Raw genomic sequence first — 72,089 nt, 5'->3', positions numbered from 1 at the left:
GGTGACTATTTGCAAGTTGTCAAAGGAAGATGATTCCCTTGTTGTTGGTGAAAAATAGTACAGATCTATGATTGGAAAGGTACATTATGTTGTCCATAGCAAACTAGACATTGCTCATGTTGTTGGATTAGTGGCAATATTTCAAAAAGAGCCTAAAGAAAGTCACATGGTGGCTGTGAAGAGAATTTTTTGGTATTTCAAAGGCACAGTAGACTATGGTTTATGGTATCCCTATAAAGGTGATTTTACTTTAGATGTCTTTACTGATTCTGATTGGGCAAGTAATGTTGATGATCGAAAAAGCACAACCAGTGGAGATTTTCTTTTCTAAGGAAGATTAGTGGCATGGACGAGAAAGAAAGAAACTTGTGTTTCTCAATATACGGCTGAAGCTGAGTATGTTGTTGCATCCATGAATTGCATGCAAGAAATATGGATGAGACATGTGCTAGAAGGATTCAAGATAGATATGTTAGAATCAGTGACTATCTATTGTAATAATATAAATGCAATCGATATTTCTAAAAATCCTGTGTTACATGCTAGAACCAAGTACTTTGAATTGAAGTATCACTTCCTAAGGGAAAGAGTTCAAGATAAGGAGGTGATGATGGAATATGTGAAGAGTGAAGATCAGTTGGCTGATATCTTTACTAAGCCCTTACCGAAGGCTACTTTTGAGTTTCTTAGAGGTAAACTAGGGGTTAGACCCCTACACCGGAAGAACTAAAATGATGTAGATCCATCAATCTTGTGGATTTCATGTTTATTTTTACTAAGGATTGATGAAGGTACAGGCTACTCCTTTGGGGAGAAAGTCTGATGTAAAATTTTGATTTAATGCTCTGTTATAGTTTTCTGATTTATGTAGCAGAGATGATGAAAAAGGTAGCAACAAAATTAATGACAACTAATGCATTTACATCTTTGGCATTGTTGTCAAAGGGGGAGAAGAAATTAATAGAAATCAGATATGGTAGACATGTGAGAAGTTGAAGATCAGATTGAGTGAAGTATTGGTTTAGGGGGAGATGTCAAAATAAGAACTAGCAGAGATGTGAGATGTGATATCAGCAAGCAAGTTGATGATGATGATGGTATTCTGATTGTGTATCTGATTAGTGTTGCCATCAATACCAAAGGGGGAGATTGTTGGCATTTGGCATAACTGATGCAGATTAGGTCATGCAGTTGAAGTTGGATTACTTCACCGGTAAAGGATAGAAGTCTATTTGTGATGAAGAGATTGAGATTCTATGAATAGATGACATGATCACTTATTTGTGTTTTCATTGCTAACAACTGATGTTCCTGATGTTTTTTTTAATCATCTAAGTGATTTGATTTACCAGAAGATAGGGTTTACCGATAGTGAGCTTAAGTATGTGAAATAGGACGTTAACTAGTAAAGCAGAATTATTTTGATTGGATTGGTCGATTGGCAATGATTGGTGATTTGCAGTTTGGATGGTGAACTTGTATCATGGAAAGATGTATGTAACCAGAACTAGAACTTGTGATGATTACTGGAAGGCATGTTTCAATTTCTAATGAATTTTTGCTAAGGTTTTAGTAGGGTTTAAGGACCAGTGAAGAAATAATCAAACTGATAATGATTTATATTATGACGATGATCGACAGCGAGTCTACTTAAAGTTGGTAACATGGCACAACTTGCATGAAAGATTTAATAGCTATTTTAACATGATTCAAGGAAGATTTTCTTGAAAATCACTGAAATGCTTTGGAGAGTGTTTTGAGGATACAGATCAGATTTTCATGATAAGTTATGATCAATCAACTATTGATATTGCATTGTAATTTGTTGTTATGATCTAGATAGAAATCTATGATGATATTTTATGATCTTATTGTAAATTCATGATGTAATTAGGTTTTGTGGTCGACCTAGTTGAGATGGCTATTTAGGTTGACACAATTGATGTTTATTGTGTTGGTGATCTTAGAGAATGTGTTAATGATGAATACTAAGAGGGGGGGTGAATTAGTATACCAAAAATTACTGAACTCAAACACGTAAACAGTTTAGCAGTAAACTGGTGTAACAGTTTTACTAACAAACTGGTTTACACAAATGCAAACCAAACAGCAAATAAGGCATTCACCCACAGAAGCACAATCACCATAACACAAGAGATTTTGATGTGGAAACCCAAATGGGAAAAACCACGGTGAAAGGAAACTCACAAGTAACTATCTGTAGAATAGTAACCAAATCAGTTAAGGTCAGACTGGTTAAGGTCATACAATGTTCTTTACCAGAACAGATCCTGTTAGGAATCTCAATCTCTGTTAGGAGATAAGTCCGATTAAAGACTACCTTGTGACAGGATTTTAGATCCACAGTTGTGAACCACCTTGTTAGAGGATTTACAAAGGCTTTTCCAGGCCTACCCAGTTAAGGGTTTTAGACTTGTCGAAGATGTGAGTAATCAACAAGTGAGTGATCTAAATACTAGCACAGTATGCTTGGTTAGATCCTTGATAGCTCATTGTTAATGCATTTCAGCATTACTTCAGTCTTCAAAATCTCTACACTCTATTTCTTCACACAGACCTAATCTTCTTATGTGATCCCACATACAAAAACCTCATCAACCACCTTAAACCCTAACCTCTCCTAAAACCCTAGACATGATGTCCTTATAAAGGAATCTGATTTCATGTCAGTCCAATAGGATTACATTGCAAGTTCCTAGGTTCAGTGCATCTAGACACATTTGGTAACATGACACAGAATCACCGTCAAAGTGTCGTGGATGATAACTCATCACAGAAATAATACTGGTTGGTAACTCATCACAGAGTAATACTGGTTCATATATTTACCTATTACCGGTTCACATATTTTACCAATTACCGGTTCACACATTTTACCAATTACGGGTTTGTCAAAATGAAGACTGGGAAAAATGATAACAACCGCTTTGTTTCTTCGTACCGCTTTGGGATCCTCAAACTGCTTAAGGTCTTCATACCACTTGAGATCGGTAAACACTTTCTGCAAAACACTGATAGTCTAAAGACTATAATACATAATACCGGTTGGAACAAATACCGATTGAGCATAACTCATACATACAAAAAGTGATCTCAAAGTAAGTGTGTGTTCATCAATGACAATCACAACATCATCATCAAAATGCCAACAGTTAAGTCATCCAAGTGAAGTGTGTAATCTGCCTGAGATTTGTAGAGTGTTATGTATAACTGGATCTAATCAAGCAAGCAGAGAATTGCAAGAAAACAAAGCATTTTCTTATTGTTGTTCCCTAATAGTTGCAACAGGTTAAATCCCTTGACCGGGTAGGTTCTAACAGGCCTCAATCATTTAAGTCCCCTAAAAGGGAAGCTCTCAAAAGAGTGTTAAATCCTCTCATGAGGTTGATCCTAATAGATCATCAAGCTCCTAATCGCGTTGCAAGGCAAATCCCCTAACCGGGTGACTCCTGACAAGGTCTGCTCTTAAATGGGTGTATTGTAAGCTTCTAACAAGGCTAAGCTCCTAACAAGGTGTACTTCAAAAGAGCACAAATATTTGGGGGTACCAACTCCCATCATGGTTTTTTCCATATTTGGTTTTCCACGTCAAAAACTTATGGTGTTCATGTGTGGAATGTTTTTCATGTGATGTTCTTGTTTATATTTCATTTCATGCATTATTTCTGAGAAACCGGTTATGATGTTTTATCAGAATTTTATCAAAGGTTACTGGTACTGATAAGAAGTTGTTTGAGAAAGTATTTGATCTTATTGATAAGGTTAATGAGTTGGTAATTGATCAAGTTTATATGATTATTTTGGTGGTGAAAGTATTGGTAAATGATTTGATTGAAGTGTTAAGAAAATCTGACAAAGAAGTTATTAGATCTGATTACAGAAGTTGAGATATTTGTTATATAGTTTTAGATATGAGATAATCTAAAATAAGTTTGATTTTGATTTTAAGTTTAATTGGTCTTAATACTGATTCACCCGTTTGATGGGGTTTACCTAGTTTGCTCAACACTTCACCTAGCTGGTGTTTCTCAATTGCACCAACTCACCAGGCCTAGTTTCTCTCTAGACCTTCAAGTCCTTTTCAATCTCTTCTAGGGCTTGATTCTTGTTCTTTCTAAGGTGTTTTCTTCAAGTGTTTTGGCTAGGAACCCTACCAATTCACAGTGCTTCTCAGTTGCTCAATTGTGGCTTCTTGGCTTCAAGTTGCCAAAATGACCTCCTATCATTGTAAGATGTTGCAGAGGTGTGGAGATGTCTACTAACATGTTTTCTATGCCTTTAAGGTCCATTAGTGGCTTGCAATTAATAGGTTTCTTACCGATTTCAAAATCTTGCATAGGAAAGGGCTATAAGGAATTAGGCCTAATTAGGCCTCCAAATCCGATTTTCTAGGGCTTGGGTGAAAAGATTCAAAGGACCCCCAAATAAGTTTGCATTTTATTCAAAGATACACCTATCCCTAAAGGATTTTTGTGGTTTTGGCCCTTGGTTTCACTGTACAATGTATGAACCCCAAAAATGAGGGTTTTGAAGGGATTACAAGGCCTTTAACCGATAGTGAATGAGCAAATTGGGGTTTTGGTATCAAATAGATTTGTCAAGGATTCTCCCTACATGGACAAGTCTTCCCCAACTCCATGAACCCCTCCAAACTCTAAAATGGTGATTTGGCACACACCCCTGCACTTGGCACTTCAATTTCACCTTATTTCCTCTAGTCGGGTTGCTCCCAGACTCGCCTAGCATAAGGTGACAGTCATACTAAAACTCCTTTCCAGAACTTGAACCTACATATGTACACTATATAGATGGTTTCCCATCATGTTCCAACAAGCCATGATGGCAACACATGTGGAACTCATGGGGCAACCATATTTACAAGAAAAATTGCTATTTACAAGCCAAAACTAGATGTTTGCAAACTTGGACAAGAAAACACCAATGAACAGTATTTACAAGATTATAAAATTAACCAAAAAATCAATAACACATACAAGTAACTCAATCCATTTCTGGATCAATGGATTCAATCCATATTCAATTGTAAAATAAGTAAAATCAAGCCAAAATGTTGCCAACAAGACTGAAAATGAGTAGTTTCAGTTGTTGAACTTACATCACACACTTCTCCAACCTTGGTAAATGTGAAAGAGAGGGTATATATAGGTTTCCCATGTGTGGAGTCCTCCTAGGGTGGTAAAAAATCCCTAACTCCAACGCTAACCAATTCAGGACAAAAGTTGTCATGACAACTTTCAAAAGTTGTCATGACAACTTTTTACAATTTTGCAATTTTTGCACTTTTGGTCTTTCCAACCTACAAGACCTATTCCAAGTCATCACAGATGAGTTTTAAAACTTTTCTGAGACCTATTTATCCCTCCCAAATTCTTGTACCAATTTTTGACACTTTTGACCATCAAAAAGGTCAATTGGCTACTCAAACTCACTATTTACTCAAAAAAGCAAACCTAAGGAAAATGAACTCAACCTAGGCCTACATTGATACAAAGTACTAACTCTTGGACCCTCCTAGAGTCCCTATTCACTACTAACTTGGCTAGGGTTAGTACATGCTAAATTTTGTGAAAGCTAATTTGCCTAAGTCCTAGGTGCTCCTACACCATTCTCCCAAACAAAAAAGGATTATGTCACCTCTTTGGGAATCAAATTCTGATCAACTTCAAGATTCTGAAACTCTGTCTCCATCACCCATGTAGCTTCTGCATCATCCATTCCCTGTCATTTGATTAGGTGCTCCCAATAGACTTGATGCCTTGTCTTCTTGGCAATCCTTGAACTCAACACCTTCTCGGTCTTTATCTTTGGTTTAGCTGGTAATTGAAGGTTGTTCACATCAACTAAAACCTCTGAGTGATTGCAATCTAAACCTTGAACTGGTCCCTTGTATGCAACTAAGTCTTCTATGTTGAAAATCGATGACAAGCCTATGTCACTAGGTAGATCCACGTTGTAGGCATTTTCTCCATACTTGGCTAGAATGGCACATGGACCTATCCTCCTCATTTGTAACTTGTTTGGCACTCCTTGTTGTAGCCTTTCTTTGTTCAAGTGCACCATGACAAGAGCTCCCACTTGAAATTGGAGGTTCTTCCTCTTTTCATCAACTTTTTTCTTGAGCTTGCTTGTGTTCTCCATCAATGCTTGTCTAACTGAACCATGGACTTCCTTCATTGATTGAGAAAAGTCCTCTGCATATCCACTTCTTGCTGATGCACTTCCTAAGTCTCTCAACTCCAAAATTCCTCTTGGGTGCACACCATAGACCACTTCAAAAGGGCTCTTGCCAGTAGTCCTATTTATGGTGTCATTGTATGCATATTCACCTTGTGGGAGTACTTGATCCCATGTTTGACCATATTCCTTAGTAAGGCACTGTAACAAGTTTCCCAAGATTCTATTCACCACTTCGGTCTGCCCATTTGTTAGAGGATGGTAGGCTGATCCAAAAGAGAGGTTGGTGCCAAGCTTTTTCCATAGTGTCTTCCAAAAATGACTCATGAACTTTGAGTCTCTATCTAAAACAATACTCATGGGTAAACCATGTATCCTCACCACCTCTTTGAAGAACAATTGAGCAATTTGGCAAGCATCATGAGTAGTCTTGCAAGGCACAAAGTGAGCCATTTTGCTAAACCTGTCCACAATGACATAAATGTTGTCATATCCCTGCTTTATCCTTGGTAAACCTACTACAAATTCCATGCTAATGCATTCCCAAGTTCTATTTGGTATGAGAAGAGGTTGGTATAAACCAGCATTTGTAGAAGTACCCTTGGCCTTTTGGCAAACTATGCAAGTCTCCACATATTTCTTCTCATCTTGATTCATCCTTGACCAATAATAGTATCTTTGAACCAGCTCTTGAGTCTTATTGACTCCAAAATCTCCACTTAGGCTGCCATTATGCTTCTCTTGAATAATATTTTCTCTTATTGAGCCTCTAGGAACACAAAGCTGCCCGCCCTTGAACAATAGTTCATTTTGCAAGGTAAAATCAGAATACTCACTATGGAAGTGATTTTGGTACTCCTTACATACCTTGTAGGAACTTCAGAAGTACTCATCCTCTAGGTACAATTCTCTAAAACTTTCCACACCTATGCTTCTCAATTGGATTTCTTGGACTATCAAAAGTCTTCTACTCAATGCATCAGCTACCCAGTTTAACTGCCCTTTCTTGTGCTTAATGGTGAATGTATAGGCTTGCATATACTCCACCCATTTCATGTGTTTATGACTGATTTTATCTTGTGAGTTTAGGAAACTCAAGGCTTGGTTGTCCGTATAGACCACAAATTATTTAGGGAGGAGATAGTGTTTCCACTTCCTCAATGCCTGCACTGAAGCATACAACTCAAGATGATAAGAGGAGTACTTCCTCTTGGAATCACTTAGCTTCTCACTGTGGAAAGCTACTGGTCTTTCTTATTGGCTTAGGATAGCACCTACTACAACATTGCTTGCATCACATTCTACAATGAAAAGTTTCTCAAAACTAGGCAACACTAGTACCGGTTGGGTAGCTATCTTCTCCTTCAAGGTTTCAAACCCTTTGTTTGCTACTTCACCCCACTGAAACTTTTCCTTTACTCCACCTCTAATGGTGTCTAACATTGGTGCACATATAGCACTGAATTGCCTAATGAACTTCTTGTAGTACTGAGCTAGTCCATGGAAGCTTCTCACCTCTGTTGTTATCTTAGGAGTAGGCCAATTTACAATGGCTTCAAACTTGATTGGATCCATCTTGAGTTTTCCTTGAGACAACACAAACCCAATGTAAACCAACTCCTACTTGACAAACTCACACTTATCCAAATTCATGGTTATCTTTTCATCATACAACCTTTGTAATACATCTTGCAAATGATTAATGTGATCTTCCCTATCTTTACTGAAAATGAGAATATCATCAAGATATACTACCACAAATTTACCTATGAAGTCCTTCATCACCTCATTCATGAGTCTCATGAAGGTGCTTGGAACATTGGATAATCCAAATGGCATTACAAGACACTCATAAAGACCCTCAGTAGTCTTGAATGCAATTTTCCATTCATCACCCTCCTTAATCTTAATTTGATGATAGCCACTCTTAAGGTCAATCTTGGTAAAGTACTTGGCTTCCCCTAAACAATCCATTAGGTCTTCTATTCTAGGAATAGGGAGCCTATATCTGATGGTGATCCTATTAATGGCTCTAGAATCAGTACACAATCTCCAAGTACCACCTTTTTTTGGTTCTAACATGGTAGGGACAGCACAAGGGCTAATACTTTTCCTAATTAGGCCTTGGTCTAAGAGCTCTTGGATTTTCTTGGCAATTTCAACGTTTTATTGGTGAGTCATTTTATAGGTTGCCTTATTAGGAAAGGATGCTCTAGGAATGAAGTCTATTTGATGGCTTATGGTTCTTTTAGGAAGTAAGGTGGTTGGCTATCCTTCACTTACTATGCCTTTGAATTTCTTCAACAAATCTTGCACCTCTAATGGAAAATCTTGCTGCTCCTTCTTGTCTTCTTCTTTGGGCTTCATCACAATTGCAAACCCTATACCTTCACCTTCCTCAAGTGTCTTTAAGAACTATTTTTCACTCACCAAAATATCATGAGGACCTGCTGCCCTTTTCTCATCTTCCTCAAGTATGGACTTAATCTTGAATGTGACTCCATCTTTCTTGAATGAGTATGCATTCTTGGCTCCATCATGGATAGCTTGTCTATCAAATTTCCATGGTCTTTCTAAAAGAAGATGGCATGCATCCATGGGTAGGACATCACACAACACCTTGTCCTTATACCTTCTAATGGTAAAATCCACCCATGCTTGCTCATTAACTTGGACATCTTGGCCTTTGTTCAACCAAGTGACTCTATAGGGATTTTTATGAGGTATCCTTTGTAATTTGAGTTTGCTCACTACCTCTTCTAACACAATATTTTCTGTAGACCCTGAATCAATTATCACTTTACACACTTTGTCCATAATCTTGTATTTAATCCTAAATAAGGACCTTCTTTGGCTTGGCTCTTCTCTGGCCAGTTCTTTGATCAATGTTCTCCTTATCATCAAGTTGTCACCTACCTCTGACTCTAAGGCAACTTCTAAAGTCTTGTTGCTTGAAGACTCTTCTTGGAGATAACTCACTCTTCTTTCACCACCATGTGATGATGATCCCTTCTCTGGACACCTATATGCTGGATGACCAAGTTGGTTACAATGGTCACACTTCATTATTGCAAAGTAGGAGGAACCTCTACCTTGGCCACTAGATCTTCCTTTGAAACCACTGTTGGATCCCCTTCCTCTATTGAAACCTCCTTTACTATTGCCACTATATTGCTGCTCAGTGAGTTTAGACTCTCCTTGTGTTCTTTTTTCAGAACTTCTTCCATCAAAGCCTCCTCTATGGCCTCTATTGTCTTTTCCTCTACCCCTGCCCCTATTGTTGCTTGAGTCATGTCTTCTTTTTAGTTTTTCCTCCACCTTAAGGGCAAGTTGAAAGGTTTTATGGACTGTTTTTGGGCTCATTAGACTAATTTCTTCTTGGATGTTCCACAGTAGACCATTTAGGTACCTAGCAACCTTGAGACTCTCTTCTTCCACCGCATGAGATCTAAGGCTAAGTTTGTGAAACTCCTCTGTATAGCTACTGACATCAAGATCCTTTTGTCTTAATTTTTTCCTCTTCCTATGAATTTGCACTTCATAATCATCAGGGAGATAGACTTCTTTGATTTTGACTAACATCCCTTTCCAAGAAGAGATGGGTGCTTTGCCCATTTTCTTCCTCTCATCTTGTACAAATTTCCACCATGTGAGGGAAGCTCCTCACATCCTTGACTTGGCTACCTTGAATCTCTGGGCTTCAATTATTCCTTCACATTCAAAGTGGTTCTCCATACCTTCTATCCATTCTAGGACCACTTCTGCCTCCATCTTACTAGTGAACAATGGCAATCCTTCTAGTGATTTCCCACTCAAGGCCTTCAATGCCTTCAAGAAAGGTTCTTTCTCTATAGTAGGATTAGGTTCAGGTATCTTGTCTATCTCTGACCCTTCTTTACCCTTCCCTTCTGCTCCTTCCACCTTTACCAACACTTCATCAGCCTTGTTTTCAATTGCACCAAGCTTACTCTCCAATTCAATCAATTTCTCTTTCAGGAGTCTATTCTCTTCCTCCTGATCATCCACTTTCCTAGCCAACTCTACATTGGTCACCATGTTGTTGTCTCCTATAGATTCCACTAAGGACATCAACTCTTCTAGCCCAAATATTATAGGCTCTGATACCAATTTGATGGGGTTTACATAGTTTGCTCAACACTTCACCTAATTAGTGTTGCTCAATTGCACCAACTCACCAGGCCTAGTTGCTCTCTAGACCTTCAAGTCCTTCTCAATCTCTTCTATAGCTTGATTCTTGTTCTTTCTAAGGTGTTTTCTTCAAGTGTTTTGGCTAGGAACCCTACCAATTCATAGTGCTTCTCAGTTGCTCAATTGTGGCTTCTTGGCTTCAAGTTGCCAAAATGACCTCCTATCATTGTAAGATGTTGTAGAGGTGTGGAGGTGTCTACTAACATGTTTTTTATGCCTTTAAGGTCCATTAGTGGCTTGCAATCAATAGGTTTCTTACCGATTTCAAAATCTTGCCTAGGAAAGGGCTACAAGGAATTAGGCCTAATTAGGCCTCCAAATCCAGTTTTCTAGGGCTTGGGTGAAAATGATTCAAAGGACCCCCAAATAATTTTGCAATTTATTCAAAGATACACCTATCCCTAAAGGATTTTTGTGGTTTTGGCCCTTGGTTTCACCGCACAATGTATGAACCCCAAAAATGAGGGTTTTGAAGGGTTTACAAGGCCTTTAACCGATAGTGAATGAGCAAATTGGGGTTTTGGTATTAAATGGCTTTTTCAAGGCTTCTCCTTGCATGTAAAAGTCTTCCCCAACTCCATGAACCCCTCCAAACTCTAAAATGGTGATTTGGCACACACTCTTGCACTTGGCACTTCAATTTCACCTTATTTCCTCTAGTCGGGTTGCTCCTGGACTCGCTTAGTATAAGGTGACGGTCATACTTAAAATCCTTTCCAACACTTGAACTTGCATATTTACACTATACAAAGGGTTTCCCATCATGCTCCAACAAGCCGTGATGGCAGCATGTGTGGAACTCATGGGGCAACCATATTTACAAGAAAAATTGCTATTTACAAGCCAAAACTGGTTGTTTGCAAACTTGGACAAGAAAACACCGATGAACAGTATTTACAAGATTCTAAAATGAACCAAAAAATCAATAACACATAGGAGTAACTCAATCAATTTCTGGATCAATGGATTCAATCCATATCGAATTGCAAAATGAGTAAAATCAAGCCAAAATGCTGCCAACAAGACTGAAAATGAGTAGTTTCAGTTGTTGAACTTACATCACACACTTCTCCAACCTTGGTAAATGTGAAAGAGAGGTTATATATAGGTTTCCCACATGTGGATTCCTCCTAGGGAGTTAAACAATCCCTAACTCCAACGCTAACCAATTCAGGACAAAAGTTGTCATGACAACTTTTTACAATTTTGCACTTTTGATCTTTCCAACCTACAAGACCTATTCCAAGTCATCACAAATGACTTTTAAAACTTTTCTAAGACCTATTTAGTCCTCCCAAATTCCTGTACCAAGTTTTGACACTTTTGACCATCAAAAAGGTCATTTGGCTACTCAAACTCACTATTTACTCAAAAATGTAAACCTAAGGAAAATGAACTCAACCTAGGCCTACATTGACATAAAGTACTAACTCTTGGACCCTCCTGGAGTCCTTATTCACTACTAAATTGGCTAGAGTTAGTACAAGCCAAAACTTGTGAAAGCTAATTTGCCCAAGTCCTAAGTGCTCCTGCACCACCCGCCCCCCCCCCCCTCTTAGTATTAATTGGATCCTCATAGGATTAACATGTGTGTGTGTGTGTGTGTGTGAGAGAGAGAGAGAGAGAATTCAAATATACACATGTACATACGTATATAATTATACATATATACTTTTAAATCGTGAAATTGAATTATTTAACTTAATGCATTGCTTTATATATATATATATACATATACATATACATATATACATATATATACATACATATACAGATATACATATGTACATATAAATATACATATACGCATGTATACATACATATATGTGTGTGTGTGTCTGTATATGTATATCTATGTGTGTGTGTGTGTGTGTATATATATGTGTGTGTGTGTATGTATGTATGTATGTATGTATATACATATGTATATAATGTATATGTTTTGGTGGACTTAGAAATGAATTTATATTGAATGCAAACCCCATCGAATTGAATGTTTTTGTTGGTTTGTTGGATCGAACTGAGTGTTGACGCAAGGTGAGCGCTCAGCACTAAGCTTTCCACACCACCACTATAGAAAACAATAGTGGTGGGCATTGCGTGTGTCATTGGTATATCGCCTACTCCCAGTCTTGGGGTAGAAAATAGATAACACGCACTTGTTTTAGGGGTGATTATGATTATTTCGGTCGCAAAAACAAGAAGGAAGAAAAGGTGATAGTAGAAGGACAGAAGGGAATTTGCATGTAGTGAAGAGGGTTTGAGTATCCAAAATCAGAATTAGCAAATTTCAACAGAGCGATTTGGATTATAGTGAATTCTTTGGCAAAACTTCAATCAATTTCTTAGGTTGGTTTCGAAATAATAGAACTTTTGAAATAGAATAATTCAAATTCGATAAAACTGAAGAATTATTTGTTGAAATTCTTAGAATAGTAGATTGTATTTTTCTTAAAATGTAATCTTTTGTATATATATTATTGGCATTGTGTTGTCATTGATGTCAACCGGTAGAGCATGACAAGTATGGGAGATTGAAGTGTATTTATGACATTGATGTCAACTAGTATTGCACGTCACCAATACACAAGTCAGTGTTGGCATGTGTTGAAGACATGCACTGGAGACTGGTATGGTATGATGACCGGTGAGTTATGTGTTGGCATTGACTAGCTGCCAACCAGTAAGTATGTGCCCGGTAAGAGAGCAACATGTTGGGATGTTGATTATGATGAAGAGGCGGAATGTTACAAGAATTACATCAACACTAGAGGTGAAGCATGTGCAGGCCACCAGTAAGAGTTGGATGTTATACAATAGGACTCCCACCGGATGAAGGGAAAATTGACAGAGAATGTGCTGCTACAGTAAGCAAGGATGGCATATGGGAAAGCTACCAAGTCATATGTCAAGTTGAAGATGCATCTACTCCTCAGGGATGTCACATTAATACCAGCAGGTGACATAGATCCTTTCCCATTGGTAAGTAGTAATACCTTGCTTATCCCATAGTATACATGGCATACATCATGACTCCCTGGGATAAGACAGCCAGAGTAAGCCAAGGCAGGTGATTGGATGCATAGATCGGATGAACAAAGTGGAAGATGAGGAAGGCTCCAAAGTTTGAGATCAGAGATGAGCACTAGATCTGCAGAGAAGGCATGATATGCTAGCAGCACAGAGAAGGAAGAGTTAAGATGATGAGTTTGCCACCTTGGCGAACCGGTTGAGAGGAGAACCAGTTAGATGAAGAAGGATGGAAGTGTATATGAATTTACAAACATGGAGTTATTGAGATGAAGATGGTGAGGGGTGTTTCCATAAGTACATAATAGTTGGAGATTGATGGCATGGTGTCATCAAGGATATCACCAGTGTGTAGGCAATAGTGTTGTCCATCGGTAAACATATCTATCGGTACATTGGACAATCTACACTAGAGACATTTGATATTTTGGGTCAACCAGTGAGAGACCAAAGAGACAAAGGTGAAAGGTTCTCATATGTTGAAGAGGAGTGTAGACATGGAGGTTAACTGACAAATTTAGTTACACTGGCAGGACTAGAGAACCAGTATGGAAGTTGGACCGATAGTATGATGCATGCACCGATTGTGTCTTGTTGGTCGGTGAGCTTGTCTAGACCGACACATAGGTCTAAGTTGAGATGGATATTGATAGAGATGCCACGTGGAGTTGAAGTGGAAAACATGTAGAGTTCGGTGAAGTGTCATGTCGATGAGGTTGTTGGCATTGGTCAACATTAAATGTCATCTCCGTAAATCATGGGTTGATGATAGTGGTTTGAGGTTCGATGTAGAATAATAGATTGAGATCAATATTGGTGATGCAAGGATCAAGGAAGGACACCTTGCTACAGATCAGATTTGGTGAAAAAACCAGAGACATCATTTATGGTGAGTCGACCAAAACATCAAGATGACAAACAGGTAGTAGCTTGCTAAGTTTAGTAAACATGCACTAGAAGGAACAATAATGGAGGTTATGTGCAGACTATCATCTTTGAGACAAGATCTGAGCTGATTTGATATGTCTTGAAGGTGGTGGAAGAAACCCTAGCATGCAAATGCTTGAACTCAAGTTTTGGTAGAGAAACTTGGCTATATATGTGCAGACTGAAGAATGAGGTTTTTGATGATGTCAGAGATAGAGAAGGAGGGCATGAGCATGTAGATCAGTCAGAGTAAACATAGTAGAAGACTATAGTGACTATATGTAGGAGAGACACAACCGACAACAAGTTTTAGTATAGGCTTAACCGGTAAGGTTAAAGCAACCTGCAAGAAGCAAGGGAGGATAACTGCAGAAGTGAACTAGTGGTTTTTAAGCCAGCTAGAGGATAGCATAGATTGAGGTGGTCATGAGTGAGTTGCAGAGAAGATCCCGCAGACGCAGAATAGAGTAGGGTGGAACTAGCAAGCTCAATAACCGATAGTCAAGTGTACAGTCTGTCAGATAAACAACCGATAGAGCCTTAGTTGGCAAGTGAGCAGCAATGGGAGAAGGTGGACAAAGAAAGGAGGTGAGAAGCAGGAAGGAGAGGATAGAAAACCAATAGAGAACAGAATAGAGACAAAGTGACAAAAGGAAGAGGAGGAGTCAACTGGTAAGGCAAAGGAGAAGTGAAACCGAAAAAGTGAAGAATATGCAGTGGTTACAAAACTCACTTGTAACTAGATTATTACATTTGTATTTGATAATGATTCATTGTAGATCACTTATTTGGTGCTCGATGCAGGGGTTGTAGCTCCTTTGGGTTGGTGCCCATAAACAGCAGGGGTTGTAGCTCCTTTGGGTTGGTGCCCATAAATAGAAGGGATTGTAGCTTGTTTGGGTTGGTGCCCATAAATAGTAGGAGTGGTACTCCTTGGGTTGGTGCCCTAAATTTTGTAACCAAAGTGTTTCATTGTGGGGCTGGATTGGAGCAGTAGCCTACAACAGCATTTCTCACTGATTTTTTTCCCATCTTGGGTTTTCCTCGTATATACCAGTGTTATGTGATGTGCCTTTGTGTGATTGCATTGTGTTGTCTTGTTTTATCTTACTGATAGGATAGCTTGGCATTAGTATTGATAACCGGTAATCACTCTTAGTATTAAGAGGTTAAGGCATCAAAATTCATTGATCCCCCCCTCTTAGTGGAATCTTGTGTCCAACATATATATATGCGTATATTTATATATGATTGTTTATTCATTTATACTATGATTTTTTGTTAGAAAACATGAAATATAACACACATAAAGAAAATATAGATAGAAAACCCTCAGTATATCAGAGTATTTTTCCTTTGTAAATAGAAAAATGGATATTGGTATATATATTCAGATATATAAATATGTGTAAGTAAAAATCAGAATGTAGGAAAACTTGAACATAGACAAGTCATTTTCAGAATGAAGTATTTATCCAGAATATTCATGATATGATTGTTTGGATAAATTTACCATAATTAGGGAAGGAAATTAGTTATTTTATTTTTCCATATGTTGAGATTCACAGTGACAAAACACTAAACAACATTATATACGTATATGTATATATGCACGTAATCATATATATATCTGTGTGTGTGTGTGTGTGTGTGTGTGTGTGTGTGTGTGAGAGAGAGAGAGAGAGAACACCACAAGAGCCTAAAGATCTCTGCAAGCTTAATAACCTATTACAAGGAGAAGCAAGGAAGCAAATAACAAAAAAGCAATACACAGAAAATATGCTCAAAAAGATGAGAGCTCAATATTCACAAAAATGTGTAATGTGATAATGGAATAATACAAAGGAAAAGAATCCAACCTCTAATAGGTCAAGAAACCCTAGAAAGGAAAACCTAGGCTTTCACATAATATTTAATAAAAGAATTAATTATTATGCACCTAAAGTTAACTTAAGTGTAAAAGAGATAAAGAGAACATAAATAATTAAACAAATATTGTTTAATTAATCAAGTAAATACCCAAATACTCTAACACCCCCCCTTAAGCTAGACTTAGGGAGAAGCTAAAACCTAGAACAGCTACTGAAAGCAAGAAATATGAGTCCTGGCAACAAGGCCTGATCAGGTACCCAAATACAACCAAATCTCTATGTACCGAAAAAATAGAGAAAACCATGTGGGAAAAAAACTCTACTCCAAAAAGAGATGGAAAAAGAAAGAAGAAGGACTGAAAAAGCCTCCAAACAAGAATGTTCCAAAAAGATAGGAACAAGAGAAGATCATGAAGAACACCATTGAAGCACGAAATAGAGGCAAACACTGTCGAAGAGTAACTGCTGATCTAAAGAACCTCCACTGAAATAGAACATAACCAGGTATAGAAGACTGTAATCTACATGAGTGCCCTCAAATGACACTAATAAAATCAGATGGCAAACAAGGGTAAACAACTGAACTCAAAGATACAGATGGCATGAGACACCAAAGCCTGAAGAGTTGATCAATCGAACCAAGGAAGCATTAAAACAACAGGACAAACCTCCCCATAATGTTGAAAAAGGGAGAGGGATAGGTACACTGAAAAGAATGACCAACAAGAACTGCATGATGAAGAACCAGGAACATCGAAGGTGCAAAGAAAAAGTACATAGTATCGTGGAAGGAACACTCACTTGACACACAACATGAGGCAAATGTCGTAGAAGGAACACTCACTGGACAAAGGTAGATGGAAAATAAGGAAAACATCAACCCCCTCATGACACTTTATAAGTAGTGCATGTACAATAAGGCACAAGATGTGCAAGATCCCAAGTAAACAATGCATGATGGCACTTTATCTCAGTGCATTTGCATAAAAGAAGCTAAAATTATAATAAGACTGGAAACAAAAAGAAGAGCCAAAACCGAGACATCCTACTCAGAGAAGAGATCCAAGGCCCTGAAACAACCAAGATATCCATAGAGTGCTAAAAAGAAAAAAACTAAAGAAAATATATCCCTGGAGTAGAATCTAGAAAAAAAACTCATATGGTTGGAAAGTACACATGACAATATTTCCAACGATATAAAGTTTTCGAAAAATGGAGTTCGGATGCTCATTCTATGGCTCCTGGAGTGCAAAAAAGAGACCCCACTTTGACTAGAAAAAAACATAGTCAAACAGAAAAATTGGAAAACAATTCCAACACCACAAGGTTCGGCTTGGAACCATCTTTCCGACACCTATTCATTTTCAAAAAAAATGACTCTGTTTGCCCAAGTTATGGCAAAAAAACCAACCCCCCCTAAAAGAGGCAAGAGGGAGGTGCAATGGGGGCAGGGCCAGGTGGAGGTGGCCCATGGGCAGCATTCTGGTGGCTGGCGAGTGGCGTAGCAGTGGCCGGTCGGTGTTGCTATGGTTCCGGCAGAGGAGCTGTGGTGGCGGCCAGAAAGTGCAGGGGCGGTCGGCGAAAGGGCAGCAGCGGCGAGGCTATTTTCGGTGGGGGCAGCGAAGAGCGATGATGGCGATGGCGGGAAGGGCGCCAACAGGGTAGCTATGGCGGCCGACAGCAGGGAGGGCGGTGGGTGTTGCGGCAATGAGCGCCAAGAAGGCGGGGCGCTGCAGCGGCCAGCGGTTGTTGTGGCAACGGGGGCCGAGAAGGCGGGGCCGGTGGGGTGCTACGGTAGGGAGAAGAGTCCTAAAGGCTAGAGGGCGGGGCCGGAGGGGCCTGCTCTGATAGCTGTAGTGGCCTACAACATGGCAGGGGGCCCCATGGTACCCTGCATACTGTGGGGAAACCCCCCATAACGATTTTTTTAATTTTTCAAAACCCTTTTTTTGCCTTTTTCAATAACTTTTTGATTTTTTATTTTTTTAGTTTTTTTTTTCAAAAAATCAGCTTGCATGCCGTAAAAATGTAAAAACTATTTTTTTTTGAGATTTTTTCTCAAACTACGTGCCAAGGTCGTACAGCCTGGTACTGGAGAAAAATACTCCCAGAGGCTCAGGAGTCAAAAATGGTCAATTTTTATATGACTATAGGGGTTTTTGGGCCTTCTGAGCACGATGGTGAGGTCCGTTTAGGCCCAAAGTGCTCAAAAAAAAGGCCTATTCCTAAGTATATAAAAAAACTTCTTGAAACCCCAAATTTGCTTCCAATGCAAAAATTCTCAAAACAAGAACAAATAGCTACAGATCTGAAGCTTTGATACCATGTGAGAGTTGAGAAATACAACACCACAGGAGCCTAAAGATCTTTGCAAGCTGAATAACCTATTACAAGGAGAAGCAAGGAAGCAAATAACAAAAAAGCAATACACAGAAAATATGTTCAAAAAGATGAGAGCTTAATATTCACAAAAATGTGTAATGTGATAATGGAATAATACAAAGGAAAAGAATCCAACCTCTAATAGGTCAAGAAACCCTAAAAAGGGAAACCTAGGCTTGCACATAATAATTAATAAAAGAATTAATTATTATGCACCTAAAGTTAGCTTAAGTGTAAAAGAGATAAAGGGAACTTAAATAATTAAACAAATATTGTTTAATTAATCAAGTAAATACCCGAATACTCTAACAATATATATATATATATATATATATACACACATAAAAATATATATAATTACGTGCATACATAAAAATAATTATATACATGTTGATTCCCATATTATTGGATCTCTTTAGTTGTTGTTCTTATGTTTTTCCAAACTTTAGGATTAAAAGGAGACAAATTCAGAACTTGTATTTGTTATTATTACTTTGGAAAACCTATTACAAAACAAGAAACGAAAAAACATTAGTGATTACAAGGTATTATAATTATTCAAACTTCAAACTTAAAACTTAGAAATAGATCACTGAAATTATAATTCTTTCATAGAATTGAAATATAGAAAGGAATGGAAAAACTTGAAGATTTTACATGATACAAATACACATAGAATACAATGGTAATTTGTGATTCAAAAGAATTTGTACTCATATTTTAAATTTTGTATTATGCTATATGTAAATGAGCATTCATGTGTTACACCTTCTTACTTAAATTTACTATAAATTTGAAAATGAAAGATTGTCTTCTTTACAAATCATATTGATGTTTTACAAATAATAGAAAAAGTAGACTTGTTAGATAAAAGAATAACTAGACATCTGTTTGTGGAGAAAGTTACCTTCTGGGACAGGTGCTGAATGTGAAATTTATAGAGAAAATAGTTTTCTTTTCCAAACTATGTTTATTTTCTATGCATTATACTCGGTCAAGTAACTTATTGACCATTGAAACAGATGGATGTATTTATGTTCTCTACCATATCCTTGTTATGATCTTGTGTGTTTCTTAAATAAATTAGAAAATAGAAAATGCATGCATCATTCTAGGAATGCACCAGATTCCATCTTGTTTATCAAATTCCTTTTGCTAAGCAATTCGTGCAAGGTCGGGTATTCTAAATAGATTCAAAATTCTGGGAAGCATATACTTCAAGGTTGGGTGGAAAAAAGCACCTGAATCTTGGTCTCGTCTTCATTCTATGGATTGAATTGAAGATAGCTTTGGATTGAAGATCAATAGATGCATTTCATCCTTTACTTTGTATTTTCTTGTTATTTGAACTTAAGGCAATAGAAAAGCCTAAGTATTGTATGTAACTATGAATGATGTATAGAATGAATGAAATACTATGAAGACCCTATGATGTAAAATACTATTTAAATCTCCTTATTGAATAAGAATCATTATTTCGATCATGAAAATTTGTGTATGTAAGGATAGAGAGAGAGAGCCTAAGTGAAAGAGGGAAAGAGAGAGAGATGGGGGGAGACAAAGAATTCCAAAGAGAGTTAAAAGGAAATATGTGAATGGGGAGAGAGAGAGAGAGAGAGAGAGAGAGAGAGAGAGAAGGCAAAGCATGTGAAGAGGGAGTGGAATGTGAGAGAGAAAGAATATGAGAGAGAGGGAGAGGGGGATATAAAGAGAGACTTGAGAGGTGGATGGAGGGATGGTGAGAGAGAGAGGGAGTGAGTGAGATACCTGGAGAGACCTGAGAGGTGGAGGGAGGGATGGTGAGAGAAAGAGAGATCCCAAGTGAGAGAGAGGGAGAGGGAGGGATATACATGAGAGAGGGAGAGAAGAGAGAGCCCAAGTGAAAGAGGGAAAGAGAGGGAGAGATGCCTAAGAGAGGGAGGAAAAGAGGGGCAACCCCCTTAGGGGAAAGAGAGGGAGAGATACTTGAGAGAGGAATTGAGGGACTGAGAGAGAGAGAGAGAGAGCCAAAATGCAAGAGAGAGAGAGACCTGAGAGAGAGAGATATAGTGCCCAAGATAGAGATATGGGGGAGAGAGAGAGAGAGAGAGAGAGAGAGAGAGGGATGGAAAGAGAGTAAGAGACTAGAAAGAGATGAAGAGAGGGAGATAGTGAGAAAGAGAGAGTGGGGAAGGTGGGGGTTGATAGAGAGACTATAGGGAGATAAATTCCAAGTGAAATAGAAGAGGGGAGGGAAAGAGAGGGAGAGACCTAGGAGAGAGAGAAGTAGGGGTTGAGGAAGAGAGAGGGAAAATTCATGAAAGAGACCAGAGACAAAATATTGATACGAGCGTGTCGATTACTGAAATTTGACTGTCTGAAACTTATATGAATACTCGAAAAACTAGAATCTACATTATAACTCCTAGAGGTCTAAAACCACTCTCAAACATCCTGCCACTATATATAAAACATAACTTAAAGTATAAGTCACATTTGACTTATACTTAAATATATTTTATGTATAAATTCAGAGAGAGAAAGTGAAAGGGAAAGACAATTTGTGCTTTCCTAAATGAAAATTTATATGGAATACATTTGGCATGTGCCATATTTGGCGCATGCCAAATGTTTTTTTGCATTTTTTTCATTTAGCGCACACCAAATCTGGCATGTTCCATATTTGGCATATGCCAAACTTGTTACCTTGGAAAACACCAAGCCAAAGGCTTGGATTTTCCTTGGGTATCTAACCCAAAAGCTTGGACGCCATGTTCAAGCTTAAGACATGTTTTCCAGTAAATATTGAAAATTTTCTAACTTTTTTGTTCATGCTTTATGATGCACTACGAAATGGACAAGGTTAGCAAATGACAAACAACACAAGACACAAGAAATCGTTAGTGTTAGTCAATTAAAAACTAATCTAAATAGGCATATCAAAAGAGATACTAAAATCATGCTAATATATCTAATAAATGAAACAAAGATAATAAGGCATCTCCAAATTCCTCTTAGCATGCTCTTAGCTCCTTCTTTCTTGTTCCTCTCCTCTCCAAGTTCCAAAATAGTGTAGCTCTCAGTAGCTTTTTGCACTATGGATGCTTATGGAGGATTGAGATTTTAGTATTTTGCTCCAAATGTAAAATGAAAAGCTAAAATACTAGATGTTATTAAAATGATTGATTTTAACCAAAATAACAAGATATTAGTTTGTTATACTAAATGCTCTCTAAAATGCCTATAGGTTAAATGCATACAAGTTTTAAGGATCTGGATTATGAAGAAATCAGTTCTATTTATAAGAAAAATGGAGCAATGGATGGTTGAGATTGAGCAATCTCAACAAGGGTCAGGATTGAATGATTTCAAATCCATGTGAGGGCCTTCAGCCCAATCCCAGGATGACAAGTGTCAATGTGAGATAGGTTGAGAGGAGACGGAATAAGTATTAAATGCTTGATATGACCTTAGGAGTTAAGGTCAAGGTTAGTTGAATGAATAAACTCTTTATTCAAATAATAAAGCTTTTATCCAATGGATAAACTCTTGTGCAAAGGGCAAGAGGGATAAACATGGTCAAAGCAATAAATGTTTGGGGAGACAAGTTTGAAATAACCATAAATGGTTATGTAAGAGCCATAAATGGTCATGTAAGAGCCATTAGTGGTTTTGGAAGACTTTGGAGGTTAATTTGTTGAACACACAAAGCATTAAATGCTTTTCAAAGACTTTTAAAGTCTTTGAGAAGTGACTCCTTTTTGCTTAGGAATGTGACAATAATTAGGGGATGGATTAGGCTAATTAGGAAGGGTTTAGAAGAATCTAGAAGGGGATTTTGGAATGCAATTGGATTTGGTGGTTGAGGAAAAATAGGATTTTATTAAAATAAAAATTCATTTATTTCAATAAATGTGTGCAAGTTGCTTTTGTAGGAAAATGCAAGTTTGGGGGGATAATGATTTAAATAAATGTTTTATTTAATTTATTTAAAAGAGGAAAAGGGGGATTTTAATTAAATAAATAGATTTTATTCATTTAATTGATTGTGAATTTGGTTTAATGAATTAATTAAAATAAATTGAATAATTTATTTAATTAATAGGAGAATGTTTGGAGATGAATTAATTAAATATTAATTTAATTAACTGATGGCTAGTGGATTTTTAATCAAATAAATAGCAAATATTTATTTAATTAAGCTGGACAGATTTGTGTGACTACACTCTATATCAAGTTTGCATGTGTTTCAATGCAAACAAAAAAACACCATACAATTGTCGAGCTCTCTCTTAGTTATCCAACCATATAATTCTTTTCAATTTTTTATCATAATTTTAAGGTCTTCATCCATAATTTCATTTGTTAGTGTGTCTGTTTTTTGTCAAAAACCAACATGTCGTATTTCGACTATAGATTTTTACCTGTTTATCAAAAAAAAATTAAAAAAACTTTTTTAGAAACAAGACTCAATTCTACACAATTTCTAAAAAAAATTGATTTTTTATTAGATTTCAAAAAAAATTTAGGGGAGCACGCTCAAATTTCTATTTTTTAGGATGTGTCCACTTTGGAAATTTGTAAAAATTCAAATATTCATAAATAAATTAGCCGAAAAAACTAGCATAAACTTCAATGTGTTATCTAATTTTTTACAGGAGCGATTTGCAAAATTCAAAAAAAAAGTTAACATTTTAGGGGCACCACATTTCATGCTATGTTATTTTTTCTAAAAAAATAGGACCAATAAATGTGGTGCCCCTTTTTGAAAACCTTAATCTCCACCATTTTAAAAACAAATTAGTAGTTTAGAAAGTAGATTCGGAGCACTTCAACTTTTGTTCTTATTGAATCTTTAAATTTTGTGTGTACCTATCTTCAATTTCTCACTGAAGTTTAGACTTTACTGATTTTAGAAAAAAGTGGCATCTTAAGACCCATTTTTGGTCCCCCATCTTTGTGCACTTACCCCTATATCCCCTTTCCCTCTCTTTATACATACATCTACCTCATTTCCTACCTACCTTTATTTCTCTAAATAAATCTTTGTCTCACCCTCTCCCTCTATTCATGCATCCCTCCCTCCTTCCATCCATCTCTCTACTTACCCATCTATCTATACTCTCTATCTCCCCTCTCCCTTTATGTATTTATCTCCTCTCTCTCTATCCATCTATCTTCCCTCCTACTCTCTTTATATCCCCTCTCCCTCTCTCTACCTGCCTCTATTTCCATCCCTCTCTATTTTTATCTCCCCCAACTCACTACCTCCTATAGGCATCTAAAAATGGTTAATGCTTGTGGCACTGTACTTTAACATGTTTGTGTGACCTTATTTTAGGGTTTTTGTATCTTATTAGCACTTCTTCTATGTTGTGCACTTGATCTTTATCATTTGGTGATATTTTGTCATTCTTCTGCATTTCTTCCCTCTTCAATTGTGTTTCCTACAATTTTCAATTAGGTCTTGTCAACATCATTTTTGACTTGCAATCATTGGTCGTAATCAATTTTTTCATATCAATTGTGTTGGGACTCATGAAAATTTGAGTATTTTGAGAGGCCCATTTCAAAATTTTGCATCTGCACTTTCAAATGACCACTTAGTGAATCAACCTGAGAGGCCTATTTTGGGGCATGTAAAATGGAGCCAGCTGATTATCAAGGGGTAAGACCTGGGAAATATGTCCTACACCTTTCATTTAGCCTATACAGTGTTCTACAACTTTCAGATTTTAGTTTAGATTAGTTTATCAAGTACCCATTTCAAGGGGTGGACTGAAAGTTGTTCTATGCACATATTCAGATTTTACCAAGTGGCCTATTTTGAGGCCTTGCATTTCATGACCGGTTGATTGTCATGTTAAAATAAATATGCCCCTAAATTGTATGCATATAAGTGAGTCCACATGCCAAGTTTCAAGTCTCTATCAATCCATTTTCTTAGTTTAGCAAGCTCAATCCATTTGCAGATTGTATTGTTTGCATAAGTCCTTGTTTCAATAGCTAATCAGAGCACTACTTTGCACATATGTAATAAATGCCCCGATGAGTGTCATATCATAATATTTATTCCGGACTATTGCTAGTATGAAAGAAAAGCTATGTCTCCAATTTGAAGCTCCTGCCAATCCGTTTGCTCAGTTTTCCAAGATGGTTTCTTGAGCCATTTTATTCAGTGTTCTGCACTTTCGTTGTTGCATTTGTTAAAGTTGTCATTTTCATGAGTTCACCATTTGCACCCTATCAGCTTCCCAATCAAACTAAGCATTCCATGGTCTTTCTTGTACTTCAAAGTATTTATGCCCCAGATTTGGGGATCCACAGAGACCATTTGATATTTTTAATGTGTGCACTTTGTGGTCCCTACACATTGATTTTATCAGGTTCAAGTACTGACAGAGCCAAATGGTCATCTTTGACCATTAATATCTCATCGCCTGGGATTCATCTTGAGAAATGGTTTGGTAGAGTGAAAGCCCATATATCAGATAGTACGCCTATCAGTTTGTGAAGTCCAGAAAGGTATTCTGAGCAGTTTTAAAATTGCATCTTTGGGTTTAAATGTGAAAATGTGGCACAGTTGCCAGTGAGTTAGAAAATTCAGTTTATTGATTAGATAGTGGTGCAAATCAATTCCAGAGGCATGTTCAAGATGCTTGATAGTTTTTCAAGGGTCAGTGGAATGAAAATGAAAAAAAATTAGCTAAACCCACTTTGGGGCACGACCTGACTTGTAGCTTCATGTATCTTTTCAGGCAAAGTTTAAATTGTTTTTTTAAATCACGTGTTTTATGATTTAAGAGATATAGAAGAAGCTAGTGAAAACTATAAGAGAACTATGGACATTAATGGTACATTGAAGCAGATGCTTGGCTATTTGATAGTTGAAAGGTCGTAAAACCAAAGTATTCAAAATCTGGTAGCATCCTCCCCTATTGGGTGTGGTGTTTGGAGAGGCCCATTATATTTCAACAAATGCAGTTCATGATTTCTTCTTGGGTGCCAATTGGGGTTTTAAAGGGATATTAAAAACCTTTAGGTAAATGCAATTGGCATAAAGCCAATCTCTCCCTGCCCTGTGTGGCTTTGAAAAGACTTCATAAAAACCTCTAGCAAATGCAAATGAAATTGGCATGTGTAGCAATTGGCTGGAAAGGCAGTAAAAACTTTCAGTAAATTCAAATTGGCAAGTTTAATGCCAAATCCTCCTTCAATGATAGAGAAGAGACATTTAAAAAAAACAAATGCAATTGGTATACAGCCTTCCTCCCCTGTTGTGCGTATGAAGTGGGTGGAATGGGTATAGCCCATTAAACTTTTTTAGCAATTGGCAGGTGTAATGCCAAATCCCTAGCTAGAAATTCAATGCCATAATAACTTTAGACAAATGCAATTAGCAGGTGTAGAGCCTCCCTCACGTGCCTTTTCCTATGCCCCTACATGGAGGTTAGGGAGGGTTAAATTGAAGTCTTCAGCAAATGCATTGGCTGGTGTAAAGCTAAAACCATGCCTTTTGCTACCAATCTTCCCTATTGTGACTGTGGCGTGATGGCTGGAAAAGGCTGAGGAAACTTTCAGCAAATGCAAGTGCATGGTATGGAGTGGTGAATAGACCACGTTAAACCTCCAAACAAATGTAAATCCTCCCTCGCATGGTGTGGAATGGCATGATGTAAATCCAAACTCCATCAACTCTTGCAGTATCCTCTCTACGTGGTGTATGGAGAAGAGACATTAAATTTTCAAGCAAATGCAAGTGCCAGGCAAAACCATTTATCCCACATTGGTGGTGGGGAGGAGCGTTTTAGTATTTAAATGTAAATTCGCACACATTCATAGTGTCAAAGCTTAAAGGCTTTTGACAAGGAGCTAGCTCAGCAACCTGGTGGATCCCATGCATGAACACGCATCCCAAGGCAACCAAATTTTGTGGCGAGCAAGTCAGGCAAATCAACAATGATCGCAGATGATCCAACGGTGGTCGCGATGGGAAGCTGCTAGTTAGAGTATCCATTGTGACTAGGCGACAAGGCAGGCTCACGTCTAGTAGAAGGTCTAGCCTAAAGTGATGTGGCAGTTAAGGTGGCACCCAGTTGGATCCAAAGGTGAACCAGAGGATGACACGTGGCGGGCTCGACAGAGGGGGTGAGCGGCAAAGACCAATTCAAGACCTCGCGACTTAAACCTAGTCTCTAGCTTGCTAGCATAAAATGCTAACACCCAAAAGACTAGAGACCTCATGAGCGAGCAGATCTGCAGATGATCCAACAGTGGTTGCTAGGTCGCGATGAGAAACTGCTAGTTGGCATATCCCTCACAAGCCCGCGACAAAGAAGAGCTCCATTCCGGTAGTGAGTCCAGGTTGTGTTGAGGTGGCAAGACAGGGACCCTGGAGCCAATCAAAAGGTGCCACGTGGTGGAATACAAATGGAAAATGGAGTAAAAATTAAAATTAATCATATAGTTCAGGCTATAGTGGAAATTCAAAAAATTTAAATAATGGATCTGCATGAGTGATTAATTCACCCGAGGGCTATTTTTTACCCAAATATGCAAGTATTATATACTGTTGGAAAGCTCTCAGAATAAGGAATTTATTTCTGAAGTCAGTTTCAACACATCTCAAATATCTCAAGAGCAGTTTCCTTAGGATTTCAGAAGAATTTATGTTTAAGTCTAAAAGATTGCATTTTCTGCAGGCCAAGTTGTGTGAAACAGTTAATGTTGAAAGATAGGGTAGTTGCAATTATCAGATAATGAAATCTAATTTTTTCCTCCCTTTCTTCTTATTCGGGAGTTTTCTCATTTTGTAGGGGTTCCAGATTTTTGTGAGCAAGGATCCTCAATCTTGGTTTCCAATTCTGAGTTTTTTTCAAGTTTGTACAGTGTAATGTCCCTTTTCAAGTAATAGAGTATCTTTTTGTTGTAGATGTTTTATGTTGCAGGTCACATATATGTAAGGCATATATACAGTTTATTGGATTATCTCTAGGCCTTCTCATTTTTTCAATGAATCCAGTCTTCAAGGGAGTTTGGGTTTGTCCTCTCAAAGTGAGAGTGTAATGGTTGTTCTTAGGTACTCTTCAAGGAAGAGTTTAAATTCTATGAATAATCATTTTGGATTCAGGATAATGTCTGGATATGTATGATCCTCTGTTTGAGTTTAAGAATGTATTAATGTTAGGCATTAATATGGGAATATCTTTATTTCAATAAATTGGATTTGCAATAGAGTTTTCCATTTATAGTTTGATGTATGACTCCATACCCTTGGATAAGGCACTGGTCTTGTAGATTTTGGGGATTCTCAGAGATTTTAAAATCAAATATCCATTTACTTTTATGTTTGTAGGTTTAGTTTGTTCCACCTATCTCATGCTCCAATCTTGTTGAGATGTCAATGTAGATTTAGCCCATTTGTAGTAACCTCCTTGTTGTTGAGCCTTGTGAGATCTATCTACTTTTGTTGATGCCATATGTCTGTAACTGGTTGTATTTTATGCATCAAAGCGTGTCCCCCCCTAGGTCTTGCAGAACCTGAAGTGTAGGAGGATCATTAGGATCCTATGTTATGTTGTCCAAGCCCTGAAGCTTTTCATTGATTGAGATTGGCTATTTCATAGATAGTTTGCAAGTGAACTTGGGTTTCTCTATTTTGAGAACAACAAATTGGACATCGTCAATCCTAATTGATGTCGGATTAGGATTTTTGTCCTTGATCTTTATTATTTTCAATCATCTTTGATCAATTATCATCATTGTCGGTCCTTTTGGATCCCTTGTCAATTGTCAATTGTCGATCCCTTATCAATTTGCAACCAATTTGTCATTGATCTTTGTCAATCAATATCAATCTTTTATCAATCATCAAATCTTTATCATTTATTCATGATCAAATCAACCTTATATCAATTTCAATTTTGTCATGACCTAATTGTCATCATTTTATTTCTAATCCATCTCTTAAGGTTTCATGATTTAATCATTTTAATCATATTCAACATTTCTCTTCTAGGCTAAATAAATTTATTTGTTTATCCTAGGTCCTCTTGTCACAATTAAATATTTCATTTAATTGGCTAATTATTCCCCTTTTGTGAATTAATTAATCAATGAATATTTATTAATTAATTGCATCTAATTTATATTTCCTCATTTCTAATTTACTAATTTCCTAATTTCTCTAATTTCTCTTTTCCACCTATTTTCCTAATTTTCTAGGCTAATTTCCACCTAATTATCGTTGCTCCTATTTTTGTGCTTCCTTTGTCATACGGTGGAAGCACACTCCTCTCATTCATCATAAGTGTTAAAATAGCAACATGTCATAGCTCTTGACATAATAACTTGTCCTCACACCTTGCATGGGAAATGTGTCATAAATCATGACATAGAAGGTGTCATAGCCTTCTCTTTTCAATCCAATTCCCATTTTCGAATCAAATTGCCTTTTTCATATCTTTCAGTCTAATTTCATCCTCTCTCCAATTTCTCTATAAATTAGATGCATTTCTCAATCATTTTCAACCACTTCTCGAATATCCTCACGCTGTCGAACTCAATGGAAATCTTGCTTTCTTGGTCACACTTGAATTTTGTAGTGAAGCCCACATATTTGGAGGAAAAAGAGAAACAATGGAGGTCAATGGAGGCAACATATGCACTTTGGTTTGCATTATCTTTTGATGTTATGCTTGTATTCCTTTATTGAATGTGATAGGATCTATTTTCATTGCAATTTAAGTTTGTGGTTGCCTAATTTCATATTGCTTTGATGTTCCCCTATTTTCCTACCTCACACCTCCATTCCTCCCTACTATTATTTATCTCACATCTCTCTCTCTCTCTGAATACCTCTCCTTTCCTCCCTCTCTTTGAATACCTATCCTTCTCTCCCTCACTCCAACTCTCCCCTCCACTTTTGTTTATATCATATATCTTTATCTCTCTCCTTCCCTCTCTACCTCTCTATATCTATTTTCCCCCTCTCAACTTATCACTATATCCCCTCTTCCTCTCTCTCTTCCTCTCTCTCTTCCTCTCTACTTATCTCACTCTCAACCTTTCCCTTTGTACTAACCTCTATCTCCCCTCTCCCTCTCTCTACATACATCTACATCCCTCCCTACCTACCTCTATTTGTCTACATATATATCCCTTTCTCTCCTTCCCTCCTTCTCTATTTATATTTATCTCACTCTCTATCTCACCCAAGATTTATACCTATCTCTCCCTAACACTCTCCCTCTCTCCCCTCTATCTACCCCTCTCTATCTCACTCTCCTCTCCACCCCAAGATATAGACATCTCTCTCTCTCTCTCTCTCTCTCTCTCTCTCTCTCTCTCTCTCTCTCTCCCAATTTCCCTTTCTCTCCCTCTCTCTCTCTCCTTTTCCCAATCTCCATCTCCCCCTCTCCTTTTCCTAATCTGCCTCTCTCCCTCTCACTCCATCCCCCTCTCCTTGTCCTACTCCTACTCTCTCTCTCTCTCTCTCTCTCTCTCTCTCTCTCTCTCTCTCTCTCTCTCTCTCTCTCTCTCTCTCTCTCTCTCTCTCTCTCTCTCCTTTTCCCAATCTCCCTCTCCCCCTCTCCTTTTCCTAATCTCCCTCTCTCCCTCCCACTCCATCCCCCTCTCCTTATCCTACTCTCTCTCTCTCTCTCTCTCTCTCTCTCTCTCTCTCTCTCTCTCTCTCTCTCTCTGTGTGTGTGTGTGTGTGTGTAACTACTTATCTCTATCTACCCAACCTCTCTTAATATACCTCTCATTCCCTCCCTCTCTTTGAATACCCCTCCTCTCCCTCACTCCAACTCTCCCCTCCACTTTTGTATATCTCACCTATCTCTATCTCTCTCCTTCCCTCTCCACCTCTCTCTATCTATTTCCACCATATGAACTTATCACCATCTCCCCTCTTCCTCTCTCTCTTTCTCTATGTATATCTCCCTCCCTGCAAGACCTCTATTTCTATCTTTTTTTTTAATCTCTCAAACCTTCCCTTTCCACTTTTATCAATCTCACCTATCTCCCCACTCTCTCTCTCTATTATGTTTTCTCTCTCTCTCTCTCTCTCTCTCTCTCTCTCTCTCTCTCTCTCTCTCTCTCTCTCTCTCTCTCTCTCTCTCTCTACTTATCTATGTCCACCTACCTCTCTTTCACTCCCTCCATATTCTATTTATCTAAATACCTAGATATATATATAGAGAGAGAGAGAGAGGTGTCCAAAGGGAAGGAGAGAGATAGAGAGAGGTGAGATAGATAGAACTGGAGGGGATATTTGGAGCAAAGTCGGGAAGGAGAGGTATTCAAAGAGAGGGAGGGAAAATAGAGACAAGTAGTTAGAGAGAGAGAGAGAGAGAATGAAGAGGGAAGGGGAAAGGGGGGAGAGAGGTAGAGAAAGGGATGGAGAGGTAGGGAGAGAGAGAGAGAGAGAGATATGGGGGGGAAGGAGGTAGAGATGTAGGGGAGTTAAAAGTAGAGGGATGAAAAGAGAGGTAGGTAGAGAGAAGGAGAAGGGAGATAAAGAACAATAGAGAGAGATTTATGTATATGAATAGAGGTAGGTAGGTAGGGAGGTATAGGTATGTGGAGAGAGGGAGAGGGGAGATAGGGAAGTAGAGATAGAGCATTGGAGGGTGGGACAAAGAGAAAGTGAGAGAGAGGAGGAGTATGTAGAGAAGTAGAGGTAGTGAGGGAGAGGGGATGTATGTAGGGAGACAGAGAGAAGAGACATATATATATATATATATATAGAGAGAGAGAGAGAGAGAGAGATTTGGGGAGGCGGAGAGAGAGAGAGAGAGAGAGAGAGAGAGATTTGGGGAGGGGGAGAGAGAGGAGAGATAGAGAGGAGAGAATGTGTGTCACGTATTTAGAGAAGAGAGGGGGGGAGATATAAAGAAGGGTGAGAGAGATAGTTTTAAATGTTGGAGGAGAGGAGAGAGTGAGATAGAGAGATGGGTGAGAGAAGAGGAGGGGGAGATTGATAGGAAGAGAGATAGGTCTAGAGATGGAGGGAGATAAAGAGAGTGAAATAGAGAGAGAGGGAGAAAATGATAATAGGAGCTTATTGATTACTGTATACACATAAAAATGGCTATAAGCAATTAAATAAATATTTTATATTTATTTAATGTTTATTCTTCTATTAAATAGTTAATTTGAAAAGATTAATTTATTTAATTCATTTCGGGTTTTTCTATTAATTAATTTAATTGAAATATTTTATTAATTAATTCATCTATCCTATTCCTCTAATTAATTAAATTTTTAAATATTTAATTATTATTCTAATTGGTTAATTAAATATCTAAATATTTAATTATTCCTCCAATCATTTAAATATCTAATATTTAATGGTTATTCTTCTATCCTATAGTCTCAAATATTAAATAATTCTTAATTATTTAATCTCTTTTCCAACTCATTCTTCCATCTCCACTTCATCTTCCCTTTGCCAACTCATCAATCATGTGGCTAAAGATATTAATATTTCTTAAATATTAATTCATCATTTATCTCCAACTTCCAAATTTAATGAAATATTGTGTGCGTACACATATTTCTTAACCTTCTTCTATATTCTCTCCAAATCCCTACATCTTAGGAAGGACTTGAGTCCACTTGTCCTCTCATGCCTAAATCTTCTCCAACCATCCCTAGATTCCATCAGTCAGCAACCCAGTCAAGGTGAGATGAGTGACACTTGTCTTCTCCTTCCCCCTTTCTCTCAACCTTCACCTTTGCTCACAGCTATCCAAATATGCAGATCTGATCATGACCGTTGATCCAGGCCACATCATCTTATCCTCTCAAAGTCTATAAAATCAGGAGTTTGAGTTGAGAAAGAGTTAGTCTTCAAGTGAGTTTTCAAGTTAATCATTTGTGAAAACTTATGCATCTGTGAGTTTTAATCTTGAAGCAATTTAGCATAATCATTTAGCATAATCATTTAGTATTGCATATCATAGTATCAGTTAACTACCAGTTATCAGTTTATTTTTATCAGACTTAAATCGTGAAGGTAAAAATAGTGTTTTTATTTTAATATCAATTTCATGTAGTCTCATTGGTTGATTTTGGATTTCTTGTAGCATTTCCATTGTATTTTGTGAAGCTAACATGTTGCAAGTAGTATTCTGATGATGAAATTCAAGTCGACATATTTTGGCGCCCACCGTGGGGCTAGAGCCTTGCATATATCTTTCTAATATCTTGTCTAGTTCTCGCAAAAATAAATTTAATGTATTTATAATCCAGATTCACACCTATGTGAGTTTTGACAATGCTTTTATTTGATAGGTTAGCACTTTTGTCCTTCAAGTTAGCACATTTGTCATTTAGGTTAGTGCTTTTGTCTGTAAATCAATGCATTTAATCTTCAAAGCAGCGCTTTTGTCCTAAAAGTTAACACATGTTGTCATTTTGGTTAGCGCTTTTATCAGTGATTTCTCACTTCTTAGTCCATAGAGCAGTATTTTTGTATCGCAGTTTAGTGCTTTTGTCCTTTAGGTTAGCGCTTTTGAGGTGAAAGACAACGTGTTTGTTAGGATAGCACTTTTATTTGTAACTGACAAAATTTTCTTGCAGGTCTAAATGTCCAAGAACTAAAATTTTCAAACTACTAACATGTCTATGTGTAGGATTATTTTTAAGCAAATTTCATGCATTTCCTCACCTAGTTAATTAAGAGCTCTATTTTGGAAAGTAACACATCATATCTTGCTCATTTAGCTTAACTAAGGAGATAAATTGACAACATGCAACTTGCATTTTGAGTGACTTCTTTAAAGTAGTTGCACATAGATTTTAGAAGGCTAAAATAAACTTGTTTTCCATGCTTGATGAAGTAGTAGGTAAGTATGCTATCACCCTCATATGGTGATCAGAAAACCAGACCTACTTTATTTTATGTGTAACCTTTAGAGGGCCTGCCTTCCTGAGCTACCTTGAGGGGGCTAGTGAGAGGGGAACGACCCAAAGTGGAAATGGGCTAATACCGAGTCATTCCAATCCACTCTAAATAAATCGTGTTTGTGACAAAAGTCACAAGAAACATGTGTTGATAAGTTCATACCGACACTATGTTTCCCCATAAACCCTATGGAGTGTAACCTCTATAGGCTAGGAACCTTTTGTATTTACAGAGTTGAAAGTGTCGCATGTATGACCACATGACTGGAAGCCTTTATTAAAAACCACTTGTACCAGTTGCCAAAATCCTTCTAATTGTTGGCGCAGGAGCTCGGACCTCTGAAGCGGCTCACACACATACGGTTCTTAGTAGAGATATAAATTTTCCCATGGGGAGTTTTCATGGAAATTGGTGCTTGGCTGCCCCGGAGAAGTGAGTGTTGAGGGTGGAGCCAGTGGGGTCAAGCATCTAAATATCCGCTTTGAATAGCATAACCTTGGGGGAAACCCCATGTGAGATTCAATAATTATTGTCTCAGCCTGCCATAGGATTTGTACTTGCTTATGCATTTCTTTTTTCAAACATTGTGTCTTCTATGTCTATAACATGCTCAAACTGGTCAAAATTTGAAGAAAATCATCATCTAAAAATGAGCAAAAATCCAGCAACTTGCTGAAAATTTTGAAAAGAATCCTTGAAACTTAGTTAGAATAGTGCTTTAAAGCAACAAAATAGCGCTTTTATCTCATAAGTTAACACTCTTTACCATAAGAGTTAGCACAAAGGATTTTTCACATTTAAAACAAAGCATATCAAACCAAAATTTCAGAATCAGTATCAAAACACTTCTTGAGTAGATTTGTTTTTAAACTATCACACATTTTCAAACTAGTTCAATAACTGGGTCACTAATCCAACGGGCTATTTCCAAAAGGTTTCCATAAGCATAAAACATTCAACAAGTTATTGATTCAAACATCTTAAGTGCAAAAATCAGCATCGTTGTCAAGTTTCTCATCAGGATATATCAAATCCTCTATCACAAAGCTTGATCAATCCATCTTGTGTTCATTATCTTGGATATAAATTTCCTATTTTGAACCTAGGTTATATCAAAACCAGAATTGCACCAACATTGGAATCAAACAAACTTGTAAACTATCATATGCTTATATGACTTTAAGTATCGCCTTAAGAAAAGAAAACTCAGTTATAAAGCTACTCAGAAAAGAATAAGATTATTGTATATCAATCGCAAGATCTTATTAAAACATAGGACATTCCTACACCGTTTTCGTCACTATTTACATGGCTACGGGATATAATTTGACAGAGAAATTTTGCAAGGACGTTCTTTTCAACAAAGAGACACTTTATCACAATGAACAAACAATAGTGGTAAAATCAACAAAGCATATCTTCCTAAACCAATAATCAAATGTTGAGTTGTCTTTTGAAAACTTCAAAAAAATTGAAACAATCACATGCCAATTTGGACTAGAGCTCAATACAAACAACTCAGAAAACAACAAAAACAAATGGAGGAAGAAGATAATCCGATGTTCCAAAATTTTGGGTATATGGTTGTAGATGAAGAAGCGATCAATAACACCATTAGAGATCTTGAGCAAAATTTTTAATTTGATAGACTAATGGAAAAATTATTGGCAAAGAAAAAAGAGAAATATCTTTTGATGTTTGCAAAATGAGGAGCTAAATTGCCACAAGACTTTAACATAGAAAGATTGAAACAAGATGTGGAGGAAAGTAACACCCAAAACATAGATAATCCAAATAACAAAGATGTAAACAAATAAATTCATGAAGAGACAAGAAAAGAACATGATGACACAAGAAGAGAGCATAGTGATAAAAGAACTTACAAAGAGATAAGGAGAAATTATATGGATAATCAGTTGTTAAATCTCACTCAACAAATGCAAACTCTACAACAACAGATACAAGATATGTAGAATGGAACAAGCTCCAAGAAGTATTCATTGGAAGATATCTGCCCGTATCTTTTTGATAAAAGTCTAAATATGATACCATTTCCACAGCATTGCGAGATCCCTAAATATGACAAATACGATGAAATATCTGATCCTCGGGATCACATTAGGGAGTTTTGTACTATGAGTATGGAATTTGCGCACGATGAGACTTACCTAATGCGTATTTTCCCTAGAAGTTAAATGGACAATCAATGGAATGGTTTTCAAGATTACCATCTGCAATCAAATCTTTTGAAGAACTCATGAATAGATTTATTTCACAATACTCCTACAATGTAAGGAATGAGATAACAATGTTGGATTTATGCAATATTAAACAAAAGAATGGTGAATCTTTTATGATCTTCTTGTAGCGATGGAAACGAATGTTTAATAGGTATCCAAGAGATGTACCTAATCAAGAAAAGATGGACGTATTCATTGATAATCTTGTCAGTGAAATGAGTTATCGACTAAAAATTCTATGTCCTCCCTCTTTTGCCAAAATGATTGAGAATGGTCTAAAAATAGAAGACGCAATGGTAAAGAAAGGAGAGCTAAAACTTTACAATAATTTTTACAACAACAACAATGACAAACCCAAGTTCTGGTCAAAGAATAGGAATGTCATAAATGGAGGAAATGACGACAATAATGCTACAAAACAGCAACCAATCTTTACTCTATCAAGTCAGATCTCAAACAATAACAATCAAGCAAGCAATAAATCCAAGTCTTTCTTCTCCAATCCTCGTAGAAAATTCACAAACATTGGAGAACCCTTGGAATCAGCTTTAAAAACTCTTCTTATAAACAAACTAATTATTTTACAGAAGCAAGAAGTTATGAACCACAAGTCAAGCCTAATTGGTGGAATGACAATCATTTTTGTAATTACCATCGGAATAAAGGACACCAAACTAATGATTGTCAGAGATTGAAACACCTTATCCAAGATTTAATCGATAATGGAACTATCACAGTGGATAGCCATAAGACAAACGGATCACACCTAGCCTTCAAAACTCCACTTCCAAATTATGAAAAAGGTGAACAATCCCAATTAAAATATGACAAAGGAAAACCTAAAGTGAACTACACTTATACATATGATGATGTGGTAAATGTCATCATCGTTTTAAGATAACACACCTTCAGAACCAATCAATGTCATTATGAGAAGCAAAGTGAAGGTCACCTTTCTGGGTATAACAAAAGAATCAACATCTACTTCACAACAATACAATTTAGTAGAGAAATTACAAATAATACCCGCTCAAATATCAATTTTGGAACTTCTCAAAGTTTCACCTATGCATAAGGAAATTTTGGAAAAATATTTAGTAGAAACAACAGTTTCAAAAGACTTGGATGTGGATCAGTTCCAAAACATGGTGGCACACCTTATAGCCCCTCATTGCTTATCATTTTTTGAAAATGATGACGCGTCCTTGCAACATCCTCACAATGCTCCCTTACATGTCAAATTCACCATTAATAAAACTTGTGTCAAACGCGTACTCATAGATGGTGGAGCAAGCTTAAACATTTGTGCATTAAGTTTAATAAAGGCTTTGGGATATTCAGAAAATGCAGTAGATCCAAAGAAGAAAATAACCATTAAGGCTTATGATGAAGAAGAGCATTCTTCTAAAGGAACTATGGTGTTACCAATCAAAATAGGAATTGTGGAAAGGAATACATTATGTCAAGTTTTAGATTTCAACCTCTCGTATAACATTCTTCTGGGAAGGCCATGGATTCACAACATGCAAGCAGTTCCTTCTACATATCATCAATGTGTAAAGTTTCCTCATGAAGGATAAGAGGTCACTCTAATTTCAGACTCTAGCCAATATTGCAATAATCTAAAGCCAACACAAGATACAAGAGTTCCACATAACAGAGAATCAGTATATCCTACCAAATAAATTCAAGAAAAGTTATCGGAAACCTTCGAGAAAAAGCTCAAATTAAATGATGAAGGAATGGGAAAATATTCTTTGCATAATTTTCCACTTTCACCTAAATCATATGGAAAGCCTACAAATATCCAATCACGGACCTCAGAAAAATCAAAAGACATGTTTAATGGAGCATTTGTTAGAGCTGGAACACTTGCAGAAGAAACTGAAGATAAGGACATTCTTGGTTGGTTGTACAAAGATGAAAATGAAACTATAGCAACAGCTGCAGAAGTCAATATTCCCATAGAACAATATGGAAATGGTTATAAGATCATGCAAAAAGTGGGATATGAAGGAAAATGACCAATTGGTAAGCGACATCAAGGTATTTCAGAACCTATTTGTCCTCACTCGCAATCTAAAGAAGATAAATCAAGACTTGGATATTCAAAACCAAATCAAAAGCACCATAATTATCAACAGCCAAAGTGGAGAAAGAAATCAGTCTCTAAAGAAGAACAATGGCAAGAAAAGCTACATCAAGTAGTAGAAGTAGTAGCCAATAACAAAAAACAAGAAGAACATGAGAAACAAGAAGAAGAGATTGCAATCAAAAGAGAAGAAGAATATTGTAAACAAGTTCAAGGAATATGAGCAAATGGAAAATCTGAACAAGATATTCCAGAAGCAGTAAAAGTAGAGATGGTAGAAATCAGGGAACTTTTTGTAGCATACAACATTCTTGTGTGGTATAGTGGTGTAGTCCTGGACAATGGTTCAGAGACAGATTCAAATGAATATGAATGAGGTCCAAATGTCTCATCTATTATATCAAGTGAAGAAAAAAATGAAGAGCAAGCAGCTATCACAAATGAAGACTTATCTTTTACAAAACAAAAGATAGAGTTAGAAAGAGGACATGAAGATCATGGAATCCAGAGAAAAGAGGCATATACAAGACAACAAAAGAAAGAGGATGAAAAAGACCAAGAAGTAATGCCACAAGAAGCACAAACAGATATGGATCAAGCATCAGGAAATATCAGATTTCTATCAAATGAGGAGTGAGATGTACCAAGGTATGGCAGAACAATAAAAGAACTAAGAGATGGTCAAGTAGGATTAACTATTAGTCCAGAAGAAGCTGAGTTTGAAAGAAGATAAAAGCTAGCAAAAGAATCCTCTATATCATGTACACAAGTATGTCAACTTAAAAATACAAATGAATCTATTGAAAATAATCAAGAAGGAACTTGTAGTACTAAAGACATGTGTGTTGATATAATCTATTCGTTTAAGGGACAAACGTCAGATGAAGAGCCACTTGAGTGTGAACTACAAAATACCCATACTGATTTTGTTAGGACTAATTGGATAACACTTGGGAGAGACTATCCTCAAGATCATTCTATCTATGACATTACCTACTCTATGCCAAATTATGACTATTATGTCATAAACCTTGAAGCACCTAACAATGACGATGACTATGACTTACCCCTTCTTCATCCAGAACTAATTGATTGGGATAACCTAGAAAACCCTGAATTGGATGTCTTTTCCAATGACCATGACTTAGATGTGTATCTTAATGTTGTCAAACACATAACACCTAAGATATCTTCCATTGCGGAATCAAGTAATGTTTCTTGTAGTTAGGAGAATGCCAAACTTTCCAGACACAAAATTGAAATAAAACAAGGAAAGAGACCTAGTGTTGAAAACCATTTCATGGAAACACTAGATCAATCAAGAGGAAAAATAAAGGACGTGTCTGATGATGAAAACCTCTTTGAGGTGCCAAAAGATGGAAAGTTTAAAATCCTCCCTGCATATTTTCAGGAGAGATCTGTTATTCTAATAGAACCAACAGAAGCAGTAAACATAGGCACATCAAAGGATCCCAAGATACTTCATTCTGTTGCCTCATTATCAGATAAATTTAGATAGTGAAAACCTGGTAAACAGGCGCTATCTAAAAAAGTGAGTTCTTCCATCTTAGCTCATCCATTTCATCTTTCACATCCATTGCTCTGAACCATTAGCAGAAAATATGTAGCTTACCAACAATTATCAATCTTTGACATACTTATCATAGTCACTGTCTTAGATTTTATTAGAATCAATCAATCTGCATTTGTATCCCGCCATGGTTTGGATCTTAATCAATTCATACATCCATAATAAAGTTTTGTTTTTGCTGGGGGCAAAATCATAATTCCTTTTACAAAGGTGATCTTTTAAATCTTTGTAAAATCCAAAACATTCAGAAAACTTAGAAAAACCAAAAACACCTAGGGTTTTGAAACAGATAACAAGGCAACAAATGAAGGTCAAGGCATTTTATGACAACTGAATTTTGAAACTCAGAAAATGAAGAATCAACAAACAAGTAACAAAAGATTATCATGATCATTCATTAAGATGATTATATCAGTTAATGACCATGAGAACATGTGAATGACATACAAGATTCATTGTTTATATCTTGATTTTATTGCTAATCATGTACTCTATGCGACTCAAGGATGTCCATGACTAGAGAAGCTATGATGGGGCATGATTATTTTCTTTGATTGATGTATGTGGTTTATCTCTTATTAAGGTATGTACTTGTTTAAGGATATGATCGGCAAAAGATCAAAGAGGACGTTCTGAGTCATACATGAAAGGAGATAAGAAAGAAATACTCAGGTTAACTTGATTTGTTATATCAAGTTGCTTGTATTAACTTGCTATATCAAAATCCATGTAAGAAATACTCAGGTTAGCTTGGATCATTATGTCAAGTTTTTTATATTCTCTTACAACATTTTTAAGCTCAATGATGAAATCAAGCACTATTACAAGACAAGCATATGAAGAATAGTAGTATCATTTTTAGTTAGATCATTTTTAGATTATCTCATTATTCATCTATATTATAAGCATTCATTGTCAATTGCATTATAAGAATTTCATTCACAAATCAACGGTCATAAATAAAGATTGAGTATACTAAACAAAAACAATTTGCATTAAGATCATTGAAGTTCATTAAGATCATTTAGTTGCATCTTTGCATTTAGATTCATAAACATTACATATGAAACATCAAAAACATTTGAATAACATATTACATAATCATTCATTTGCATATAGATCATTTCATTCACATCATTTAAGTTAATAATCATTTGCATTTGCATTTTCAAAATCAAAAGCATGTCATTTCCATCATCATTGCATCATATATAGATCATCATCGTAAAAACTAAAAAAGAAAAGAAAAATCATCCATATAATCAATGCATATAGATCATCATAATATAGAGTAACATGCATAATAAAAGATCATCATATAGAGTCCATGTCTACATATAGATCATCATAAAACAATAAAAAGTCCAAGTATACAATGATATCAGATAAAAAAAAAACAAGTGCCTCATCAATATAAATCAAGTCAAGGTTGTCCTATACCACTACCACCTGACTCTGTCTGGATCTATGGCTTTGGGTGAGAAGATCCTCTAGATGCCTATCTCACACAATCACCACTCCTCTGAGGAGGTCCCATGACTCCACCGCTGCTAGTATCCATCCTCACAGTGGTATGATAGCTACCTGCTCTCTGGCTCTCTGCAACTAAATCCTCATATAATCGTCGCCAGTGTGATGTCTCTTTCCCAGCTCGAAATAGTGCTCTAATGGTATCAGTTGAGAGAATGCCCGATCCAGCCTGCTAAATGTGATCAAGGATACCCTAAGTATCCTACTGTCTCCTAACAGCCATGTCTCTCTTTGTCATGAGTGTTTGTACCTATACTCTAAGTTGATCTATCTGTGCTCTGAGACTATCAACGGTCTCCTGCTCTGGCACATCCTGCTGAGGGGCATGAACCTCAATCCCCTCATCTCCACCTCCCTGTCCACCTACTGGAATATATATCTGAGTAGCTCTCAGAACCCGTCATCTAATAAGTGAAACATCATCCTCTGTATCCTCATCCTCTCCAGCATGACCTACAATAACCCTAAGGTATGGCTGAATCTGACCAAAATCAATGCCTGCCACAACCCCCATCTAGTCTAGTCATCCCACCTCCTCCTATAGAGGCCAACCCTCTTGGTGATCTCATCCCTGCCCTACCAGTACCCCTCCCAATCCATCCTACCTCTCTCCCACCCATAGGAAGTGGTCTCCCAATCCTGCCAATTGATCCAAATGGTCCTCCACGGACTCTCAATCGACCTCCTCTCCATTCGGGTCTCCTACCGCCACCACCTCCATCTCCTCCCTCATCTCCATCATCTCTGACCTCCTGAGAAGCTCTCATCTTCATCTTTGTCTCCTGATAATGGGATCATCTGAATCATCATCCTCATCTCCTGAGATGGGAGGAGGGTTTGCTGGATCAGAAATATGAGGAAACAGGTGTGCAAGTATGTACTAAGCATAATCTGCAATAACCCCAGGATCTAGAATGTGCAATCTCAAATCATGAGCCACCCTAGAAGTAGCTAGAAACTCTGCACATGCTATCTCAAATGACAAAGAAGGTCCCCATTCTTGCCTATCCCTGTACCATCGTGCATTTATCGTGACACCAGTAGGCATGGGTTGAATGATACCAAATTGTCTTAGAATGTGACTAATCAACTGTCGCTCAACAATGTATGGAGTTCGACCAATGAGATATCTACTCTGCATAATAAATGGTAAGGTATGTGCATCATCCATCCATGGCTCACAATCGATATAAGGTCTCCAAATAACACTATCCAGTGAATCAAGAACCCAATGCCAATACTCCATCTTACCCAGCTTATGTTGAGTGAGGATATCTGCATACAGATAAACATATGGTTTCCTCTCACCATAAACTCTATGATGAATAGGCCGCGTAATAGCAATGTGCTCCCAGCACCAGATCTATAAAAGTGTGCATCCTGTAGACAGACTAGCACTCTCATCAAAAACAACCTGATGAAGATCATGATAAAAATGAGCGAGCATACAAACACCCCACGCATATCGAGTCCGATGTTGCATCATGCTCTGAAGAATCTCACCCCAACCACCAACAAAACCTCAAGGTCTCCTATCTGGACAGATGAATCCGCCAATCAAACCTACAAGAATCACAAGGAGAGTCTCGTAATACATAATCATATCTTGCCATCGAATCTCTCCTCTCGAAATTCTCTCATCACCAAATACGGCTCTGCAAGCCTCTGTCCCTCCACAATCCTAAAAAATCATACTGGACTAACTCATCGGTCACTGGGATGTGGAGAATCTTGTAGACATCCTCAAGCGTCACACTAATCTCACCTGTGGGTAGGTGGAAAGTGTTATGCTCGCTATGCCATCTCTCTACTAAAGTTGTCAACAATCCCTTATTATGGGTGATATTAGGCATGTATAACAAGTGGCATAATCCGTGGGCATCTATATGTCTCACCTCAGCCTGTGTAAGCTCTGGAACTAAGTGGCACATAGCCAGGAATTTCTCCCGACACTGGAGAACATCAAGTTTCTCCTATTTACCAAGAGAATTTTATCAATTATCAATCATCTATCTATCTCTCATAGAGATCACTAATCTATCACATCAACAATGGATAAATCTTTTCAAATGAAGCAAATCAGGCTATCAAATCAATCTAAACCTAAAAATCATGGTTTTTTTATCAATCAATGAGTTCAATCATACTCTGTTATGCTCTTCATCAGAAACTGCATCGGTTTCTTAGAGCTAATTTATCAATCTATCCAATCCAATCAAATCAATCAATCATTTATCCTATCAATCAACATTATCAAATTTCAATCAATCAAGTTCCTATCAATCAACATTATCAAATCACAATGCCAAAATTTAATCATCCAAGTGAATTTTAACATGAGCAACATCACAAAAATTCATTTGAGGCACAAGCACTAATCTTTTTCACAAAACCGTTATTTTATTGAACACGGGCGCTAAATTAAACATTTGCGCGAACCTTTTTAGCACACGCACTAAAACTTGCAACACATGTGTGAAACAAAGCATAAGCGCTACCCTCTTCAACATATGCATGAACATTCTAAGCATAAGTGCTAACAAAACAAATGCGCTAACATACATTGCAAAGGCGCTATCAAAACGAACATATGCACTAACAAAAACAAAAGCACTAACATTGAATACAGAAGCACCAACAAATAAAACAAAAGCGCTAAACAACGATGCCGAAAATTGAAAAAATTCAAAATAGCCAAACAAGTGCCAAACAAACATGGAAAATTGTATGACAAGTTGCAAAAAGGCTCGAGATAAGGTACATACTGGATACCCATACTCAGGAGGTTGTTGATATCGTCGAACGCGCTCAAATCGATGGTTCTCCAACGGGATCACGATTTCGCCACCTCACCAAGATAATCTCTTCACAAGATGACAAGGATGAAAATGAAATTAACATTACCTTTGGTTAATTTTATATTTACCATTTGAAAGGGTAATTTATGCTATTAAAATGGGGCAATTTTATTTATTTTTCACATATAAATTTAATTGAAGGACCTTTTCAATTATCGTGAGATCAATCGCTTATCCAAATTTTTAAACAATTTCACGATCAATCTCTCGAGGGGGCACACAATCAAGATTTTAATCTCCATCAGGCACACTATCGAAACTTGATTTAATCTTTGAAACAATGTTGTCTTGACATCATTTAAAAGAGGGGGAAAATGTATACACATAAAAATGGCTATGAGCAATTAAATAAATATTTTATATTTATTTAATGTTTATTCTTCTATTAAATAGTTAATTTGAAAAGATTAATTTATTTAATTCATTTCGTGTCTTTCTATTAATTAATTTAATTGAAATATTTTATTAATTAATTCATCTATCCTACTCCTCTAATTAATTAAATATCTAGATATTTAATTATTCTTCTAATTAGTTAATTAAATATCTAAATATTTAATTAAACAATTTCATGATCAATCTCTTGAGGGGGCACACAATCAGGATTTTTATCTCCATCAGGCACACTATCGAAACTTGATTTAATCTGAAACATTGTTGTCTCGAAATCATTTAAAAGAGGGGAAAAATGTATACACATAAAAATGGCTATGAGCAATTAAATAAATATTTTATATTTATTTAATGTTTATTCTTCTATTAAATAGTTAATTTGAAAAGATTAATTTATTTAATTCATTTCGTGTCTTTCTATTAATTAATTTAATTGAAATATTTTATTAATTAATTCATCTATCATATTCCTCTAGTTAATTAAATATCTAAATATTTAATTATTCTTCTAATCGGTTAATTAAATATCTAAATATTTAATTATTCCTCCAATCATTTAAATATCTAATATTTAATGGTTATTCTTCTATCCTATAGTCTCAAATATTAAAAGAATTCTTAATTATTTAATCTCTTTTCTAACTCATTCTTCCATCTCCACTTCATCTTCCCTTTGCCAGCTCATCAATCATGTGGCTAAAGATATTAATATTTCTTAAATATTAATTCATCATTTATCTCCAACTTCCAAATTTAATGAAATATTGTGTATGTACACATATTTCTTAACCTTCTTCTATATTCTCTCCAACATCCCTACATCTTAGGAAGGACTTAAGTCCACTTGTCCTCTCATGCCTAAATCTTCTCCAACCATCCCTAGATTCCATCAGTCAGCAACCTCGTCAAGGTGAGATGAGTGACACTTGTCTTCTCCTTCCCCCTTTCTCTCAACCTTCACCTTTGCTCACAGCTATCCAAATATGCAGATCTGATCATGACCGTTGATCCAGGCCACATCATCTTATCCTCTCAAAGTCTATAAAATCAGGAGTTTGAGTTGAGAAAGAGTTAGTCTTCAAGTGAGTTTTCAAGTTAATCATTTGTGAAAACTTATGCATCTGTGAGTTTTAATCTTGAAGCAATTTAGCATAATCATTTAACATTTCTCATTTAGCATAATCATTTAGTGTTGCATATCATAGTATCAGTTAACTGCCAGTTATCAGTCCATTCTTCATATGTCATCTTGGAAGCTATCAGTCCTTGTCTGAGAGCACACCATCTGCAACTAGGAACAATGGAGTTAGGACACAATGAGACTTAAATCATGAACGTAAAAATAGTGTTTTTATTTTAATATCAATTTCATGTAGTCTCATTGGTTGAGTTTGGATTTCCTGTAGCATTTCCTTTGTATTTTATGAAACTAACATGTTGCAGGTAGTATTCTGATGATGAAATTCAAGTCGACACAATTACTAAAATTTGATTGTCTGAGAAATTATAAGATCTAGATCTTGGGGAGAGAGGAGAGGGTGAGATAGAGAGAGGTAGAGAGGGAGGAGAAGAAAAGCGAGGAAGATAGATAGGTCTAGAGCTTAGGGGAGACAAAGAGCATGAGCTAGAGAGATAGCAAGAGAATGATGATAGAAGCCTACTAATTACTGAAATTTGACTATCTAAAAACTTATAAGATCTCCTAAAATCTAGAATCTGCATTATGACTCTTAGACATCTAAAACCACTCTCAAACATCTTGACAATATATACATATAATATAACCTAAAGTATAAGAAAGATAAAAAACAAAGAGAAAATATTTAAATGTTATATTTTATGTATATATCTTGATGAAAAAAATAAGTGAAGGCTTATCAAACTTATTTTATGTATATATCCTTATCAAACTTAATGTAATCATAACGTGATCACATTTTTCTTGCTAAACATGACATGATCATGTTTATATTTTAAAAACATTATCGTGGTTTTATTTTTTTTAAGCACGATCATGTTTTTATTTCAAAGAACATGATCGTTTTTTTTATTTAAAGAACTAGTACGCGTTTTGGCTCGGTTTTTCTAAGCCTTAACACATACACAATTTTTGAATTTATTAAAAACATGATCGTGTTTCATCCATTTTAGGCATTTTTCTTGCTAGTGTCTAATTTTTTGTTCACCATCTTGGTGAACTTACCCTCTTCTTCTTCATTTTCTTCCTTCTCCTTGTTCTCTTCCAGATCACTTATCTTCGCTATAATTGTTGGAACAATATCAACCTTCTCTGCTAGAAAACATTTACTTTCTCTCTTATCCTTGATATAGTATACATTTCTACCTGTTCTAACTCCTTCTGCAACTCTTTTACTAGTTTTTTCTTTTCTGATCACACATCTAGTGCTACTGAATGAAAAATCATAACCTTTTCTACATATCTAACTAACACTTAACAAACTATGTCTTAAACCTTCAATATAATAAACATCATTAGTTTTATTCTTACCATCAATAGAAACACTTCCAATACCTCTAATAGCTGCTCCATCTTCTCTGACAAATTTCACTGATCCACCATCATATTTTTTGAGATTAATAAACTTGCCCTTATCACCAGTCATATGATTTGAACATTTGGAGTCAATAATCTATGTACTTGGTACTATCTTGGTATGCAATGCAGTCTTGACTAACTTCTCATCTTCCGGTTTCTCCAAGGCATTCTCCTTTTCTTCAATTGCTAGAAACAAGGATTTTTCATTTGAGACATCATCAACTTCATCTTCACCTGTATGATCCTCAATACAACATAATTCCTTCTTCTTTCTTTTCCTAAAGTTGCGTCTTCTAAATTTATTTTTCTTCTCATCATCATCCAATCTCTTAGTCTTCTTTTTAAGTGCAATTAGAAGCATAATGTCAAATTCTACCACAAGAGAAACATTTCAAAGGTAACTTACTTTATACTTTCTAGTGCCTCGTTGCAATCTTCTCAAATAATTTTTTCGGCTTCATCAAAATCTCCATTGCATTGTGAATCATCATGTCTTGACACATTAAATGTTGCTTCTTTTTTTCTCTTTTTCCTTCCTCCATTTCTGAAGTTTCAAAAGCTCATAAGGTACCACTATCGGTAAGCTGATCAATAGTATACTTACTCAAATCATTACTTTTTGGTATGGCACACCTTGTTGGCTTGTAGGATTTAGGCAAGGTCAGCAAGATCTTCTGAACAACATCACATTCATCTAAATGTCCACCAACGGCTCTAATACCATCAACGGGATCAGTCACTCTATGATTATACTTCTCAATGCCTTCATCTTCAAGCATTCTTAGATACTCATACTTATCTTTCAAATTCATTATCCTATCCTGCTTTGTCTTCAAATCTCCTTCATATGCCAAACACAACTTGTTCCATACAGCTTTAGCTTCTTTCAATCCTTTTACTCTCCCAAACATTGAATCACTTATACAACTAAAAATTATAGCTCTAGCCTTTGCATTAGTCTCCTTTAGCTTTATCTCATCCAGAGTTTGAAGACCACCTGGAAAGGGTGTATATCTGGTCTGAATGATTTCTCATATTCCACTTTGCAATGTCTCCAAATGCGAATCCATTCTCTCCTTCCAGTATGAAAAGTTTGTACCATCAAAGATAGTAACTTTGTAATGCATGTCCTGCACCATACCGAATCTACCTCAAACAGTTAAGCTTACTCAAGAGGAATCTTTCTCTAATACCAATTGTTGAACCCAAGGAAAGACTGAGAGGGGGGTGAATCAGTCCAAATAGAAATTTAATGCAACACATAAATAATTGATCAACAACACATATCCAACACATGAACTCCAATATTTTCTACATGAAAAACCCAAACAAGGAAAAACCACCATGAGAACCTACCCACAAAATATATCCAATATGTACATCAAATTACAATGAAAAGAGCTCACTGCTTCAAACTTGCAAACCAAGGCTAATTGCTCTTGGGGCAAGATACAAAAGAGGACTTGCAAAACTTGAAGCTAATTGCAACAGGGCAAGATACAAAAATGATTAGAAAAGAAGGATCTCTTGATCATGAAGTTGTCCTTGAACTCTGCATCAAGCAACCAACATCAGCACACACAACTAAGACCTCAATTGTCAACACTTTGTCTAATACATCTGCCACAGTCTCAAAATAGCTTTCATATCATTCAAACACAACTCTTCTTCTCTTCTCTTCACTGAATTTCACACACTTCCTTTCACATCCTCTACACTATTCTTCCACTCTCTCTACACTCAACACCTCCTTGCATGTTTAGCTCAATCACATTCATTCCTTATATAAAAGATAGATCATCAAAGATTGAACCAAACTGGGTTGAACCAAAATATACCTTCCAAACCAAAAACACACACACACACCAATCTACTCTAGGAGAAAGAGGTGACTAGAACACATCTTCCATAGATCAATTCATCGATCCACAATCAATAGAACATAACCAACAACACACCAACACGCTAGGCATCCATATGAGCAATTTTAATGGTCAAAATATATCCTCCAATGCAAATAACTCTAATTCGGATCTCCACATGCTACGATGAGACCCATAACACATCAAATTACCTTCCACAAAACATATTTGAACCCAAAGATAGATCTAGCATAGAGTGTCACAACTTGCTATGAAATATACCACAAGTTTTGGAGAACACAAAGATATTTTCGAACCATAAAACCAACATATCCATGATACCAAATCCATAACTAAAGAAGATAACAACATCAAATAATGTCAGCAACACTTTCCGAACTCGAACACTTTCAAAACAACCAATAGAACAACTCAACATCAACACAACAAGATATATCTGTACCAATAGAAATTCTGAACAAACAACTTTTTGGAACAACAAGTTTGATATCAATGACAACCACAACAACACATTCTTCCAACACAATTGACTATATCACTTTCTATACAAAGCTACAACATCAAAAACTTGCTCAACAATGTAAGGAAGTCAAGTAGCAGAACAACTTCCTACACTAACCTTGAGAGGAGGATAATACAAAAAACTTTTATAGATTGTCAACAATTACAAAAACTTAACAGAAATAGACACAATAATATGCATACCATAACACAGTGATTTACATGGGGAAAACCCTTTCTGGAGGAAAACCCCACACTCCAAATTAAAGCAGCTCAATATATTATTCAGAATCAATAACATATTACAATACACTTGCAGATAAATCTCTTCGCAAGAGTACCACTAATCAAAGACTCGAAGGTAACTCAATCGCCATAAGACTTACACACAACCTCTATCTCACGCACCTCATATATAGGAGATACAATACAAGAAATCGTCAAACGGTATTACAAAACCATGGGCTAAAACCACCCAATAAGGTGTAGCTGACCTTATCTCCCTTCTAGATGCCCTATGACATGTTAAAACATACATCAACATGTGTCCCTCCCTTTTACAGCTCATTTATGTGTCCAATGTATTTTTTATATTTCCTATTTTAGTACAAAATTTTGAAGGCCATAACTTGAGAACCGTGTGTCCTATTGATGAACCGTTTGAAGTGTTGGAAAGCTCACGAAGTGATCTATTGCCTCGTAAGCCTGCTTATTCCCACTTTTAGGTTATTTTGGGGCCTCTAAAGTCCTCAAAATTAAATTTAAACCTTTCATTGCACCCCTCCAAAATAGAAACTTTAATATCTTCAAAACTAGCTGCGATCTTGCAACGTAACTTTACCAGAATGCTTATCTAGCCAGCCAAAAGCTTCAGGGAGAATTTCACACCATTTCGTGCTCAAATGAAAACTTACTATGCAAGGTTGAGACACCATTTTCCCAACATTCTCCCACTTGTCGAACACCATGCAAGAGAAAAGGGAGTATCAACACAATAAATCAATTGCTAGGGGCCATGAGGCCCATAGACTCCGAGCACCCTCTTGAACTTATCTATGCTCATAGCCTTAGTTAAAGAATCAGCAACATTCATCAAAGTTTCTACATTAACCAGCTTTACCATGTCATCTTTGACCATATCTTTGTCTAAATGATACTGAACATCAATATGTTTGGTCCGGGCATGAAATGTCGGGTTCTTAGCTAGGCAGATCGTACTATGACTATCACAATAAACTATCATTGTACCTTGTTTTATTCCAATATCTGAGCACAGTCTCTTAAGCCAAATGGATTCTTTACAAGCATGAGTAGCTACCATAGACTCTGCTTCAGTAGTGGACAAAGCAACCACAGCCTATCATTTACTCATCCAACTAATTGCACCACCAAATAAAGTAAACACATAAGCATTGGTGGATCTTCTTCTATCAATATCACCTGCCCACTGTCTGAATCCACATAATCATGTATATCAAGGGAATTCATGTCTCCAACCGAATTACCATGATAACACAAAGAATACTCTGAGTTACCCTTCAAATATATGAAGACTTTTTTTACTGCATCCTAGTGAACTCTACCAGGATTAGACATATATCTGGAAAGAACTCCCACTACTTGGGCAATGTCTGGTCTGGTACAGACCATAACATACATCAAAATTCCAATTGCACTCTAGTAAGGCACTATTCTCATGTCTTCTATTTTCGATGGGGATGTAGGACAATCTGAAGCAGACAATTTCATTCCAACTACAAAAGGAACACATAATGGTCTACAATCATGCATGTTGAACCTCTGCAAAACTGAATTCACGTACTTACTCTAGCCTAGCCATAGCTTTCTGTTAGCTCTATCTCTTTTAATTTTTATTCCAAGAATTTTCTTTGCAACACCAAGATCTTTCATTTCAAATTTAGCAATGAGCTGAGAATTTAGTTCTGAAATCATACATTTCCCTTTACCAATGAATAACATATCATCAACATACAATGCAATGTATAGAAAATTATCACCATTAGATTTATAATAAACACAGTGATCTGATTTATAACATTCAAATCCCAAACTCAACACATATGTATCAAATTTCTGGTACCACATCCTAGGACTCTGTTTGAGGCCATACAAAGATTTCTTTAATTTACAGACCAAATTACTTTTACCTTTCACCACATAGTGCTCTGGTTGTGTCATATAAATATCCTCCTCCAAATAACCATGAAGGAAAGGATTTTTCACATCCATTTTTTCAACCTCTAAATCATAAGCAGTAGCAATAAAAAGCAAAAATCTAATGGATGTCATTTTTGCAACAAGAGAAAATATCTCACCATAATCAACACCCTCAACCTGAGAGTAGCCTTTTGCAACCAACAAGCTTTTGTCCTTCATGCAATGGTACAAGATCCCATGTATTATTCATTTTCAACATCCATAATACCAACAATCTCCCCCTTTGGCATTGATGGCAACGCTAAGTGCCAAAAACGAAATGCCAAAAACCAAAAACCAACAATCTCCAAAATAGATCAATACCAGAAGTCAAAATCAAAATGCAGAGAGTATATATCTCTCCCTCAATGAATAATCTCTCCCCCTAGGATAATGTTTCCTAAATACAAAGTTTTTCCATAGATATCTCTCCCCCTTTGACATCAAATGCCAAAGCAATAAAAATTCCAGATCACACAACCAACTAATATAATCAATTAATATAACCAACTACTCCCCCTGAGAAGTAGCTCTCCTCCATCAAAGCTAGAAAAGGTTTCTCTGTTAGTTTCTGTCGGTTTAATGTTAATCTTCAACTGTCTAAGTCTCTACCAGTGGGGGTATTACCCTGAGATACTCTCTGAGATATTCAAAAGTTTCCTTAGGCAAAGGTTTAGTAAAGATATCTGCAATCTGCTCTTTAGTATTCACATAAACTAATAATACTTCTTTTGTTTCAAAATTCTCTTTCAGAAAGTTATATTTGATAGAAACATGTTTAGTTTTAGAGTGAAATACCAGATTCTTTGATATATCAATCATTTCTGAATTATCACAATAAATGATTATAGGTTCTTTGCATTTTACCTTTATGTCCTTCAACATTTGCTTAATCCATAATACCTGAGTACAATTAGTTGTTGTTGCAACATATTCTGATTCTGTTGTTGATAATGATGTACAACTCTGCTTCTTGCTCAACCATGAAATCAATCTGCTACCAAGAAAGAATGTTCCGCCAGTGGTGCTCTTTCTGTCATCTACATCTCCTGCCCAATTTGCATCGGTGTATGCACATAAATCAAAATTTTCATCTTTAGGATACCATAAGCCAAGATTTGTTGTGCCTTGTAGATACCAGAAAATCCTTTTTACTGTTGATTCATGATTTTCTTTAGGATTACTCTGAAATCTTGAAACAATACATACTAGATTTATTATATCAGGTTTTGTTTGTGTCAAATACAGTAAACCTCCAATCATAGATTTGTATCTTATCGGATTAACAAGAGCTGAATCATCCTTCAATGTCAATTTATCAGTTGTAGTCATAGGAGTACTTACCGGTTTGGAGTTTTCCATACCAAAATTCTTCAATAGTTCCTTCAAGTATTTTGTTTGACATATTAATATACCTTTATCAGTTTGTGAAATCTGCAATCCTAAAAAGAATTTTATCTCCCCAATCATAGACATTTCAAATTCTTCCTGCATCTTGTTAGCAAAGTCTTTACACAAACCATCTTCTCCTCCAAAAATGATATCATCAACAAAAACTTCAATAACCAAGATGTCGTCATTAGTCACTTTGAAATATAATTTGTTGTCTGCATTACCTTTAGTGTAACCAAGCTTGAAAAGATATTTGTCCAATCTAGCATACCAAGCTCTAGGAGCTTGCTTCAATCCATACAAAGCTTTCCTTAATCTACAAACCATATCCTTATCATTTGTCAATGAAAATCCATCAAGTTGTTCAATGTCAACTTCCTCTTCAAGATCACCATTCAGAAATGCACATTTTACATCCATCTGATGTACTTTATAGTTCTTATGAGCTGCAAATGCAAGAAATAATCTGACTGCCTCAATTCTAGCTATCGATGCAAAGGTTTCATTATAACCAATTCCTTCTTTCTATGAATATCCTTTACACACTAATATTGCTTTGTTCCTGATTACCTTACCATCTTCATTAAGTTTATTTCTAAATACCCATTTAGTTCCAATTACATTTTTGTCTTTAGGTCGAGGAACTAGTGTCCATGTATTGTTCTTTTCAATTTGTTCTAGTTCATCTTCCATTTCTTTAATCCAATGTTCATCTTGACAAGCTTCAATAACAGATGGTTCAATTTGAGAAATTAAGCACGCCTCTTCATTTGCTAGTCTTCCTCTTGTCATAACACCTTGATACTTATTTCCAATTATCTGATTTTCTGAGTGATTCAATCTTACATACCTGGGTTTATTCACATGTTGTTCTTTAGTCACTATGGAATTCTCTGATGATGTCGGTGTGACTGGATCCACACTTTGTACCGGTGCACTCTATATAGGTTCATTTATGATCATCTCAACTGTTGGTTCAGAATCTACAGACCTTGAATTTCCTCTAAATTGTTCATCTATCTTCACATTAGCACTCTCAATGATTTTTTGTAATCTTTTATTAAAACATCTATATGCCTTGCTCTTAGATGAATAACCAAGAAATATTCTTTCATCACTTCTAGGATCAAATTTACCAATATACTCATCTCTCCTAATATAACATTTGCTTCCAAAAATTCTGAAGTATTTAAGAGTAGGAGTATTACCAAACCATAATTCATAAGGGGTCTTATCGGTTTCACCTTTGATGTGAACTCTATTAAAAGTGTAAACCGTTGTAGTCATTGCTTCTCTCCAATACACATGAGGTAGATTTGCTTCCAATATCATGCTTCTAGCTACTTCCAGAATAGTTTTGTTCTTCCTTTCCACAATTTCATTTTGCTGAGGTGTCTGGGGTGTTGATAGTTGTCTTCTGATTTCATTCACTTCACAGAATGTATTAAATTCCTTAGATGTAAATTTACCTCCTTGATCAGATCTCAAACATTTGATTTTCTTACCAGTTTCATTCTCTACCATTGCCTTGAATAGTTTGAATTTTCCAAAAGCTTCTGATTTCTCCTTGAGAAAAGTAACCCAACACATTCTAGAATAATCATCAATAATTAGCATAAAGTATCTATCTCCTTGTAGACTTCTTGTTCTTGTCGGACCACATAAGTCAATATGAATTAAGTCAAGAACATTATTGGATTTCTTAGAAATACTCTTAAAGGTTGTTCTAACTTGCTTTCCCATTTGACATTCCTTACATACTGGATTATGAGGTTTCACAATCTTAGGTAAATCCCTTACTGCCTTAGTTGAACTAATCTTTACAATGCAATCAAAATTTACATGACAAAGTCTCTTATGCCATAACCAACTTTCATCAATATGTGCAATCAAGCATGTTTTATCATTGTTGTTAAAATGAAATATATTACCTTTAGTCTGATTACCGGTTGCAATCTCCAATCTAGTTTTGTTCATGATTTTGCATTTACCATTCTTGAATTGTAACTGAAATCCCTTTTCAACTAATTGACCAACACTCAAAAGAATATGCTTCAAACCTTCAACATAATAAACATTGTCAGTATTGTGCTTACCATCCAAAGATATAGTGCCTTTTCCTTTGATCAAACAAGCTTTATCATCGTCAAATCTTACTAGACCTCCACTATATTCCTGAAAAGATAAGAATTTACTTTTATCACCAGTCATATGATGTGAACATCTAGAATCTATGATCCATTCATCCTTTTCTTCAATTTTAGCTATCAGGGCCTGCTCTACCGGTGGAACAGTAGGTGTCGGTTGATCTTCTTTTATTGCAACAAAAGCCCATCCATTGTCTATCGGTTCTTCATCAAAATCATCAATAACACCTTCATCAGCATACTAACAAGATTTATCTCTATTCTTCTTAAATCTATATCTCTGATATTTAAGGTTAGGCTTGTATGTTTTTTTAGCTTCCTCTCTCAATCTTGCATGTCTATCAGGACATCTAGATGTCATATGACCAACTTTATTGCAATTAAAACATTTAAACGGTGCTTTACCTTCATACTTACTTCCAACTAGACCTTTAGGCATTTTCCTTGCAAATAGTGCTTCAAGTTCTACCAGTTCTTCATTTTCCCTTCTGATATCTTCAAGTTCTCTTGCATAAAGTGCTTTCCAATCAGATTTGTCAGATGATGATGATGATGCGGATGATGATGCTCTGAAGGCCAAATCTGTCTTAATTGTAGCAACAAGACCAAATTCCTCAAGCTCAAATGTTGAAAGTTTTCCAACCAAGGTATCTCTAGATACTGATGTATTAGGCATTGTTCTCAACTCATTAATACCAATTACTTTCATTTTGTATGCCGGTGGAAATGCTCTTAGAACTTTAGAAACAATTTCATCTTCACTTAAGGATCCTCCACAACATTGTATTCCTAAAACAATTTCATTAACTCTTTCCATAAAAGTAGAAATTTTTTTATCTTCTTCCATTTTCAAATTTTCATACTCGACCCAGAAACATTCCAGTTTTCCAATTTTGACAATGGTATCTCCTTCATTCAGTGTCTCCAATTTATCCCATATAGGATTAGCAGTAGTGTAGCATCCTAAAATTGCGACACTTGCAATTTCGACTGCATTTCGGTCTTCACGATGGCGACGCAACACGCAACCTGAATGGAGACCCCAAAACTTGCTCACGACACAAAAAACTGCATTTTTCAAGCACCTTGGCCTGAACCTCCTTGCACCCCGCTGTCCCGGAGGTGGGACCAGAGTGCCCAGCGCCCTGGTCCCTCAGGACCAAAGCGCCCAGCGCCCTAGTCCCTGGGTCCTATTTTGGGCCCGGTTTCCTAAGTGATATCGGGTCTTTTTGATTGCAATTTGGAAATATACTTCCCTGGTCAGCCTAAGGTCGGGAAAATCAGTCTATCAGCCCTAAATGACAAGTATATAAACTACATTTTCCTCTCTCATTTGGATGGATGGAAGGTAGATGGAAAAAAGGCAAAAAGCAAGATTCAAACATTCAAGCATTCAAGCATTCCTTCTAAGTCTCCATTCAAGGCTAAATGTTACATTCAAGACAAGGATTCAACCATTGAAGAGGAGATCACTTACTACATGCTACATACAACATACTACATACTACAACATACAACATCTAAACCTTCGCACATAAGGATACCAACATCCTTAGAACAAGGTATTAGTACTTGTTTACATTACAGTCATTTACATTTACAGCTCTTGCTCATTTCTTGGTTAATTCCAAAACCGGGGTTTGACCTAAAGGCAAACCCCTAATCCCTAACCCCCCAATCGTCTTCGTTTTTCTGTGTGTAGGTTGCAGGTACACGGCTGAAATTGAAGATCTGGAATCCTGGTGCAGAGACGAACCGATCCCCCTTCGTTTGAAAGATTTTTCGGAGGACCGTGGCGCCGGGCGCCATCGTCCCGACAACTTTTGCTCAAATTTGCAGGACAGCGCCGTATCGACATTTTACTGCTAATTCCAGGTCCGCAGCTTCATCCTATAACCTAAACTCAGTTTATAAGCGAATCTTTGTCACTTTCTATGCATGCTTAGCTTAATTCTTCTATGCACATTCTTTACAAAAGAGGGTAGCCTTGCTTTCCTAACCCTTGAAATTCATTTAGCATCCAATCTTACATTGTGTAGGATTGAATCTTATGAGTTTCAACCCCTCTTTTGAATGTAAAGTCTTTCCCCTAAGTGAAAACCCATCGAATCCTAGCGAACCTCCCTTCTCTCTCCTCGGAGTCAGAAGAGGGGAGAACAACTAGGGTTCGACCGCGATTTTCCGCTTTACATTTTGGTGAACCCGACGTGAACATCCTTTCTGATTTTTCATGCTTAGATCTGAAAAGTTGATTACATTTCCATGTTTGATCTTTTGCAAAATTTTAGAGGTGATTGCATAAAAACCCTAAATTTTTTTTTTGAACATTGAACTTGCGAAATGTTTAATTGTTAATGCTTGCTTCAGATCTGCTTTTCTATTACAAATTATCAATTCATGTCTGTACTTTAATTTTGAAAATTAAGTGGTTAAAAGTCAAAACCCTAATTTTTGAAACCCTCTTGATTCAACCTTTGTCCGACAATTTCACTGATCAAAACATCTCCAAATCAGCTGTAACTTTGGATTCTGCAATAAAATCACATTATCCTTCATCCTTGAAAATTTGGAAAAAAGTTGCGAGGACCGTGTTGCACTCCGAGTGCCATCGTCCCCGACATTTTTTCCGAAATTTCGGGAGCGACATCTTACTGTGTTTTTCTGCTAAAATCCAGAATTTTGGCTGATTTTATCAATTATAACACCTTCAAAATTACAGTCAAAGTTGGTCTTGCGATTGCTTGGTCTAAGGCTCCTAATCATTCAAAAATTGTCGAAATTAAAATTTTGTGTCAAAATTGCGTTTTTATTATCATAAATCTGAAAAGTGTGTCTACATTCATTCGAAATTTCAGTGTTTTATTCAAATTCTTGCAATTTATGACTTTTGAAATTAAGTGCTTAATTACAACAACTTTGATTTCCGCTTTCAAAATTGAATTTTGCGTGAAATTGAGTCAATTTTTAATTTTCAAAATTTGCATTGCTTTTGACATTCCCTCTAAAATCATAAAATTCAAAATTTCAGTTTCCTTCTCTTTTTCAAAATTCAAATTTTGCATTTTTCGACAATCTTGATAGGGTTCAATTTTGAGATTGCAACTTTAATTTGGCCTATCTACAGATCGTAAAATCCCTCAATTTTTTAGATTAGCTCTAAAATCATCATACCTTTCATCCCTGCAAATTTCGAAAAAAGTTGCAAGGACCGTGTTGCACTCCGAGCGCCACGGTCCCGGACATTTTTTCCGAAATTTCGGGAGACTGTTGTGATTGTATTTAACAGCTTAAATCTGGAAGATTGGCTGGTTTTACTGAAAATTGCTACCTCTAAGATCAAAATCTTTTCTCTCTCTCTAGTGCATGAGTTTTACAACAGTAAGCCCTACTTACACTATTCCCGTTAGACGAAGCCGTAGAATTAAGTCCTTCCGAGGTTTAACTACCGAGGAGATGGAACCTAATTTGAGTAGCCTTTTTAACGAGGATATGGGTAATTCCTCTAATCCTCCTAATGATGAAGAAGCTCCCCATGAAGTTTCCGTTGAACAACTTTCCAAATTGGATAACCAATTTGACGATTTTCACCAATGGATGTCTCATGAGTATCCCGATAGTCAAGCTCTTCCTTTAATTGAGGGTCTAAAACGCATGCTTCAAAGTGATAAGAATGGAATTGATGTTTTACGTGGTATCGCACATATTGTGGATTCGAATATGATGCCTATGAAGAGTTGTGCTGAATCTTTAGGTTATACACAACCTCCTACACAAGTCAATCATTCTATTCCTTTGACTACTCCTATTGCTAGTATACCTACCTTTACATCAAACATCATGGCTACCTCTATACAAGACATTCCTCCTGTGATCACTAGTCATGGGGGCAATCCTCCCTCTTCTTCAATTAATCCTCTTCCTTCATTCAATCCAACTTCTTCGTACATTCCTTCAATGAATGTTCCTATTACATCTTCACAAATGAACATGACGCAAGGGGGCAATTCATTTAACCATTCCATTCCTCCTTGTAGTGTTCCTCCTATCCAATCATCCCCTATGGTTGACTATCATAGGGTCCCACCACCTTACTTTTTACCTTCTTTCAATAACATCACACTTCCATCTCAGTCTAACACACCTAATATGAATTCTTCGACTGAAGCGACCATTAACAATCTTGCACAAACTGTCTCTTCTTTACAGCAACAAATTGCCTCTATGAATCAATCTAAGTTTAGTGTGCCCACATTTGATGTTGCGAGCCCACTTTCTCTTGATATTGTTCGAGCTATCCCTCCTAAACATGTTGAAATTCCGCATTTGGAGCTTTATAATGGTAAAGGAGATCCTCTAACACATGTTAAGACTTTTCAAACAATATGTACCGATTTTGCTTATGACCAAAGGTTGCTTGCAAAACTGTTCACTAGAACATTAAGAGACAAAGCCCTACAATGGTATTGCTCGTTGCCTTCTTATTCTATTAATTCTTTCGAACAACTTGCAAATGCTTTCATTCAACAATTTCAAAACAATATAAGTCCTAAAGTTACTTTGATTGATTTAATGCATTGTAAACAAAGTGTTAAAGAAAAAGTGACTGATTTTATTGGTAGATATAAGCATTTGTATGCTCAAATTTCTTTTCCAGTGCCTGATAATGATATTCAAAGAATCTTTATTTCTAATTTACAAAAAGATATTCGAGACAAACTTCTGTTTTCTGAGTTTACTTCTTTCCAACAGTTGTGTGCCATTCTTCACAATTATCAACTGACTGTGAGTCAAATGGAACAATCACATCCTATGGCTCCGAGTGATAAGGGTGATAGCAGTCAACAACCATTTGGGAAGATTAAACCGAACAGAGATTCCATCAAATTCAATGAAAACATCATCAACAACAATGTGAATGCAGCATCAGGTGTGCCTCCTATTTCTAAATTTTTCAGGAAAGAAAGAAAGTATACTCCTTTGAATGAACCATTGCATGATATTATGAATAAGTTATTGGGACAAAATGTGCTTACTCTTCCTCCTGTACGACAAATTGATCCTGCAAAGATTACTTCACCTTATTTTGATCACAAAGCTTTTTGTCATTTTCATCGTCAGCCTGGTCATGATACTAAAAAATGTTTTTCTTTAAAGGGTAAAATTCAGGATTTGATTGATAATAATACTATTTCTGTTTCTGGAGTGAATGATAAAGGCAACACATCTGTAGCTCCTCCTCACCAAAATCTTCAGATTTTCACTGATCCATTGCCTTCTCATACCTCTAATGCAATTGAGGCTAATGATTCCTCTCTTTCATCTGATGGTCTTGTGTCTATGACTCCGAATGTGATTAACTTTGTAGAGCAGCAACAAATCCCTAAAGAACCTTCCATCACATTTGATTCTAGTGAAACCATTAGAGCACCTGATGGTCCTTTATACATAGTTGCAAAAGTCAAGAATACACCTTGCCGTGGAGTGCTTATTGATCCTTCGTGCATGATTAATGTTATTACTGAAGAATTTCTTTTTACTTTGCAATTGAATCAAGTGATCTATGACAAAACAGATGTGATTGTGAAACTATTTGATGCATTTTCTTCTCCTGCAATTGGTTCTATTATATTGCCTATTGAGGTCCATAATAAATCTCTTGATGTGAACTTTGCTATTATTCCTTCTTCCGAACAATTTCGTGTGAAGCTTGGCTATCCTTGGCTATCTTCCATGAAGGCTATTGCTTCTCCTATACATAAGTGTTTGAAATTTCCCCATAATGGTGAAGTTGTTACTGTCAATCATAGTCTCTTTAAACCAGCTGAAAGAACCTCTAGTGTTCCTATTGATTACTTTTGGCCTAAACAATTCCAATCTCTTCCCCCGCGAAGTGATCATCTTTTCAAATCTTATCAAAAGTGGAAAATAGATATGATCCTATCTTTAAGTGAACCTAGAACACCTAAACTTGACATTCCTATCATTCTTGAGAAGGAAATTCTTCCTTTGAAAGATAAAACTAATGTCTTTCCTCAAGAAGATTCCCAACCCGTCCCCATGGATGTGACTATGTCTATGCCTGATAAATCTTCTAAGAGTAGATCTATACCTCCTTGTCATGATGGACTTGGTCTTCTCCCTAAACCAAAAATTCCTCCTTTATATGGAGCAGTTCCTCCTCCTGCCTTTTATAGAGAAAAGAGACCTTCTTCTTCTCCTATTATCCAGCCTAAGAGACCACAACCTAAACACCCAAGTGCTAAGGATGAGAACATTCCTCCTCCTCAATCTTCTCCACTTCCTACTAAGACTAGACGTAATCGTTCTGCACGCGAACGCCGACGAAAACGTCGTCTTAGGGCTCAAGCAGCCGCTTCTCAAAATTTACAATCTCCAAAAACACCTTCAACAAGCATTATTCCATTTTCTCCTCAGCCGGATATTGAGCCTAAATCTCCTAAACATAAGATGCATGATGGTCTTGATCCTGTGCGAGTTAAAGATCCTATTTTTATAAATCTTGATGCTGATATAGATGAAAATGTTATTCATGATGAAAATGTTACTCCTCTTGCTTCTGATAGTGAATATGAACTTGTTGATGTTGATAACCATTTATCTAATGAATTTTCTAAAGCACTTATCCTAGCTCCTAGACAAGAACAATGTGGCTTGGAACATGAACATAGCCCTTGTTTGGACCTTGTGATAGCTCCATCTGCTGTGTTGGATGTTCCTCCTCTAGCGTGTTCCCTGCCTTCCCGAAACATTGATCAGCAAGATCGGGGGGTAGATGACATGCTAGACTAGTTACATTAGCATGGCAGATTCTCCCCCCCTCCCTTTTGTTACTTCTTCTATATGTTATTCTCATTCTTCTATTTGTCGTCCTTAGTGTTGTCTACTTGAGGACGATGCAAAGCATTGAGATCTCTTTGGTCTCTCTCATGTTGACTCAAAAGACACATGTGTTCCCTTCTTCTAGGTGACCTTCCTTGATTGGGGAATGAAGAACAATTATGCATACATACATATGATATATACATGACTTATCATACAGCATACTGACCCCGAGGAAAGCGAAGTCACCTTGTGCTTTGTGTTTTGTGTCTATTATCCTTGGGTTTATCTCACACTTGGGGGCTAAATCCTTGCGATAACGCGCTCCTTTCCTTTCTCATTTCTTATGTGTATCACTACGTTAAAACAATCACCCCCGTTGAGGCGCGTGCGATCGCTTTAACGTAGGGGGGCATACACCCTGACTATCCCTTCACGATACTTGAAAATTTCTTGGAGAACTTAGCTTTGCCTTGAAAATTTTCGGTATTTCTCTTACATGACTCATAGTGAGGGAACCTTACTACTGACAGTCATGGTTCTCCCTCGTGATCTTCCCTTTTACTTTGTCAATCGAAGTCGTAAGATCCTTAGTCCACTGGGGGCTTGGTGTATCTTGCCTCCTTGACGTGGTGAAAGTCTTTCAATGTTGTTTCCTTGTACTTTACCGGAAGTATGAGCATACATACTCCCGCTAAAGTGGGGGCTAAATGTAGCGTCCTAAAATTGCGACACTTGCAATTTCGACTGCATTTCGGTCTTCATGATGGCGACGCAACACGCAACCTGAATGGAGACCCCAAAACTTGCTCACGACACCAAAAACTGCATTTTTCAAGCACCTTGGCCTGAACCTCCTTGCACCCCGCTGTCCCGAAGGTGGGACCAGAGCACCCAGCGCCCTGGTCCCTCAGGACCAGAGCGCCCAGCGCCCTGGTCCCTGGGTCCTATTTTGGACCCGGTTTCCTAAGTGATATCGGGTCTTTTTTATTGCAATTTGGAAATATACTTCCCTGGTCGGCCTAAGGTTGGGAAAATCAGTCTATCAGCCCTAAATGACAAGTATATAAACTACATTTTCCTCTCTCATTTGGATGGATGGAAGGTAGATGGAAAAAAGGCAAAAAGCAAGATTCAAACATTCAAGCATTCAAGCATTCAAGCATTCCTTCTAAGTCTCCATTCAAGGCTAAGTGTTGCATTCAAGACAAGGATTCAACCATTGAAGAGGAGATCACTTACTACATGCTACATACAACATACTACATACTACAACATACAACATCTAAACCTTCGCACATAAGGATACCAACATCCTTAGAACAAGGTATTAGTACTTGTTTACATTACAGTCATTTACATTTACAGCTCTTGCTCATTTCTTGGTTAATTCCAAAACCAGGGTTTGACCTAAAGGCAAACCCCTAATCCCTAACCCCCCAATCGTCTTCGCTTTTCTGTGTGTAGGTTGCAGGTACGCGGCTGAAATTGAAGATCTGGAATCCTGGTGCAGAGACGAACCGATCCCCCTTCGTTTGACGGATTTTTCGGAGGACCGTGGCGCCGGGCGCCATCGTCCCGACAACTTTTGCTCAAATTTGCAGGACAGCGCCGTATCGACATTTTACTGCTAATTCCAGGTCCGCAGCTTCATCCTATAACCTAAACTCAGTTTATAAGCGAATCTTTGTCACTTTCTATGCATGCTTAGCTTAATTCTTCTATGCACATTCTTTACAAAAGAGGGTAGCCTTGCTTTCCTAACCCTTGAAATTCATTTAGCATCCAATCTTACATTGTGTAGGATTGAATCTTATGAGTTTCAACCCCTCTTTTGAATGTAAAGTCTTCCCCCTAAGTGAAAACCCATCGAATCCTAGCGAACCTCCCTTCTCTCTCCTCGGAGTCAGAAGAGGGGAGAACAACTAGGGTTCGACCGCGATTTTCCGCTTTACAAGTAGATCGGTCCGATAATCCCATGATTTGTTGATCTGATAATGCGCTCAAAAGTGCTTCTCTTGATTTGCAATCATTTTCTTGATCTTTACCCAATGTTGGTGGATTAGGTTGATTCGGTGTAGGACCAACATAGCCATTCTTTGTAACTTCCCATATGTCTCTTCCAATGCAATTTAGATGTGTCTTCATTCTGATCTTCCATATACCATAGTTAGTTCCGTCAAGTTTCGGACTGTCCTTCCTGAAAATGTTTGTTGCCATAGGATCTCCTCAAGCTGTTAGGCTTCTGCAAAAAGAGAACTTAGCTCTGATACCAATTGTTAGGACCCGGAAGGCAACTGAGAGGGGGGGTGAATTAGTTGTTAATGAATTTCAACCCAGTTATAACTTAATCAAACTTGATACTTAATATCGGTAAACCAAACTTAATGTCGGTTAACAGATTAATAGTTAATATCAATACCAGTGAAACTTAATGCATGAAACAGAAAGAGAAACAACATCCACAACACATAACACAGAGATTTTAACGTGGAAACCCTGTAAGGGGAAAAACCACAGTGGAAAACCTTACCCACAATCAGATGATACTACTGCAAATAGTATGTGTATACAAATGGGGTTTGCACATGCAAAAAGGCCAACCGCCTAGAGCACACTGCTCAAATGAGAGTCGCAATGACTACAGTAGGATGGTTAAATCCTAGAATAGTGTACTGCTCAAAATAGCATCTCCAATGCTGGATTCAGTACTGGTTAAGCTATGATAATCACCTTCAAACCTTCCTTGAACCTTCTCTATGGTCTACTCATATGATCTTCAATATTCGCACATACCATGTTACAATACCATAACCTTACATACCATATCCCTTATCCTATATCTCATCAATTGAGATCTTACATATATACAAAACCTAAGACCAAATGCGTAGGTCAGCTCACTAAGAATATTACAATAAAATCAATTACAAATAAGTCAAGATGTGATGCATCATATCAGCTCAATATATTTACAAAAATATCCAATTAATAAATCATCTCCATAACGTGTCGTGCTAATCTGGAATAGATAATGCATACCGGTCCATAACCTAGACCAATCTATCGGTGAACAATATACCGATGACTGTGCATAAGTCACTGAACATGCCGATGAACACAATGTGTCGGTTCAACATAACCATAGATCTCCAGAAGGATAAGTGTTGACATCAATGACAAAACTAATGCAACACATCCATAATACCAATAGTCCTATTAAAATCATCAATAAATGAAACATAATATGTGGATTTTCCAATCGAAGGAACATCTACAAGACCAAACACATTAGAATGAATAAGATCCAAAACACCACAAGATTTATGAGAACTCAAGTAAAACTGAACGCGGTTTTGTTTTCCATAAACGCAATGCTCACATAAATCAAAGCCAAGATTACAATCATTCAAACCTTCAACAAGGTTTAAATTATTTTTCAAGGTCCTTGGAACCTTTTCTCCAATGTGGCCAAGTCTCTGGTGCCATAACATAGTATTCTCTGCAGGTAATTTTGCTTCAGAAGAAAGAGAACCCTTAGGTACCCAAAATCCATGTCCATCCGCTGAAGGTGAAACCCTCAAATCTTTCGAGGAAGTATCCACAGATTTACTTTTTACAAAAAATTTATTACACTCAACAGTGTATGCCTCTAGCTTATACAAAGTGTTGAACCTGACACCTCTAACAATCACCATAGCACCCTTACTCACGTTACATCTTGCATCAGAAAAGACTACCTGCAAACCTACATCTATCAGTTTGCTCATAGATAATAAATTTCATTTTAAACTAGGGATATGCAGCACACCGCTAATCCTTTTTATTCTACCATCGGGGAACCTGATCCTAACTTTACCTCGACCAACATTGTCTAAATGTGATTCATCACCCAAGTACACCTTGCCTCCATTAAATTCTTCATATTCAGAAAACCAATCTTTATTGGAAATCATGTGAAAAGATGCACCTGAGTCAATTGACCATGTGTCATTACCTGCATCAGTAGCCAAAGTTGTAATGAATGCATCACCATCTTCCTTCTCGGACTCAGAATCAGAATCAAACTTCTTCCTTTTCTTCTTCTTTTCTTCTTTGTAGTCCTTACAGATGTGACCTGGTTTACCACAATTCCAGCATATGACTTTGGACTTTCCAAGAGATTTGGATCTCCCTTTGGATTTGGACTTATTGTGCTTCTCATTCTTCTTGCCTTTTTCTTTAGGTCTTCCACGAACAGTTAGGGCTTCCTTCGAACTGATGGATACCTTCCTTCGCATCTCCTCACTAAGTAGGGCACCCACCACATCTTCAAACTTCAAAACAATAGAAGTACCATTGATAGCCATAACAAGAGAATCCCATGAATCGGGCAAAGAACAAAGCAAGATCTGACATTTCTCTTCTTTGTCCATCTTAACACCAATAGATACCAATTGAGCCACCAACGTATTAAATACTTCCAGGTGATCTGTAATTTGTCCACCTTCTTCCATCTTCAAGGAATATAATTTCTTCCTCAAGAAAATATGATTTAGTAAAGATTTGGCTTGATACATCTCACCAAGCTTAGTCCATAACTTCTTTGTAGTGTTCTCTTCGTGGACATTGATCAGAACAGAGTCTTCTAGGCATAATTTGATTAGACCCTTGGTTTTTCAGTCCATAACATCATATTGAACAACCATTGTAGGATCTGTAGGTCTTCAGACATTCGCATCAACAACATCCCACAGATCTTGATCTATTAGCAAATCTTCCATCTTCAGCTTCCACATCTCAAAATTACTACCATTAAATTTCTCCACCTCTATTCTCCCTGACGAACTTGCCATCTGAAAATTCCTACAACAAGATCAAAAAGTATCTTCTGCATAATCTCCCACTCAAATCTGGATTAGTTCAAAAAACCCAACAACCCACAACTGAAGCCAAAGGTGATCAAGCTCTAATACCACTTGTAAGGAAATCAAGTAGCAGAACAACTTCCTACACTAACCTTGAGAGGAGAATAATGCAAAAATAATTCACAATAGTTACAGAAACTTAACAGAAATAGACACAATAACATGCATACCATAACACAGTGAATTGCGTGGGGAAAACCCTTTCGGGAGAAAAACCCCACACTCCAAAAGAAGCTCAATATATTATTCAACAATAAATAACAGAATACAATATACTTGCAGAGCAAACTCTTCGCAGGAGTACCAGTAATTAGAGACTCAAAGGTAACTCAATCGCCATAAGACTCTTACACACAACCTCTATCTCACGCACCTCATATATAGGAGATACAATACAAGAAATCGTCAAACGGTATTACAAAACCATGGGCTAAAACCACCCAATAAGTTGTAACCGACCTTATCTCCCTTCTAGATGCCCTATGACGTGTTAAAACACACATCAACACGTGTCCCTCCCTTTTACAACTCATTTATGTGTCCGATGTATTTTATATTTCCTATTTCAGGAATACAAACTTCTAGAGGCCATAACTTGAGAACTATGTGTCCCATTGACCAACCGTTTGAAGCACCGGAAAGCTCGCAAAGTACTCTATTGTCTCGTATGCACTACGTCATTTACACCCACTTTTTCAGGGCATTTCAGGGCCTCTAAAGTCCTCAAAATAAAATTTAAACCTTTCATTGCACCCCTCCAAAACGAAAAACTTTAATATCTTCAAAACCAATTGTGATCTTGCGACGTAACTTTACCGGAATGCTTATCTAGCCAACTAGAAGCTTCAAGGAGAATTTCACTCCATTTCATGCTCAAATGAAAACTTACAATGCAAGGTTGAAACACCAATTTCCCAACAAACAATGTGATTGAAGCAATTTTGGATGATTTTTATTATATAAAAATAAAAATAAGACTTACCTTGTTGTATTATGACAACAAGAGTGTTATACAAATGATAAAGAATTAAGTGTTTTATAGTAGGACCAAACATATTGAAATTCAACATCACTTCATAAGAGACTTGGTTCAACGAGAATGATCAAGATTATGTATTGCAATACAAAAGATCAAATAGTGAGTATCTTCACAAAGCCTTTAGCTTGTGAAAGGTTCCAAACACTCAAAGATCTACTTCAAGTTATTTCTAATGATCATTATAGGGGGGGATAACAACAATAGCGTCCATTGCCCTTACTAACTTTTTATTTTGCTTTTGTCCTCTTGCATATGATAAGTAATGTTGTTGGTATATTGGTGAATATAGTTGTGCGTAATAATGTTAACCTACAATTTGAACTTCTATATAATAGTTCTCCTACACCATCTTCTATTGAGACAATTTAAAGTTTTTCCATATTTATTTGATTTTTTTGTTAGCGACTCACCATTGTTAGTTTGTTTGTAAATAAACAATTTAATTCAAAATAATATTGTTTAAAAATAATAATAATATTGTTTTAATAACATAGACCTAATTATATTTTTAAATAAAAATTATAGACATCTAACTCTAAGAAACAAAAATATATTTCTAAAGATACATTTGATATTAAAAATGTTTTTCAAATGCTTCCATATTAAGTTTACTAAGAATTTAGTTAAGTAAAATAAAAACTTAGATTGCAATAGTAGAGTAACCACAACTAACATAAATTTGGCTAAACAGTCCTCTTTTGAGATTATTTAAAATAAAAATTAAATTTAGATTATAGATTTTTGCTCAAAATTTTTAATCTTGTTCACTAATTCTAATTGAAAAATTACATCGCGTGGATGCAATAGTATCCTGCCTTGGGAGGAACTTAAAAACACAAATCATGTGACTTGCATTTGTGTATCATTAAAACGTGATTTAATGTGCAATTATTATAACTTAATGTATTACTATATGTCTACTCTTTTTGGGGTCTTTTCAGATACCTCAACAAATAGTATGTTGACATGGAATTATATTTGATGATGTGGACCTAAAAGATTAGTTATACGCCATCATGTATGATTTTGAGAGGTACAAAATTAGGGTGTTCAACTAGTAGATCCTCTTCCCTAGATAACAAAAACATGATCAAATACAATATTCTTCTACTTCATTGCTTATGATATTATTCCAGAACTACTGAACAATAATGATCTAAAAAACTAAGCACTCAAATTTAACCAACACAATAAGTAACAATTTTCAAGATAGACTAAGGATACCAAATTTGCCCAAAGTTAAATCATATAACTAACTTGAACATTGATTGAGCCCAAAGTAAATGATCCCTTAAACATTACATAGAGTAAATCCTTTAAGAAAACTTATTAAGTCAAAATACTTCACAACAAACAACTATATTTCTGACTAGAGATCAAATGTACTATGCTAAAAATACTGCAAGGTATAACAATACACAATTGAAATATCTATGATCAATTAAAAAGCTTATATTACGAAATGAAATATATGGGTCCTTGATTTGTTGGTCAAGTTGAAAGGTGCTTAATAAGTCCCATAAGGATCAAGTCTTGCTAAGTGCAAGGCTTGGATGCCATAAAGGATGAGGTCAAGATTGTGCCTCGAGTGAATTCGGTGGAATGGATACCCCTCAATATTTGCATTAACTTTGTTCCAAGAGTTTCTTATTCAAAACCCCTAATTTCATGAACTTATTAAATCAAAATAAAATGGAGGTCTATTGTAACTCAAACCAAAAACTTGCACTGCACTTTAGCACACTATGGTATTGGGTGCAGAATTGTTGACGTCCCATCTAGGAGACAAGGTTTGAGGGGCCTCCACCCTCACAAATTTGTCTAAAGCACAATGACGGCCTCATTTATTTATTTGGTCTCAGGTCTATGTACTCAATAAAATTTTATTCCTACTAGACTCTTTGTGAACCATTCAACTTCACTAATTGAACAAGGGACACTTATGAAAGAGCTCAAATTTGAATATCTAACTTTCAAATCATTGTATCAAGTTCAAGTATTATATACTGCACATAGTATTATATACTGCACATCCATTTCTGTCGCTTCAGTAATGTGAAGAAGGATTTTTAGTACTATGAAGTTCTGAACCACACAATTAGCAAGATTCTGTATTTTGGCTGAAAATTTTCAAATGGAATCCTTAGTTTACTAGGGTCATTATTTTTCACTTAAGTTAATCATTTGGCGTTCTCGCGTTGAGAGTTCAAAGAGCTCCTTTTACTGAATACTTTGTTCATTTTGGTCAAAAATATGGTAGGATAAAGTCCAACCAGGTTTTGAAAGTGCAAACACGGTAAGTAAAATTATTCCTTTCTCTTAACATACGATTGCTGACATCTCTCCGTCCATTTGAAAACTGTTTTTTAGCTAGAAGTATCTCATTTTTTAAGGAAAGTGATCATAACCTGTAACCAAGGAATAGGAAACGTCTTGAAATTTTATTGGAAGAGATGATACAGTGTGCACATCAAACTCATACACCCCGGAAAATACGAAATACATTTTAAGTCTTCTGTGTGAGAGAAAGAAGGTTATAACTTTTATTCTTTAGGACTTTAGTATATGTTGAAACATATAGTTATGATAGCCTGATCTCTGTTTAATTTACTACAATGCAAAGACCACCCTTTCCGTACATCTTCTCTGAGGAAGAGGGCAGATTTTACTGTTTTGTCTTTTGGAATTGATTACATTTTTTCAAGTTTTAAACATATATTCGAGAAAAATTAATCTGTATTTAATTTACTACAATAAATATACACACTTCCCATACAGATCATTAAACCAAATTTGTGCTTTAAAAATACTTTTCTCTATTTCCCTTCCTTGCCATCTATACAACATTTTTTGGGTCACTAATTTCTTGTAAATGCCAAGGCCTAAGGGATATCATTATTTAGGCACCATTTGCTTATGAAGCAACATAAAGTTATCATTTTAGCACTGTTCCTCACTCTTCCTATGTATGCTGAGATCCATAGGCCATGTCTTATCACTTAAAAAGGAGTGACTATTTCTTTTTAAACAGGACTGAGTTGTTTATTCTTTTCTTTCTGCTTTTCAGCCAGGCTCTGTCTTTGGCTGAGAGATATTATAAAATATGCAGTCATCTTAAATTACATTAATAAAAGAAAATCTTTAATGCTAATTGGTCACATAAATTGTGGAAAAAAATTAGAAACAAATAAAAAATAGGGAAAAAAATTTGAAGAGCCACGTGTCAATCTTCTCAATAAACAGTTGCTGCTTATTTCCAGCCCCCGCTTTTTTTCAAAACTTATTTTTATGTTTTAAGCAGCTGCTCTTCCACTTAAATAGGAAAAGATTCCAATTTATCCTTTCCTCTTAATTAAAAATTTGCATAGAAACACTTTAGCTGCTTAATTTTAAGCAGAAATTGCACTTAAGCAGCCACATGGAAACATGGATTATTATTGAACTATACATTTGTTATGAGCGGATCCTGTCACATGTGGTACTGTAAGATGGGAAATATAAGATAGATCCATACTCTGCTCCCTTATTATATGTCTTGCCATTTGTCAATTAGTTGAGTGTGAAATTGAAATCAGAGAACCCAGATCAAATCAGTGTCATACATCCCATGTACAACCAGGGGTTGGATGAGAGTATTTTACCTTTAAACAAATTAATCATAGGTAATAATTGATATCTAACGATATTTATGCTACCACAATAGGTTATCAAAGAGAGGAGATGCTTCGGTCATCAATCCTTCAGAAAGAGAGCAGTTGTTCAGATGAACTGCACATGAGGAGCTTGGAGAATTTGGTATGGAGAAATCTGCAAGGCTTTCATCTTCAATAAAAAACAATACATGTGGGCGTTTGGGAGCTGAGATATTCAAAGAAGATTCGGTTTCAGTGCATCTCCGCAAATCCATACTTTTACCATCTTGCTGATTATGTCCACACAAAAGTGCTTCCAATGACATTCTAGCTGGATCAGCATCATTAGTCTTGCATGTGGCATTCACGTGAGAGGTTGATGAATCATGCAAGTGCATAGCATCGTTATGGATTGCTTCAGCATCTTCTGATCCAATGAAAGTGTCATCCTTCTTAACTTCCTTTTTTGGGCTACATAGTGCCGTTTTGATTCTTAACAGTCCGTATTTGGGATTTTGGGGAGCACTCTTGCAAGGAGCACATTCAGTTCTCTTGTGTGGAATCTCACCCGAATTTTTTTTTCTTCTCAGGTTGCAATCTTTTGTAGTTTGCTTTGAAGATATACTATGTTCAAGTGGTTGATATTGCTTTTGGCAATTTGGTTCAGATGTTACCATGTTTGGCTGAGATTTTCTTACATCATTTTTCATCTCAGCTGTGTTTGTTCTACATTTCAGCAATC

At 36.5% G+C, this 72,089-nt stretch overlaps 1 protein-coding gene across 3 annotated transcripts in view; it reads right to left on the bottom strand.

The window, feature by feature from the left end:
* Positions 1 to 71,041: 71,041 nt before the first annotated feature.
* The window catches only part of LOC131053443 (uncharacterized), a 14,885-nt gene continuing 13,837 nt past the window's right edge, over positions 71,042 to 72,089 (bottom strand). For all 3 annotated transcript variants that reach the window (XM_057988048.2, XM_057988049.2, XM_057988050.2), the window contains one exon: positions 71,042 to 72,089. This exon is cut by the window's right edge. In XM_057988048.2, the coding sequence (XP_057844031.2) occupies positions 71,407 to 72,089 (683 nt within the window). In that variant the 3' untranslated portion in view covers positions 71,042 to 71,406.

Source organism: Cryptomeria japonica, chromosome 4, assembly GCF_030272615.1.
Source record: "Cryptomeria japonica chromosome 4, Sugi_1.0, whole genome shotgun sequence".
NCBI lineage: Eukaryota > Viridiplantae > Streptophyta > Pinopsida > Cupressales > Cupressaceae > Cryptomeria > Cryptomeria japonica.
The sequence above is the reverse complement of the archived record's forward strand: the minus strand, read 5'-3'. Positions and strand labels throughout refer to the sequence as shown.